The sequence below is a fragment of the Oppia nitens genome, unplaced genomic scaffold (genome assembly GCF_028296485.1).
Source record: "Oppia nitens isolate AA-2021 unplaced genomic scaffold, nextdenovo-longstitch-racon4-pilon3 scaffold35_pilon_pilon_pilon, whole genome shotgun sequence".
Lineage (NCBI taxonomy): Eukaryota > Metazoa > Arthropoda > Arachnida > Sarcoptiformes > Oppiidae > Oppia > Oppia nitens.
This window is the reverse complement of record NW_026533216.1, coordinates 595117-667205: the sequence shown is the minus strand read 5'-3', so window position 1 is coordinate 667205 and position 72089 is coordinate 595117. Positions and strand designations below refer to the sequence as shown.

At 26.1% G+C, this 72089-nt stretch overlaps 2 protein-coding genes across 2 annotated transcripts; one reads left to right on the top strand and one right to left on the bottom strand.

Moving 5' to 3' along the window:
• Window positions 1-39485: 39485 nt before the first annotated feature.
• On the bottom strand, window positions 39486-40631 carry LOC128957057 (PRA1 family protein 2-like). Its single transcript, XM_054302774.1, has 2 exons — window positions 40480-40631; window positions 39486-39934 (listed from the first exon to the last, which is right to left on the bottom strand). Exons 1-2 carry the CDS (start codon window positions 40614-40616, stop codon window positions 39496-39498), a joined length of 576 nt encoding a protein of 191 aa, XP_054158749.1. The 5' UTR covers window positions 40617-40631; the 3' UTR covers window positions 39486-39495.
• Window positions 40632-42306: 1675 nt separating this feature from the next.
• Window positions 42307-69585, top strand: LOC128957047 (phospholipid-transporting ATPase ABCA3-like). Its single transcript, XM_054302764.1, has 10 exons — window positions 42307-42342; window positions 44912-45259; window positions 63661-64442; window positions 64546-64625; window positions 64745-65271; window positions 65375-65844; window positions 65935-66269; window positions 66432-67960; window positions 68051-68793; window positions 68866-69585. Exons 2-10 carry the CDS (start codon window positions 44926-44928, stop codon window positions 69583-69585), a joined length of 5520 nt encoding a protein of 1839 aa, XP_054158739.1. The 5' UTR covers window positions 42307-42342; window positions 44912-44925.
• Window positions 69586-72089: the final 2504 nt, after the last annotated feature.

Here is a 72089-nt window from a genome sequence, read left to right as displayed (position 1 = left end):
TTAATCAAGTATTTTATTCAAATGCATTTTCCCATAGGTTTTAATAGGATTTTTGGTACAATTATTTCAACTACTTTTAAACTGTATTTTCATGTAAAATAATACAATCATACTCTATGTACTTATTATATTGAATTGTATTTAATCAAGTATTTTATTCAAATGCATTTTCCCATAGGTTTTAATAGGATTTTTGGTACAATTATTTCAACTACTTTTAAACTGTATTTTCATGTAAAATAATACAATCATACTCTATGTACTTATTATATTGAATTGTATTTAATCAAGTATTTTATTCAAATGCATTTTCCCATAGGTTTTAATAGGATTTTTGGTACAATTATTTCAACTACTTTTAAACTGTATTTTCATGTAAAATAATACAATCATACTCTATGTACTTATTATATTGAATTGTATTTAATCAAGTATTTTATTCAAATGCATTTTCCCATAGGTTTTAATAGGATTTTTGGTACAATTATTTCAACTACTTTTAAACTGTATTTTCATGTAAAATAATACAATCATACTCTATGTACTTATTATATTGAATTGTATTTAATCAAGTATTTTATTCAAATGCATTTTCCCATAGGTTTTAATAGGATTTTTGGTACAATTATTTCAACTACTTTTAAACTGTATTTTCATGTAAAATAATACAATCATACTCTATGTACTTATTATATTGAATTGTATTTAATCAAGTATTTTATTCAAATGCATTTTCCCATAGGTTTTAATAGGATTTTTGGTACAATTATTTCAACTACTTTTAAACTGTATTTTCATGTAAAATAATACAATCATACTCTATGTACTTATTATATTGAATTGTATTTAATCAAGTATTTTATTCAAATGCATTTTCCCATAGGTTTTAATAGGATTTTTGGTACAATTATTTCAACTACTTTTAAACTGTATTTTCATGTAAAATAATACAATCATACTCTATGTACTTATTATATTGAATTGTATTTAATCAAGTATTTTATTCAAATGCATTTTCCCATAGGTTTTAATAGGATTTTTGGTACAATTATTTCAACTACTTTTAAACTGTATTTTCATGTAAAATAATACAATCATACTCTATGTACTTATTATATTGAATTGTATTTAATCAAGTATTTTATTCAAATGCATTTTCCCATAGGTTTTAATAGGATTTTTGGTACAATTATTTCAACTACTTTTAAACTGTATTTTCATGTAAAATAATACAATCATACTCTATGTACTTATTATATTGAATTGTATTTAATCAAGTATTTTATTCAAATGCATTTTCCCATAGGTTTTAATAGGATTTTTGGTACAATTATTTCAACTACTTTTAAACTGTATTTTCATGTAAAATAATACAATCATACTCTATGTACTTATTATATTGAATTGTATTTAATCAAGTATTTTATTCAAATGCATTTTCCCATAGGTTTTAATAGGATTTTTGGTACAATTATTTCAACTACTTTTAAACTGTATTTTCATGTAAAATAATACAATCATACTCTATGTACTTATTATATTGAATTGTATTTAATCAAGTATTTTATTCAAATGCATTTTCCCATAGGTTTTAATAGGATTTTTGGTACAATTATTTCAACTACTTTTAAACTGTATTTTCATGTAAAATAATACAATCATACTCTATGTACTTATTATATTGAATTGTATTTAATCAAGTATTTTATTCAAATGCATTTTCCCATAGGTTTTAATAGGATTTTTGGTACAATTATTTCAACTACTTTTAAACTGTATTTTCATGTAAAATAATACAATCATACTCTATGTACTTATTATATTGAATTGTATTTAATCAAGTATTTTATTCAAATGCATTTTCCCATAGGTTTTAATAGGATTTTTGGTACAATTATTTCAACTACTTTTAAACTGTATTTTCATGTAAAATAATACAATCATACTCTATGTACTTATTATATTGAATTGTATTTAATCAAGTATTTTATTCAAATGCATTTTCCCATAGGTTTTAATAGGATTTTTGGTACAATTATTTCAACTACTTTTAAACTGTATTTTCATGTAAAATAATACAATCATACTCTATGTACTTATTATATTGAATTGTATTTAATCAAGTATTTTATTCAAATGCATTTTCCCATAGGTTTTAATAGGATTTTTGGTACAATTATTTCAACTACTTTTAAACTGTATTTTCATGTAAAATAATACAATCATACTCTATGTACTTATTATATTGAATTGTATTTAATCAAGTATTTTATTCAAATGCATTTTCCCATAGGTTTTAATAGGATTTTTGGTACAATTATTTCAACTACTTTTAAACTGTATTTTCATGTAAAATAATACAATCATACTCTATGTACTTATTATATTGAATTGTATTTAATCAAGTATTTTATTCAAATGCATTTTCCCATAGGTTTTAATAGGATTTTTGGTACAATTATTTCAACTACTTTTAAACTGTATTTTCATGTAAAATAATACAATCATACTCTATGTACTTATTATATTGAATTGTATTTAATCAAGTATTTTATTCAAATGCATTTTCCCATAGGTTTTAATAGGATTTTTGGTACAATTATTTCAACTACTTTTAAACTGTATTTTCATGTAAAATAATACAATCATACTCTATGTACTTATTATATTGAATTGTATTTAATCAAGTATTTTATTCAAATGCATTTTCCCATAGGTTTTAATAGGATTTTTGGTACAATTATTTCAACTACTTTTAAACTGTATTTTCATGTAAAATAATACAATCATACTCTATGTACTTATTATATTGAATTGTATTTAATCAAGTATTTTATTCAAATGCATTTTCCCATAGGTTTTAATAGGATTTTTGGTACAATTATTTCAACTACTTTTAAACTGTATTTTCATGTAAAATAATACAATCATACTCTATGTACTTATTATATTGAATTGTATTTAATCAAGTATTTTATTCAAATGCATTTTCCCATAGGTTTTAATAGGATTTTTGGTACAATTATTTCAACTACTTTTAAACTGTATTTTCATGTAAAATAATACAATCATACTCTATGTACTTATTATATTGAATTGTATTTAATCAAGTATTTTATTCAAATGCATTTTCCCATAGGTTTTAATAGGATTTTTGGTACAATTATTTCAACTACTTTTAAACTGTATTTTCATGTAAAATAATACAATCATACTCTATGTACTTATTATATTGAATTGTATTTAATCAAGTATTTTATTCAAATGCATTTTCCCATAGGTTTTAATAGGATTTTTGGTACAATTATTTCAACTACTTTTAAACTGTATTTTCATGTAAAATAATACAATCATACTCTATGTACTTATTATATTGAATTGTATTTAATCAAGTATTTTATTCAAATGCATTTTCCCATAGGTTTTAATAGGATTTTTGGTACAATTATTTCAACTACTTTTAAACTGTATTTTCATGTAAAATAATACAATCATACTCTATGTACTTATTATATTGAATTGTATTTAATCAAGTATTTTATTCAAATGCATTTTCCCATAGGTTTTAATAGGATTTTTGGTACAATTATTTCAACTACTTTTAAACTGTATTTTCATGTAAAATAATACAATCATACTCTATGTACTTATTATATTGAATTGTATTTAATCAAGTATTTTATTCAAATGCATTTTCCCATAGGTTTTAATAGGATTTTTGGTACAATTATTTCAACTACTTTTAAACTGTATTTTCATGTAAAATAATACAATCATACTCTATGTACTTATTATATTGAATTGTATTTAATCAAGTATTTTATTCAAATGCATTTTCCCATAGGTTTTAATAGGATTTTTGGTACAATTATTTCAACTACTTTTAAACTGTATTTTCATGTAAAATAATACAATCATACTCTATGTACTTATTATATTGAATTGTATTTAATCAAGTATTTTATTCAAATGCATTTTCCCATAGGTTTTAATAGGATTTTTGGTACAATTATTTCAACTACTTTTAAACTGTATTTTCATGTAAAATAATACAATCATACTCTATGTACTTATTATATTGAATTGTATTTAATCAAGTATTTTATTCAAATGCATTTTCCCATAGGTTTTAATAGGATTTTTGGTACAATTATTTCAACTACTTTTAAACTGTATTTTCATGTAAAATAATACAATCATACTCTATGTACTTATTATATTGAATTGTATTTAATCAAGTATTTTATTCAAATGCATTTTCCCATAGGTTTTAATAGGATTTTTGGTACAATTATTTCAACTACTTTTAAACTGTATTTTCATGTAAAATAATACAATCATACTCTATGTACTTATTATATTGAATTGTATTTAATCAAGTATTTTATTCAAATGCATTTTCCCATAGGTTTTAATAGGATTTTTGGTACAATTATTTCAACTACTTTTAAACTGTATTTTCATGTAAAATAATACAATCATACTCTATGTACTTATTATATTGAATTGTATTTAATCAAGTATTTTATTCAAATGCATTTTCCCATAGGTTTTAATAGGATTTTTGGTACAATTATTTCAACTACTTTTAAACTGTATTTTCATGTAAAATAATACAATCATACTCTATGTACTTATTATATTGAATTGTATTTAATCAAGTATTTTATTCAAATGCATTTTCCCATAGGTTTTAATAGGATTTTTGGTACAATTATTTCAACTACTTTTAAACTGTATTTTCATGTAAAATAATACAATCATACTCTATGTACTTATTATATTGAATTGTATTTAATCAAGTATTTTATTCAAATGCATTTTCCCATAGGTTTTAATAGGATTTTTGGTACAATTATTTCAACTACTTTTAAACTGTATTTTCATGTAAAATAATACAATCATACTCTATGTACTTATTATATTGAATTGTATTTAATCAAGTATTTTATTCAAATGCATTTTCCCATAGGTTTTAATAGGATTTTTGGTACAATTATTTCAACTACTTTTAAACTGTATTTTCATGTAAAATAATACAATCATACTCTATGTACTTATTATATTGAATTGTATTTAATCAAGTATTTTATTCAAATGCATTTTCCCATAGGTTTTAATAGGATTTTTGGTACAATTATTTCAACTACTTTTAAACTGTATTTTCATGTAAAATAATACAATCATACTCTATGTACTTATTATATTGAATTGTATTTAATCAAGTATTTTATTCAAATGCATTTTCCCATAGGTTTTAATAGGATTTTTGGTACAATTATTTCAACTACTTTTAAACTGTATTTTCATGTAAAATAATACAATCATACTCTATGTACTTATTATATTGAATTGTATTTAATCAAGTATTTTATTCAAATGCATTTTCCCATAGGTTTTAATAGGATTTTTGGTACAATTATTTCAACTACTTTTAAACTGTATTTTCATGTAAAATAATACAATCATACTCTATGTACTTATTATATTGAATTGTATTTAATCAAGTATTTTATTCAAATGCATTTTCCCATAGGTTTTAATAGGATTTTTGGTACAATTATTTCAACTACTTTTAAACTGTATTTTCATGTAAAATAATACAATCATACTCTATGTACTTATTATATTGAATTGTATTTAATCAAGTATTTTATTCAAATGCATTTTCCCATAGGTTTTAATAGGATTTTTGGTACAATTATTTCAACTACTTTTAAACTGTATTTTCATGTAAAATAATACAATCATACTCTATGTACTTATTATATTGAATTGTATTTAATCAAGTATTTTATTCAAATGCATTTTCCCATAGGTTTTAATAGGATTTTTGGTACAATTATTTCAACTACTTTTAAACTGTATTTTCATGTAAAATAATACAATCATACTCTATGTACTTATTATATTGAATTGTATTTAATCAAGTATTTTATTCAAATGCATTTTCCCATAGGTTTTAATAGGATTTTTGGTACAATTATTTCAACTACTTTTAAACTGTATTTTCATGTAAAATAATACAATCATACTCTATGTACTTATTATATTGAATTGTATTTAATCAAGTATTTTATTCAAATGCATTTTCCCATAGGTTTTAATAGGATTTTTGGTACAATTATTTCAACTACTTTTAAACTGTATTTTCATGTAAAATAATACAATCATACTCTATGTACTTATTATATTGAATTGTATTTAATCAAGTATTTTATTCAAATGCATTTTCCCATAGGTTTTAATAGGATTTTTGGTACAATTATTTCAACTACTTTTAAACTGTATTTTCATGTAAAATAATACAATCATACTCTATGTACTTATTATATTGAATTGTATTTAATCAAGTATTTTATTCAAATGCATTTTCCCATAGGTTTTAATAGGATTTTTGGTACAATTATTTCAACTACTTTTAAACTGTATTTTCATGTAAAATAATACAATCATACTCTATGTACTTATTATATTGAATTGTATTTAATCAAGTATTTTATTCAAATGCATTTTCCCATAGGTTTTAATAGGATTTTTGGTACAATTATTTCAACTACTTTTAAACTGTATTTTCATGTAAAATAATACAATCATACTCTATGTACTTATTATATTGAATTGTATTTAATCAAGTATTTTATTCAAATGCATTTTCCCATAGGTTTTAATAGGATTTTTGGTACAATTATTTCAACTACTTTTAAACTGTATTTTCATGTAAAATAATACAATCATACTCTATGTACTTATTATATTGAATTGTATTTAATCAAGTATTTTATTCAAATGCATTTTCCCATAGGTTTTAATAGGATTTTTGGTACAATTATTTCAACTACTTTTAAACTGTATTTTCATGTAAAATAATACAATCATACTCTATGTACTTATTATATTGAATTGTATTTAATCAAGTATTTTATTCAAATGCATTTTCCCATAGGTTTTAATAGGATTTTTGGTACAATTATTTCAACTACTTTTAAACTGTATTTTCATGTAAAATAATACAATCATACTCTATGTACTTATTATATTGAATTGTATTTAATCAAGTATTTTATTCAAATGCATTTTCCCATAGGTTTTAATAGGATTTTTGGTACAATTATTTCAACTACTTTTAAACTGTATTTTCATGTAAAATAATACAATCATACTCTATGTACTTATTATATTGAATTGTATTTAATCAAGTATTTTATTCAAATGCATTTTCCCATAGGTTTTAATAGGATTTTTGGTACAATTATTTCAACTACTTTTAAACTGTATTTTCATGTAAAATAATACAATCATACTCTATGTACTTATTATATTGAATTGTATTTAATCAAGTATTTTATTCAAATGCATTTTCCCATAGGTTTTAATAGGATTTTTGGTACAATTATTTCAACTACTTTTAAACTGTATTTTCATGTAAAATAATACAATCATACTCTATGTACTTATTATATTGAATTGTATTTAATCAAGTATTTTATTCAAATGCATTTTCCCATAGGTTTTAATAGGATTTTTGGTACAATTATTTCAACTACTTTTAAACTGTATTTTCATGTAAAATAATACAATCATACTCTATGTACTTATTATATTGAATTGTATTTAATCAAGTATTTTATTCAAATGCATTTTCCCATAGGTTTTAATAGGATTTTTGGTACAATTATTTCAACTACTTTTAAACTGTATTTTCATGTAAAATAATACAATCATACTCTATGTACTTATTATATTGAATTGTATTTAATCAAGTATTTTATTCAAATGCATTTTCCCATAGGTTTTAATAGGATTTTTGGTACAATTATTTCAACTACTTTTAAACTGTATTTTCATGTAAAATAATACAATCATACTCTATGTACTTATTATATTGAATTGTATTTAATCAAGTATTTTATTCAAATGCATTTTCCCATAGGTTTTAATAGGATTTTTGGTACAATTATTTCAACTACTTTTAAACTGTATTTTCATGTAAAATAATACAATCATACTCTATGTACTTATTATATTGAATTGTATTTAATCAAGTATTTTATTCAAATGCATTTTCCCATAGGTTTTAATAGGATTTTTGGTACAATTATTTCAACTACTTTTAAACTGTATTTTCATGTAAAATAATACAATCATACTCTATGTACTTATTATATTGAATTGTATTTAATCAAGTATTTTATTCAAATGCATTTTCCCATAGGTTTTAATAGGATTTTTGGTACAATTATTTCAACTACTTTTAAACTGTATTTTCATGTAAAATAATACAATCATACTCTATGTACTTATTATATTGAATTGTATTTAATCAAGTATTTTATTCAAATGCATTTTCCCATAGGTTTTAATAGGATTTTTGGTACAATTATTTCAACTACTTTTAAACTGTATTTTCATGTAAAATAATACAATCATACTCTATGTACTTATTATATTGAATTGTATTTAATCAAGTATTTTATTCAAATGCATTTTCCCATAGGTTTTAATAGGATTTTTGGTACAATTATTTCAACTACTTTTAAACTGTATTTTCATGTAAAATAATACAATCATACTCTATGTACTTATTATATTGAATTGTATTTAATCAAGTATTTTATTCAAATGCATTTTCCCATAGGTTTTAATAGGATTTTTGGTACAATTATTTCAACTACTTTTAAACTGTATTTTCATGTAAAATAATACAATCATACTCTATGTACTTATTATATTGAATTGTATTTAATCAAGTATTTTATTCAAATGCATTTTCCCATAGGTTTTAATAGGATTTTTGGTACAATTATTTCAACTACTTTTAAACTGTATTTTCATGTAAAATAATACAATCATACTCTATGTACTTATTATATTGAATTGTATTTAATCAAGTATTTTATTCAAATGCATTTTCCCATAGGTTTTAATAGGATTTTTGGTACAATTATTTCAACTACTTTTAAACTGTATTTTCATGTAAAATAATACAATCATACTCTATGTACTTATTATATTGAATTGTATTTAATCAAGTATTTTATTCAAATGCATTTTCCCATAGGTTTTAATAGGATTTTTGGTACAATTATTTCAACTACTTTTAAACTGTATTTTCATGTAAAATAATACAATCATACTCTATGTACTTATTATATTGAATTGTATTTAATCAAGTATTTTATTCAAATGCATTTTCCCATAGGTTTTAATAGGATTTTTGGTACAATTATTTCAACTACTTTTAAACTGTATTTTCATGTAAAATAATACAATCATACTCTATGTACTTATTATATTGAATTGTATTTAATCAAGTATTTTATTCAAATGCATTTTCCCATAGGTTTTAATAGGATTTTTGGTACAATTATTTCAACTACTTTTAAACTGTATTTTCATGTAAAATAATACAATCATACTCTATGTACTTATTATATTGAATTGTATTTAATCAAGTATTTTATTCAAATGCATTTTCCCATAGGTTTTAATAGGATTTTTGGTACAATTATTTCAACTACTTTTAAACTGTATTTTCATGTAAAATAATACAATCATACTCTATGTACTTATTATATTGAATTGTATTTAATCAAGTATTTTATTCAAATGCATTTTCCCATAGGTTTTAATAGGATTTTTGGTACAATTATTTCAACTACTTTTAAACTGTATTTTCATGTAAAATAATACAATCATACTCTATGTACTTATTATATTGAATTGTATTTAATCAAGTATTTTATTCAAATGCATTTTCCCATAGGTTTTAATAGGATTTTTGGTACAATTATTTCAACTACTTTTAAACTGTATTTTCATGTAAAATAATACAATCATACTCTATGTACTTATTATATTGAATTGTATTTAATCAAGTATTTTATTCAAATGCATTTTCCCATAGGTTTTAATAGGATTTTTGGTACAATTATTTCAACTACTTTTAAACTGTATTTTCATGTAAAATAATACAATCATACTCTATGTACTTATTATATTGAATTGTATTTAATCAAGTATTTTATTCAAATGCATTTTCCCATAGGTTTTAATAGGATTTTTGGTACAATTATTTCAACTACTTTTAAACTGTATTTTCATGTAAAATAATACAATCATACTCTATGTACTTATTATATTGAATTGTATTTAATCAAGTATTTTATTCAAATGCATTTTCCCATAGGTTTTAATAGGATTTTTGGTACAATTATTTCAACTACTTTTAAACTGTATTTTCATGTAAAATAATACAATCATACTCTATGTACTTATTATATTGAATTGTATTTAATCAAGTATTTTATTCAAATGCATTTTCCCATAGGTTTTAATAGGATTTTTGGTACAATTATTTCAACTACTTTTAAACTGTATTTTCATGTAAAATAATACAATCATACTCTATGTACTTATTATATTGAATTGTATTTAATCAAGTATTTTATTCAAATGCATTTTCCCATAGGTTTTAATAGGATTTTTGGTACAATTATTTCAACTACTTTTAAACTGTATTTTCATGTAAAATAATACAATCATACTCTATGTACTTATTATATTGAATTGTATTTAATCAAGTATTTTATTCAAATGCATTTTCCCATAGGTTTTAATAGGATTTTTGGTACAATTATTTCAACTACTTTTAAACTGTATTTTCATGTAAAATAATACAATCATACTCTATGTACTTATTATATTGAATTGTATTTAATCAAGTATTTTATTCAAATGCATTTTCCCATAGGTTTTAATAGGATTTTTGGTACAATTATTTCAACTACTTTTAAACTGTATTTTCATGTAAAATAATACAATCATACTCTATGTACTTATTATATTGAATTGTATTTAATCAAGTATTTTATTCAAATGCATTTTCCCATAGGTTTTAATAGGATTTTTGGTACAATTATTTCAACTACTTTTTTTTAACTGTATTTTCATGTAAAATAATACAATCATACTCTATGTACTTATTATATTGAATTGTATTTAATCAAGTATTTTATTCAAATGCATTTTCCCATAGGTTTTAATAGGATTTTTGGTACAATTATTTCAACTACTTTTAAACTGTATTTTCATGTAAAATAATACAATCATACTCTATGTACTTATTATATTGAATTGTATTTAATCAAGTATTTTATTCAAATGCATTTTCCCATAGGTTTTAATAGGATTTTTGGTACAATTATTTCAACTACTTTTAAACTGTATTTTCATGTAAAATAATACAATCATACTCTATGTACTTATTATATTGAATTGTATTTAATCAAGTATTTTATTCAAATGCATTTTCCCATAGGTTTTAATAGGATTTTTGGTACAATTATTTCAACTACTTTTAAACTGTATTTTCATGTAAAATAATACAATCATACTCTATGTACTTATTATATTGAATTGTATTTAATCAAGTATTTTATTCAAATGCATTTTCCCATAGGTTTTAATAGGATTTTTGGTACAATTATTTCAACTACTTTTAAACTGTATTTTCATGTAAAATAATACAATCATACTCTATGTACTTATTATATTGAATTGTATTTAATCAAGTATTTTATTCAAATGCATTTTCCCATAGGTTTTAATAGGATTTTTGGTACAATTATTTCAACTACTTTTAAACTGTATTTTCATGTAAAATAATACAATCATACTCTATGTACTTATTATATTGAATTGTATTTAATCAAGTATTTTATTCAAATGCATTTTCCCATAGGTTTTAATAGGATTTTTGGTACAATTATTTCAACTACTTTTAAACTGTATTTTCATGTAAAATAATACAATCATACTCTATGTACTTATTATATTGAATTGTATTTAATCAAGTATTTTATTCAAATGCATTTTCCCATAGGTTTTAATAGGATTTTTGTACAATTATTTCAACTATTTTTAAACTGTATTTTCATGTAAAATAATACAATCATACTCTATGTACTTATTATATTGAATTGTATTTAATCAAGTATTTTATTCAAATGCATTTTCCCATAGGTTTTAATAGGATTTTTGGTACAATTATTTCAACTACTTTTAAACTGTATTTTCATGTAAAATAATACAATCATACTCTATGTACTTATTATATTGAATTGTATTTAATCAAGTATTTTATTCAAATGCATTTTCCCATAGGTTTTAATAGGATTTTTGTACAATTATTTCAACTACTTTTAAACTGTATTTTCATGTAAAATAATACAATCATACTCTATGTACTTATTATATTGAATTGTATTTAATCAAGTATTTTATTCAAATGCATTTTCCCATAGGTTTTAATAGGATTTTTGGTACAATTATTTCAACTACTTTTAAACTGTATTTTCATGTAAAATAATACAATCATACTCTATGTACTTATTATATTGAATTGTATTTAATCAAGTATTTTATTCAAATGCATTTTCCCATAGGTTTTAATAGGATTTTTGTACAATTATTTCAACTACTTTTAAACTGTATTTTCATGTAAAATAATACAATCATACTCTATGTACTTATTATATTGAATTGTATTTAATCAAGTATTTTATTCAAATGCATTTTCCCATAGGTTTTAATAGGATTTTTGGTACAATTATTTCAACTACTTTTAAACTGTATTTTCATGTAAAATAATACAATCATACTCTATGTACTTATTATATTGAATTGTATTTAATCAAGTATTTTATTCAAATGCATTTTCCCATAGGTTTTAATAGGATTTTTGTACAATTATTTCAACTACTTTTAAACTGTATTTTCATGTAAAATAATACAATCATACTCTATGTACTTATTATATTGAATTGTATTTAATCAAGTATTTTATTCAAATGCATTTTCCCATAGGTTTTAATAGGATTTTTGTACAATTATTTCAACTACTTTTAAACTGTATTTTCATGTAAAATAATACAATCATACTCTATGTACTTATTATATTGAATTGTATTTAATCAAGTATTTTATTCAAATGCATTTTCCCATAGGTTTTAATAGGATTTTTGTACAATTATTTCAACTACTTTTAAACTGTATTTTCATGTAAAATAATACAATCATACTCTATGTACTTATTATATTGAATTGTATTTAATCAAGTATTTTATTCAAATGCATTTTCCCATAGGTTTTAATAGGATTTTTGTACAATTATTTCAACTACTTTTAAACTGTATTTTCATGTAAAATAATACAATCATACTCTATGTACTTATTATATTGAATTGTATTTAATCAAGTATTTTATTCAAATGCATTTTCCCATAGGTTTTAATAGGATTTTTGTACAATTATTTCAACTATTTTTAAACTGTATTTTCATGTAAAATAATACAATCATACTCTATGTACTTATTATATTGAATTGTATTTAATCAAGTATTTTATTCAAATGCATTTTCCCATAGGTTTTAATAGGATTTTTGGTACAATTATTTCAACTACTTTTAAACTGTATTTTCATGTAAAATAATACAATCATACTCTATGTACTTATTATATTGAATTGTATTTAATCAAGTATTTTATTCAAATGCATTTTCCCATAGGTTTTAATAGGATTTTTGTACAATTATTTCAACTATTTTTAAACTGTATTTTCATGTAAAATAATACAATCATACTCTATGTACTTATTATATTGAATTGTATTTAATCAAGTATTTTATTCAAATGCATTTTCCCATAGGTTTTAATAGGATTTTTGGTACAATTATTTCAACTACTTTTAAACTGTATTTTCATGTAAAATAATACAATCATACTCTATGTACTTATTATATTGAATTGTATTTAATCAAGTATTTTATTCAAATGCATTTTCCCATAGGTTTTAATAGGATTTTTGTACAATTATTTCAACTACTTTTAAACTGTATTTTCATGTAAAATAATACAATCATACTCTATGTACTTATTATATTGAATTGTATTTAATCAAGTATTTTATTCAAATGCATTTTCCCATAGGTTTTAATAGGATTTTTGTACAATTATTTCAACTACTTTTAAACTGTATTTTCATGTAAAATAATACAATCATACTCTATGTACTTATTATATTGAATTGTATTTAATCAAGTATTTTATTCAAATGCATTTTCCCATAGGTTTTAATAGGATTTTTGTACAATTATTTCAACTACTTTTAAACTGTATTTTCATGTAAAATAATACAATCATACTCTATGTACTTATTATATTGAATTGTATTTAATCAAGTATTTTATTCAAATGCATTTTCCCATAGGTTTTAATAGGATTTTTGTACAATTATTTCAACTACTTTTAAACTGTATTTTCATGTAAAATAATACAATCATACTCTATGTACTTATTATATTGAATTGTATTTAATCAAGTATTTTATTCAAATGCATTTTCCCATAGGTTTTAATAGGATTTTTGTACAATTATTTCAACTATTTTTAAACTGTATTTTCATGTAAAATAATACAATCATACTCTATGTACTTATTATATTGAATTGTATTTAATCAAGTATTTTATTCAAAWGCATTTTCCCATAGGTTTTAATAGGATTTTTGGTACAATTATTTCAACTACTTTTAAACTGTATTTTCATGTAAAATAATACAATCATACTCTATGTACTTATTATATTGAATTGTATTTATTCAATTATTTTATTCAAATGCATTTTCCCATAGGTTTTAATAGGATTTTTGTACAATTATTTCAACTATTTTTAAACTRTATTTTCATGTAAAATAATACAATCATACTCTATGTACTTATTATATTGAATTGTATTTAATCAAGTATTTTATTCAAATGCATTTTCCCATAGGTTTTAATAGGATTTTTGGTACAATTATTTCAACTACTTTTTTTTTAACTGTATTTTCATGTAAAATAATACAATCATACTCTATGTACTTATTATATTGAATTGTATTTAATCAAGTATTTTATTCAAATGCATTTTCCCATAGGTTTTAATAGGATTTTTGTACAATTATTTCAACTATTTTTAAACTGTATTTTCATGTAAAATAATACAATCATACTCTATGTACTTATTATATTGAATTGTATTTAATCAAGTATTTTATTCAAATGCATTTTCCCATAGGTTTTAATAGGATTTTTGTACAATTATTTCAACTACTTTTAAACTGTATTTTCATGTAAAATAATACAATCATACTCTATGTACTTATTATATTGAATTGTATTTAATCAAGTATTTTATTCAAATGCATTTTCCCATAGGTTTTAATAGGATTTTTGTACAATTATTTCAACTACTTTTAAACTGTATTTTCATGTAAAATAATACAATCATACTCTATGTACTTATTATATTGAATTGTATTTAATCAAGTATTTTATTCAAATGCATTTTCCCATAGGTTTTAATAGGATTTTTGTACAATTATTTCAACTACTTTTTTTTAACTGTATTTTCATGTAAAATAATACAATCATACTCTATGTACTTATTATATTGAATTGTATTTAATCAAGTATTTTATTCAAATGCATTTTCCCATAGGTTTTAATAGGATTTTTGTACAATTATTTCAACTATTTTTAAACTGTATTTTCATGTAAAATAATACAATCATACTCTATGTACTTATTATATTGAATTGTATTTAATCAAGTATTTTATTCAAATGCATTTTCCCATAGGTTTTAATAGGATTTTTGTACAATTATTTCAACTACTTTTAAACTGTATTTTCATGTAAAATAATACAATCATACTCTATGTACTTATTATATTGAATTGTATTTAATCAAGTATTTTATTCAAATGCATTTTCCCATAGGTTTTAATAGGATTTTTGTACAATTATTTCAACTATTTTTAAACTGTATTTTCATGTAAAATAATACAATCATACTCTATGTACTTATTATATTGAATTGTATTTAATCAAGTATTTTATTCAAATGCATTTTCCCATAGGTTTTAATAGGATTTTTGTACAATTATTTCAACTACTTTTAAACTGTATTTTCATGTAAAATAATACAATCATACTCTATGTACTTATTATATTGAATTGTATTTAATCAAGTATTTTATTCAAATGCATTTTCCCATAGGTTTTAATAGGATTTTTGTACAATTATTTCAACTACTTTTAAACTGTATTTTCATGTAAAATAATACAATCATACTCTATGTACTTATTATATTGAATTGTATTTAATCAAGTATTTTATTCAAATGCATTTTCCCATAGGTTTTAATAGGATTTTTGTACAATTATTTCAACTACTTTTAAACTGTATTTTCATGTAAAATAATACAATCATACTCTATGTACTTATTATATTGAATTGTATTTAATCAAGTATTTTATTCAAATGCATTTTCCCATAGGTTTTAATAGGATTTTTGTACAATTATTTCAACTACTTTTAAACTGTATTTTCATGTAAAATAATACAATCATACTCTATGTACTTATTATATTGAATTGTATTTAATCAAGTATTTTATTCAAATGCATTTTCCCATAGGTTTTAATAGGATTTTTGTACAATTATTTCAACTATTTTTAAACTGTATTTTCATGTAAAATAATACAATCATACTCTATGTACTTATTATATTGAATTGTATTTAATCAAGTATTTTATTCAAATGCATTTTCCCATAGGTTTTAATAGGATTTTTGTACAATTATTTCAACTATTTTTAAACTGTATTTTCATGTAAAATAATACAATCATACTCTATGTACTTATTATATTGAATTGTATTTAATCAAGTATTTTATTCAAATGCATTTTCCCATAGGTTTTAATAGGATTTTTGTACAATTATTTCAACTACTTTTAAACTGTATTTTCATGTAAAAATAATACAATCATACTCTATGTACTTATTATATTGAATTGTATTTAATCAAGTATTTTATTCAAATGCATTTTCCCATAGGTTTTAATAGGATTTTTGTACAATTATTTCAACTATTTTTAAACTGTATTTTCATGTAAAATAATACAATCATACTCTATGTACTTATTATATTGAATTGTATTTAATCAAGTATTTTATTCAAATGCATTTTCCCATAGGTTTTAATAGGATTTTTGTACAATTATTTCAACTATTTTTAAACTGTATTTTCATGTAAAATAATACAATCATACTCTATGTACTTATTATATTGAATTGTATTTAATCAAGTATTTTATTCAAATGCATTTTCCCATAGGTTTTAATAGGATTTTTGTACAATTATTTCAACTACTTTTAAACTGTATTTTCATGTAAAATAATACAATCATACTCTATGTACTTATTATATTGAATTGTATTTAATCAAGTATTTTATTCAAATGCATTTTCCCATAGGTTTTAATAGGATTTTTGTACAATTATTTCAACTACTTTTTTTTAACTGTATTTTCATGTAAAATAATACAATCATACTCTATGTACTTATTATATTGAATTGTATTTAATCAAGTATTTTATTCAAATGCATTTTCCCATAGGTTTTAATAGGATTTTTGTACAATTATTTCAACTATTTTTAAACTGTATTTTCATGTAAAATAATACAATCATACTCTATGTACTTATTATATTGAATTGTATTTAATCAAGTATTTTATTCAAATGCATTTTCCCATAGGTTTTAATAGGATTTTTGTACAATTATTTCAACTATTTTTAAACTGTATTTTCATGTAAAATAATACAATCATACTCTATGTACTTATTATATTGAATTGTATTTAATCAAGTATTTTATTCAAATGCATTTTCCCATAGGTTTTAATAGGATTTTTGTACAATTATTTCAACTACTTTTAAACTGTATTTTCATGTAAAATAATACAATCATACTCTATGTACTTATTATATTGAATTGTATTTAATCAAGTATTTTATTCAAATGCATTTTCCCATAGGTTTTAATAGGATTTTTGTACAATTATTTCAACTACTTTTAAACTGTATTTTCATGTAAAATAATACAATCATACTCTATGTACTTATTATATTGAATTGTATTTAATCAAGTATTTTATTCAAATGCATTTTCCCATAGGTTTTAATAGGATTTTTGTACAATTATTTCAACTATTTTTAAACTGTATTTTCATGTAAAATAATACAATCATACTCTATGTACTTATTATATTGAATTGTATTTAATCAAGAATTTTATTCAAATGCATTTTCCCATAGGTTTTAATAGGATTTTTGGTACAATTATTTCAACTACTTTTAAACTGTATTTTCATGTAAAATAATACAATCATACTCTATGTACTTATTATATTGAATTGTATTTAATCAAGTATTTTATTCAAATGCATTTTCCCATAGGTTTTAATAGGATTTTTGTACAATTATTTCAACTACTTTTAAACTGTATTTTCATGTAAAATAATACAATCATACTCTATGTACTTATTATATTGAATTGTATTTAATCAAGTATTTTATTCAAATGCATTTTCCCATAGGTTTTAATAGGATTTTTGTACAATTATTTCAACTATTTTTAAACTGTATTTTCATGTAAAATAATACAATCATACTCTATGTACTTATTATATTGAATTGTATTTAATCAAGTATTTTATTCAAATGCATTTTCCCATAGGTTTTAATAGGATTTTTGTACAATTATTTCAACTATTTTTAAACTGTATTTTCATGTAAAATAATACAATCATACTCTATGTACTTATTATATTGAATTGTATTTAATCAAGTATTTTATTCAAATGCATTTTCCCATAGGTTTTAATAGGATTTTTGTACAATTATTTCAACTACTTTTAAACTGTATTTTCATGTAAAATAATACAATCATACTCTATGTACTTATTATATTGAATTGTATTTAATCAAGTATTTTATTCAAATGCATTTTCCCATAGGTTTTAATAGGATTTTTGTACAATTATTTCAACTACTTTTAAACTGTATTTTCATGTAAAATAATACAATCATACTCTATGTACTTATTATATTGAATTGTATTTAATCAAGTATTTTATTCAAATGCATTTTCCCATAGGTTTTAATAGGATTTTTGGTACAATTATTTCAACTACTTTTAAACTGTATTTTCATGTAAAATAATACAATCATACTCTATGTACTTATTATATTGAATTGTATTTAATCAAGTATTTTATTCAAATGCATTTTCCCATAGGTTTTAATAGGATTTTTGGTACAATTATTTCAACTACTTTTAAACTGTATTTTCATGTAAAATAATACAATCATACTCTATGTACTTATTATATTGAATTGTATTTAATCAAGTATTTTATTCAAATGCATTTTCCCATAGGTTTTAATAGGATTTTTGTACAATTATTTCAACTACTTTTAAACTGTATTTTCATGTAAAATAATACAATCATACTCTATGTACTTATTATATTGAATTGTATTTAATCAAGTATTTTATTCAAATGCATTTTCCCATAGGTTTTAATAGGATTTTTGTACAATTATTTCAACTACTTTTAAACTGTATTTTCATGTAAAATAATACAATCATACTCTATGTACTTATTATATTGAATTGTATTTAATCAAGTATTTTATTCAAATGCATTTTCCCATAGGTTTTAATAGGATTTTTGTACAATTATTTCAACTACTTTTAAACTGTATTTTCATGTAAAATAATACAATCATACTCTATGTACTTATTATATTGAATTGTATTTAATCAAGTATTTTATTCAAATGCATTTTCCCATAGGTTTTAATAGGATTTTTGGTACAATTATTTCAACTACTTTTAAACTGTATTTTCATGTAAAATAATACAATCATACTCTATGTACTTATTATATTGAATTGTATTTAATCAAGTATTTTATTCAAATGCATTTTCCCATAGGTTTTAATAGGATTTTTGTACAATTATTTCAACTACTTTTAAACTGTATTTTCATGTAAAATAATACAATCATACTCTATGTACTTATTATATTGAATTGTATTTAATCAAGTATTTTATTCAAATGCATTTTCCCATAGGTTTTAATAGGATTTTTGGTACAATTATTTCAACTACTTTTAAACTGTATTTTCATGTAAAATAATACAATCATACTCTATGTACTTATTATATTGAATTGTATTTAATCAAGTATTTTATTCAAATGCATTTTCCCATAGGTTTTAATAGGATTTTTGTACAATTATTTCAACTACTTTTAAACTGTATTTTCATGTAAAATAATACAATCATACTCTATGTACTTATTATATTGAATTGTATTTAATCAAGTATTTTATTCAAATGCATTTTCCCATAGGTTTTAATAGGATTTTTGGTACAATTATTTCAACTACTTTTAAACTGTATTTTCATGTAAAATAATACAATCATACTCTATGTACTTATTATATTGAATTGTATTTAATCAAGTATTTTATTCAAATGCATTTTCCCATAGGTTTTAATAGGATTTTTGGTACAATTATTTCAACTACTTTTAAACTGTATTTTCATGTAAAATAATACAATCATACTCTATGTACTTATTATATTGAATTGTATTTAATCAAGTATTTTATTCAAATGCATTTTCCCATAGGTTTTAATAGGATTTTTGTACAATTATTTCAACTACTTTTAAACTGTATTTTCATGTAAAATAATACAATCATACTCTATGTACTTATTATATTGAATTGTATTTAATCAAGTATTTTATTCAAATGCATTTTCCCATAGGTTTTAATAGGATTTTTGTACAATTATTTCAACTACTTTTAAACTGTATTTTCATGTAAAATAATACAATCATACTCTATGTACTTATTATATTGAATTGTATTTAATCAAGTATTTTATTCAAATGCATTTTCCCATAGGTTTTAATAGGATTTTTGGTACAATTATTTCAACTACTTTTAAACTGTATTTTCATGTAAAATAATACAATCATACTCTATGTACTTATTATATTGAATTGTATTTAATCAAGTATTTTATTCAAATGCATTTTCCCATAGGTTTTAATAGGATTTTTGTACAATTATTTCAACTACTTTTAAACTGTATTTTCATGTAAAATAATACAATCATACTCTATGTACTTATTATATTGAATTGTATTTAATCAAGTATTTTATTCAAATGCATTTTCCCATAGGTTTTAATAGGATTTTTGTACAATTATTTCAACTACTTTTAAACTGTATTTTCATGTAAAATAATACAATCATACTCTATGTACTTATTATATTGAATTGTATTTAATCAAGTATTTTATTCAAATGCATTTTCCCATAGGTTTTAATAGGATTTTTGTACAATTATTTCAACTACTTTTAAACTGTATTTTCATGTAAAATAATACAATCATACTCTATGTACTTATTATATTGAATTGTATTTAATCAAGTATTTTATTCAAATGCATTTTCCCATAGGTTTTAATAGGATTTTTGTACAATTATTTCAACTACTTTTAAACTGTATTTTCATGTAAAATAATACAATCATACTCTATGTACTTATTATATTGAATTGTATTTAATCAAGTATTTTATTCAAATGCATTTTCCCATAGGTTTTAATAGGATTTTTGTACAATTATTTCAACTACTTTTAAACTGTATTTTCATGTAAAATAATACAATCATACTCTATGTACTTATTATATTGAATTGTATTTAATCAAGTATTTTATTCAAATGCATTTTCCCATAGGTTTTAATAGGATTTTTGTACAATTATTTCAACTACTTTTAAACTGTATTTTCATGTAAAATAATACAATCATACTCTATGTACTTATTATATTGAATTGTATTTAATCAAGTATTTTATTCAAATGCATTTTCCCATAGGTTTTAATAGGATTTTTGTACAATTATTTCAACTACTTTTAAACTGTATTTTCATGTAAAATAATACAATCATACTCTATGTACTTATTATATTGAATTGTATTTAATCAAGTATTTTATTCAAATGCATTTTCCCATAGGTTTTAATAGGATTTTTGTACAATTATTTCAACTATTTTTAAACTGTATTTTCATGTAAAATAATACAATCATACTCTATGTACTTATTATATTGAATTGTATTTAATCAAGTATTTTATTCAAATGCATTTTCCCATAGGTTTTAATAGGATTTTTGTACAATTATTTCAACTACTTTTAAACTGTATTTTCATGTAAAATAATACAATCATACTCTATGTACTTATTATATTGAATTGTATTTAATCAAGTATTTTATTCAAATGCATTTTCCCATAGGTTTTAATAGGATTTTTGTACAATTATTTCAACTACTTTTAAACTGTATTTTCATGTAAAATAATACAATCATACTCTATGTACTTATTATATTGAATTGTATTTAATCAAGTATTTTATTCAAATGCATTTTCCCATAGGTTTTAATAGGATTTTTGTACAATTATTTCAACTATTTTTAAACTGTATTTTCATGTAAAATAATACAATCATACTCTATGTACTTATTATATTGAATTGTATTTAATCAAGTATTTTATTCAAATGCATTTTCCCATAGGTTTTAATAGGATTTTTGTACAATTATTTCAACTACTTTTAAACTGTATTTTCATGTAAAATAATACAATCATACTCTATGTACTTATTATATTGAATTGTATTTAATCAAGTATTTTATTCAAATGCATTTTCCCATAGGTTTTAATAGGATTTTTGTACAATTATTTCAACTATTTTTAAACTGTATTTTCATGTAAAATAATACAATCATACTCTATGTACTTATTATATTGAATTGTATTTAATCAAGTATTTTATTCAAATGCATTTTCCCATAGGTTTTAATAGGATTTTTGTACAATTATTTCAACTATTTTTAAACTGTATTTTCATGTAAAATAATACAATCATACTCTATGTACTTATTATATTGAATTGTATTTAATCAAGAATTTTATTCAAATGCATTTTCCCATAGGTTTTAATAGGATTTTTGTACAATTATTTCAACTACTTTTAAACTGTATTTTCATGTAAAATAATACAATCATACTCTATGTACTTATTATATTGAATTGTATTTAATCAAGTATTTTATTCAAATGCATTTTCCCATAGGTTTTAATAGGATTTTTGTACAATTATTTCAACTATTTTTAAACTGTATTTTCATGTAAAATAATACAATCATACTCTATGTACTTATTATATTGAATTGTATTTAATCAAGTATTTTATTCAAATGCATTTTCCCATAGGTTTTAATAGGATTTTTGTACAATTATTTCAACTACTTTTAAACTGTATTTTCATGTAAAATAATACAATCATACTCTATGTACTTATTATATTGAATTGTATTTAATCAAGTATTTTATTCAAATGCATTTTCCCATAGGTTTTAATAGGATTTTTGTACAATTATTTCAACTATTTTTAAACTGTATTTTCATGTAAAATAATACAATCATACTCTATGTACTTATTATATTGAATTGTATTTAATCAAGAATTTTATTCAAATGCATTTTCCCATAGGTTTTAATAGGATTTTTGTACAATTATTTCAACTACTTTTAAACTGTATTTTCATGTAAAATAATACAATCATACTCTATGTACTTATTATATTGAATTGTATTTAATCAAGTATTTTATTCAAATGCATTTTCCCATAGGTTTTAATAGGATTTTTGGTACAATTATTTCAACTACTTTTAAACTGTATTTTCATGTAAAATAATACAATCATACTCTATGTACTTATTATATTGAATTGTATTTAATCAAGTATTTTATTCAAATGCATTTTCCCATAGGTTTTAATAGGATTTTTGTACAATTATTTCAACTACTTTTAAACTGTATTTTCATGTAAAATAATACAATCATACTCTATGTACTTATTATATTGAATTGTATTTAATCAAGTATTTTATTCAAATGCATTTTCCCATAGGTTTTAATAGGATTTTTGTACAATTATTTCAACTATTTTTAAACTGTATTTTCATGTAAAATAATACAATCATACTCTATGTACTTATTATATTGAATTGTATTTAATCAAGTATTTTATTCAAATGCATTTTCCCATAGGTTTTAATAGGATTTTTGTACAATTATTTCAACTATTTTTAAACTGTATTTTCATGTAAAATAATACAATCATACTCTATGTACTTATTATATTGAATTGTATTTAATCAAGAATTTTATTCAAATGCATTTTCCCATAGGTTTTAATAGGATTTTTGGTACAATTATTTCAACTACTTTTAAACTGTATTTTCATGTAAAATAATACAATCATACTCTATGTACTTATTATATTGAATTGTATTTAATCAAGTATTTTATTCAAATGCATTTTCCCATAGGTTTTAATAGGATTTTTGTACAATTATTTCAACTATTTTTAAACTGTATTTTCATGTAAAATAATACAATCATACTCTATGTACTTATTATATTGAATTGTATTTAATCAAGAATTTTATTCAAATGCATTTTCCCATAGGTTTTAATAGGATTTTTGGTACAATTATTTCAACTACTTTTAAACTGTATTTTCATGTAAAATAATACAATCATACTCTATGTACTTATTATATTGAATTGTATTTAATCAAGAATTTTATTCAAATGCATTTTCCCATAGGTTTTAATAGGATTTTTGGTACAATTATTTCAACTACTTTTAAACTGTATTTTCATGTAAAATAATACAATCATACTCTATGTACTTATTATATTGAATTGTATTTAATCAAGTATTTTATTCAAATGCATTTTCCCATAGGTTTTAATAGGATTTTTGTACAATTATTTCAACTATTTTTAAACTGTATTTTCATGTAAAATAATACAATCATACTCTATGTACTTATTATATTGAATTGTATTTAATCAAGTATTTTATTCAAATGCATTTTCCCATAGGTTTTAATAGGATTTTTGTACAATTATTTCAACTACTTTTAAACTGTATTTTCATGTAAAATAATACAATCATACTCTATGTACTTATTATATTGAATTGTATTTAATCAAGTATTTTATTCAAATGCATTTTCCCATAGGTTTTAATAGGATTTTTGGTACAATTATTTCAACTACTTTTAAACTGTATTTTCATGTAAAATAATACAATCATACTCTATGTACTTATTATATTGAATTGTATTTAATCAAGTATTTTATTCAAATGCATTTTCCCATAGGTTTTAATAGGATTTTTGGTACAATTATTTCAACTACTTTTAAACTGTATTTTCATGTAAAATAATACAATCATACTCTATGTACTTATTATATTGAATTGTATTTAATCAAGTATTTTATTCAAAAGCATTTTCCCATAGGTTTTAATAGGATTTTTGTACAATTATTTCAACTATTTTTAAACTGTATTTTCATGTAAAATAATACAATCATACTCTATGTACTTATTATATTGAATTGTATTTAATCAAGAATTTTATTCAAATGCATTTTCCCATAGGTTTTAATAGGATTTTTGGTACAATTATTTCAACTACTTTTAAACTGTATTTTCATGTAAAATAATACAATCATACTCTATGTACTTATTATATTGAATTGTATTTAATCAAGTATTTTATTCAAAAGCATTTTCCCATAGGTTTTAATAGGATTTTTGGTACAATTATTTCAACTATTTTTAAACTGTATTTTCATGTAAAATAATACAATCATACTCTATGTACTTATTATATTGAATTGTATTTAATCAAGTATTTTATTCAAAAGCATTTTCCCATAGGTTTTAATAGGATTTTTGGTACAATTATTTCAACTATTTTTAAACTGTATTTTCATGTAAAATAATACAATCATACTCTATGTACTTATTATATTGAATTGTATTTAATCAAGAATTTTATTCAAATGCATTTTCCCATAGGTTTTAATAGGATTTTTGGTACAATTATTTCAACTACTTTTAAACTGTATTTTCATGTAAAATAATACAATCATACTCTATGTACTTATTATATTGAATTGTATTTAATCAAGTATTTTATTCAAAAGCATTTTCCCATAGGTTTTAATAGGATTTTTGGTACAATTATTTCAACTATTTTTAAACTGTATTTTCATGTAAAATAATACAATCATACTCTATGTACTTATTATATTAAATTGTATTTAATCAAGTATTTTATTCAAAAGCATTTTCCCATAGGTTTTAATAGGATTTTTGGTACAATTATTTCAACTATTTTTAAACTGTATTTTCATGTAAAATAATACAATCATACTCTATGTACTTATTATATTGAATTGTATTTAATCAAGTATTTTATTCAAATGCATTTTCCCATAGGTTTTAATAGGATTTTTGGTACAATTATTTCAACTACTTTTAAACTGTATTTTCATGTAAAATAATACAATCATACTCTATGTACTTATTATATTGAATTGTATTTAATCAAGTATTTTATTCAAAAGCATTTTCCCATAGGTTTTAATAGGATTTTTGTACAATTATTTCAACTACTTTTAAACTGTATTTTCATGTAAAATAATACAATCATACTCTATGTACTTATTATATTGAATTGTATTTAATCAAGTATTTTATTCAAATGCATTTTCCCATAGGTTTTAATAGGATTTTTGTACAATTATTTCAACTATTTTTAAACTGTATTTTCATGTAAAATAATACAATCATACTCTATGTACTTATTATATTGAATTGTATTTAATCAAGTATTTTATTCAAATGCATTTTCCCATAGGTTTTAATAGGATTTTTGGTACAATTATTTCAACTACTTTTAAACTGTATTTTCATGTAAAATAATACAATCATACTCTATGTACTTATTATATTGAATTGTATTTAATCAAGTATTTTATTCAAAAGCATTTTCCCATAGGTTTTAATAGGATTTTTGGTACAATTATTTCAACTACTTTTAAACTGTATTTTCATGTAAAATAATACAATCATACTCTATGTACTTATTATATTGAATTGTATTTAATCAAGTATTTTATTCAAATGCATTTTCCCATAGGTTTTAATAGGATTTTTGTACAATTATTTCAACTATTTTTAAACTGTATTTTCATGTAAAATAATACAATCATACTCTATGTACTTATTATATTGAATTGTATTTAATCAAGTATTTTATTCAAATGCATTTTCCCATAGGTTTTAATAGGATTTTTGGTACAATTATTTCAACTACTTTTAAACTGTATTTTCATGTAAAATAATACAATCATACTCTATGTACTTATTATATTGAATTGTATTTAATCAAGTATTTTATTCAAAAGCATTTTCCCATAGGTTTTAATAGGATTTTTGGTACAATTATTTCAACTACTTTTAAACTGTATTTTCATGTAAAATAATACAATCATACTCTATGTACTTATTATATTGAATTGTATTTAATCAAGTATTTTATTCAAATGCATTTTCCCATAGGTTTTAATAGGATTTTTGGTACAATTATTTCAACTACTTTTAAACTGTATTTTCATGTAAAATAATACAATCATACTCTATGTACTTATTATATTGAATTGTATTTAATCAAGTATTTTATTCAAATGCATTTTCCCATAGGTTTTAATAGGATTTTTGGTACAATTATTTCAACTACTTTTAAACTGTATTTTCATGTAAAATAATACAATCATACTCTATGTACTTATTATATTGAATTGTATTTAATCAAGTATTTTATTCAAAAGCATTTTCCCATAGGTTTTAATAGGATTTTTGTACAATTATTTCAACTACTTTTAAACTGTATTTTCATGTAAAATAATACAATCATACTCTATGTACTTATTATATTGAATTGTATTTAATCAAGTATTTTATTCAAATGCATTTTCCCATAGGTTTTAATAGGATTTTTGTACAATTATTTCAACTACTTTTAAACTGTATTTTCATGTAAAATAATACAATCATACTCTATGTACTTATTATATTGAATTGTATTTAATCAAGAATTTTATTCAAATGCATTTTCCCATAGGTTTTAATAGGATTTTTGTACAATTATTTCAACTACTTTTAAACTGTATTTTCATGTAAAATAATACAATCATACTCTATGTACTTATTATATTGAATTGTATTTAATCAAGTATTTTATTCAAATGCATTTTCCCATAGGTTTTAATAGGATTTTTGGTACAATTATTTCAACTACTTTTAAACTGTATTTTCATGTAAAATAATACAATCATACTCTATGTACTTATTATATTGAATTGTATTTAATCAAGTATTTTATTCAAATGCATTTTCCCATAGGTTTTAATAGGATTTTTGGTACAATTATTTCAACTACTTTTAAACTGTATTTTCATGTAAAATAATACAATCATACTCTATGTACTTATTATATTGAATTGTATTTAATCAAGAATTTTATTCAAATGCATTTTCCCATAGGTTTTAATAGGATTTTTGTACAATTATTTCAACTATTTTTAAACTGTATTTTCATGTAAAATAATACAATCATACTCTATGTACTTATTATATTGAATTGTATTTAATCAAGTATTTTATTCAAATGCATTTTCCCATAGGTTTTAATAGGATTTTTGGTACAATTATTTCAACTATTTTTAAACTGTATTTTCATGTAAAATAATACAATCATACTCTATGTACTTATTATATTAAATTGTATTTAATCAAGTATTTTATTCAAATTCATTTTCCCATAGGTTTTAATAGGATTTTTGGTACAATTATTTCAACTATTTTTAAACTGTATTTTCATGTAAAATAATACAATCATACTCTATGTACTTATTATATTAAATTGTATTTAATCAAGTATTTTATTCAAAAGCATTTTCCCATAGGTTTTAATAGGATTTTTGGTACAATTATTTCAACTATTTTTAAACTGTATTTTCATGTAAAATAATACAATCATACTCTATGTACTTATTATATTGAATTGTATTTAATCAAGAATTTTATTCAAATGCATTTTCCCATAGGTTTTAATAGGATTTTTGGTACAATTATTTCAACTACTTTTAAACTGTATTTTCATGTAAAATAATACAATCATACTCTATGTACTTATTATATTAATTGTATTTAATCAAGTATTTTATTCAAATGCATTTTCCCATAGGTTTTAATAGGATTTTTGTACAATTATTTCAACTATTTTTAAACTGTATTTTCATGTAAAATAATACAATCATACTCTATGTACTTATTATATTGAATTGTATTTAATCAAGTATTTTATTCAAATGCATTTTCCCATAGGTTTTAATAGGATTTTTGTACAATTATTTCAACTATTTTTAAACTGTATTTTCATGTAAAATAATACAATCATACTCTATGTACTTATTATATTGAATTGTATTTAATCAAGAATTTTATTCAAATGCATTTTCCCATAGGTTTTAATAGGATTTTTGGTACAATTATTTCAACTACTTTTAAACTGTATTTTCATGTAAAATAATACAATCATACTCTATGTACTTATTATATTGAATTGTATTTAATCAAGAATTTTATTCAAATGCATTTTCCCATAGGTTTTAATAGGATTTTTGTACAATTATTTCAACTACTTTTAAACTGTATTTTCATGTAAAATAATACAATCATACTCTATGTACTTATTATATTGAATTGTATTTAATCAAGTATTTTATTCAAATGCATTTTCCCATAGGTTTTAATAGGATTTTTGTACAATTATTTCAACTATTTTTAAACTGTATTTTCATGTAAAATAATACAATCATACTCTATGTACTTATTATATTGAATTGTATTTAATCAAGTATTTTATTCAAATGCATTTTCCCATAGGTTTTAATAGGATTTTTGTACAATTATTTCAACTACTTTTAAACTGTATTTTCATGTAAAATAATACAATCATACTCTATGTACTTATTATATTGAATTGTATTTAATCAAGTATTTTATTCAAATGCATTTTCCCATAGGTTTTAATAGGATTTTTGGTACAATTATTTCAACTACTTTTAAACTGTATTTTCATGTAAAATAATACAATCATACTCTATGTACTTATTATATTGAATTGTATTTAWTCAAKTATTTTATTCAAATGCATTTTCCCATAGGTTTTAATGGGATTTTTGTACAATTATTTCAACTACTTTTAAACTGTGTTTCATTTTAATTCATTTTAGATAATTTTATTATTTAAATAAAAATTACATTTGATTATATGTGTATTAATTTTTATACTTTTAGGTTTGAATATTTAAAATCGTTTTTCATTTTAATACATTTTAGATAATTTTATTWWTTAAWTAAAARTAACATTTGATTATAGKTGTATTAATTTTTTTACTTTTAGAYTTGAATATTTAAATGTGTTTTTCATTTTAATRCATTTTAGATAATTTTATTAWTTAAAGTAAAGTAACATTTGMTTATAGTTGTATTAATTWTTTTAKTTTTAGGTTTGAATATTTAAATGTGTTTTTCATTTTAATGCATTTTAGATAATTTTATTATTTAAATAAAAATAACATTTGATTATAGGTGTATTAATTTTTTTACTTTTAGGTTTGAATATTTAAAGACGTCTTTCATTTTAATGCATTTTAGATAATTTTATTATTTAAATAAAAATAACATTTGATTATAGGTTTATTAATTTTTTTACTTTTAGGTTTGAATATTTAAAGGCGTCTTTCATTTTAATGCATTTTAGATAATTTTATTATTTAAATAAAAATAACATTTGATTATAGGTGTATTAATTTTTTTACTTTTAGGTTTGAATATTTAAATGTGTTTTTCATTTTAATGCATTTTAGATAATTTTATTATTTAAATAAAAATAACATTTGATTATAGGTGTATTAATTTTTTTACTTTTAGGTTTGAATATTTAAAGGCGTCTTTCATTTTAATGCATTTTAGATAATTTTATTATTTAAATAAAAATAACATTTGATTATAGGTGTATTAATTTTTTTACTTTTAGGTTTGAATATTTAAAGATTTTAATGCGTTTTTCATTTTAATGCATTTTAGATAATTTTATTATTTAAATAAAAATAACATTTGATTATAGGTGTATTAATTTTTTTACTTTTAGGTTTGAATATTTAAAGGCGTCTTTCATTTTAATGCATTTTAGATAATTTTATTATTTAAATAAAAATAACATTTGATTATAGGTGTATTAATTTTTTTACTTTTAGACTTGAATATTTAAATGTGTTTTTCATTTTAATGCATTTTAGATAATTTTATTATTTAAATAAAAATAACATTTGATTATAGGTGTATTAATTTTTTTACTTTTAGGTTTGAATATTTAAAGGCGTCTTTCATTTTAATGCATTTTAGATAATTTTATTATTTAAATAAAAATAACATTTGATTATAGGTGTATTAATTTTTTTACTTTTAGGTTTGAATATTTAAAGGCGTCTTTCATTTTAATGCATTTTAGATAATTTTATTATTTAAATAAAAATAACATTTGATTATAGGTGTATTAATTTTTTTACTTTTAGGTTTGAATATTTAAAGGAGTCTTTCATTTTAATGCATTTTAGATAATTTTATTATTTAAATAAAAATAACATTTGATTATAGGTGTATTAATTTTTTTACTTTTAGGTTTGAATATTTAAAGGCGTCTTTCATTTTAATGCATTTTAGATAATTTTATTATTTAAATAAAAATAACATTTAATTATAGGTGTATTAATTTTTTTACTTTTAGACTTGAATATTTAAATGTGTTTTTCATTTTAATGCATTTTAGATAATTTTATTATTTAAAGTAAAGTAACATTTGATTATAGGTGAATTAATTTTTTTACTTTTARGTTTGAATATTTAAAGGCGTCTTTCATTTTAATGCATTTTAGATAATTTTATTATTTAAATAAAAATAACATTTGATTATAGGTGTATTAATTTTTTTACTTTTAGGTTTGAATATTTAAAGACGTCTTTYATTTTAATGCATTTTAGATAATTTTATTATTTAAATAAAAATAACATTTGATTATAGGTGTATTAATTTTTTTACTTTTAGACTTGAATATTTAAATGTGTTTTTCATTTTAATGCATTTCATTTTAATTTAAAGCATTTTAGATAATTTTATTATTTAAATAAAAATAACATTTGATTATAGGTGTATTAATTTTTTTACTTTTAGACTTGAATATTTAAATGTGTTTTTCATTTTAATRCATTTTAGATAATTTTATTATTTAAATAAAAATAACATTTGATTATAGGTGTATTAATTTTTTTACTTTTAGACTTGAATATTTAAATGTGTTTTTCATTTTAATGCATTTTAGATAATTTTATTATTTAAAGTAAAGTAACATTTGATTATAGGTTTATTAATTTTTTTACTTTTAGGTTTGAATATTTAAAGGCGTCTTTCATTTTAATGCATTTTAGATAATWTTATTATTTAAATAAAAATAACATTTGATTATAGGTGTATTAATTTTTTTACTTTTAGACTTTGAATATTTAAATGTGTTTTCATTTTAATGCATTTTAGATAATWTTATTATTTAAATAAAAATAACATTTGATTATAGGTGTATTAATTTTTTTACTTTTAGGTTTGAATATTTAAAGGCGTCTTTCATTTTAATGCATTTTAGATAATTTTATTATTTAAATAAAAATAACATTTATTATAGGTTATTTAAATGCATTTTAGATAATTTTATTATTTAAATAAAGTAACATTTGATTATAGGTATTAATTTTTTTACTTTTATTTGAATATAAAGGCGTCTTTCATTTTAATGCATTTTAGATAATTTTATTATTTAAATAAAAATAACATTTGATTATAGGTGTATTAATTTTTTTACTTTTAGGTTTGAATATTTAAAGGCGTTGATTTCATTTTAATGCATTTTAGATAATTTTATTATTTAAATAAAAATAACATTTGATTATAGGTGTATTAATTTTTTTACTTTTAGATTTGAATATTTAAATTTAAATAAAAATAACATTCATTTTAATGCATTTTAGATAATTTTTTAGATATTATTTAAATAAAAATAACATTTGATTATAGGTTATTAATTTTTTTACTTTTAGGTTTGAATATTTAAAGATCTTTCATTTTAATGCATTTTAGATAATTTTATTATTTAAATAAAAATAACATTTGATTATAGGTGTATTAATTTTTTTACTTTTAGGTTTGAATATTTAAAGGCGTCTTTCATTTTAATGCATTTTAGATAATTTTATTATTTAAATAAAAATAACATTTGATTATAGGTGTATTAATTTTTTTACTTTTAGGTTTGAATATTTAAAGACGTCTTTCATTTGGTTTTAACTAATTTTATTTTAAATGCATTTTAATAATTTTATTAGACTTTAAATAAAAATAACATTTGATTATATTATAGGTGTATTAATTTTTTTACTTTTAGACTTTGAATATTTAAAGGCGTCTTTCATTTTAATGCATTTTAGATAATTTTATTATTTAAATAAAAATAACATTTGATTATAGGTGTATTAATTTTTTTACTTTTAGATTTAATATGCGTAATATTTAAAGGCGTCAATGTAATATTTGGTTGTTAACTCATTTTAATGCATTTTAGATAATTTTATTATTTAAATATTTTCAATAACATTTGATTATAGGTCTAATAATATTATTTAAATTTTAATAAAAATCATTTATTTTAACTCATAACTTTGCTAAATATGCTTGATTGATCTAACATTCATTTTCAATAGACTAAATTAAGTATTCTAATATGCGTATTATCAAATGCATTTTACATAGAAAATCAATGTAATATTTGGTTGTTAACTCATCAACTTTGCTAAATATGCTTGATTGATCTAACATTCATTTTCAATAGACTAAATTAAGTATTCTAATATGCGTATTATCAAATGCATTTTACATAGAAAATCAATGTAATATTTGGTTGTTAACTCATCAACTTTGCTAAATATGCTTGATTGATCTAACATTCATTTTCAATAGACTAAATTAAGTATTCTAATATGCGTATTATCAAATGCATTTTACATAGAAAATCAATGTAATATTTGGTTGTTAACTCATCAACTTTGCTAAATATGCTTGATTGATCTAACATTCATTTTCAATAGACTAAATTAAGTATTCTAATGTGCGTATTATCAAATGCATTTTACATATAAAATCAATGTAATATTTGGTTGTTAACTCATCAACTTTGCTAAATATGCTTGATTGATCTAACATTCATTTTCAATAGACTAAATTAAGTATTCTAATGTGCGTATTATCAAATGCATTTTACATAGAAAATCAATGTAATATTTGGTTGTTAACTCATCAACTTTGCTAAATATGCTTGATTGATCTAACATTCATTTTCAATAGACTAAATTAAGTATTCTAATATGCGTATTATCAAATGCATTTTACATAGAAAATCAATGTAATATTTGGTTGTTAACTCATCAACTTTGCTAAATATGCTTGATTGATCTAACATTCATTTTCAATAGACTAAATTAAGTATTCTAATGTGCGTATTATCAAATGCATTTTACATATAAAATCAATGTAATATTTGGTTGTTAACTCATCAACTTTGCTAAATATGCTTGATTGATCTAACATTCATTTTCAATAGACTAAATTAAGTATTCTAATGTGCGTATTATCAAATGCATTTTACATAGAAAATCAATGTAATATTTGGTTGTTAACTCATCAACTTTGCTAAATATGCTTGATTGATCTAACATTCATTTTCAATAGACTAAATTAAGTATTCTAATATGCGTATTATCAAATGCATTTTACATAGAAAATCAATGTAATATTTGGTTGTTAACTCATCAACTTTGCTAAATATGCTTGATTGATCTAACATTCATTTTCAATAGACTAAATTAAGTATTCTAATGTGCGTATTATCAAATGCATTTTACATAGAAAATCAATGTAATATTTGGTTGTTAACTCATCAACTTTGCTAAATATGCTTGATTGATCTAACATTCATTTTCAATAGACTAAATTAAGTATTCTAATGTGCGTATTATCAAATGCATTTTACATAGAAAATCAATGTAATATTTGGTTGTTAACTCATCAACTTTGCTAAATATGCTTGATTGATCTAACATTCATTTTCAATAGACTAAATTAAGTATTCTAATGTGCGTATTATCAAATGCATTTTACATAGATAGTTTTTTTTCTATAGGTTTTAATAGGATTTTCGTACTATTATTTCAACTACTTTTCACCAGTATTTTCATGTAAAATTATACAATCAAACACTATGTAATTATTATATTTGTTATATGTTAATAACGTATTTTATCCAAATGCATTTTACCATAGGTTAATAATAATTAAATAAACCATTGAATTGATTACATACCAAGTTTTGTAGTCTTATTAATAATTGTTGGTTCACTTGATTGCATAACAACCTCTGGATCTTAATATTTTTCATTTAATTTATTTTAATATTTGAAATATTTGTCTATTTTAATAGATTTTAGATTATTTTATAATTTTACCGTTAAATTTCTTTGAATATAATAATTTATTTATTTTATATATATTTAATACTTTTGTCTATTTTTCAACTGTAATAGATTTTAGAAAGTTTTTTAAGTAAATAACATTTAATTATATTTTTAAAAAAACAATTTATTTAATAGTTTAAACATTTTTCGTCTTTTTCTATTTTTAATAGATTTTAGATAATTTTATTATTTTATCGTAAAATAACTATTGAATTAATATTGTTTTAATATTATTTGTTTTAATAAAATAATTTTGTGTTTTTATAAATACTTGTTTAAATTAAAATTAAATATTAAGCTATATATTGCTATTTTATTAAATAATAATTACTAATAATTTTTTGTACTAAAGTAATTATTTAATTATTTTGTTAATTACATTAATACTATTTTACAAATAATTGTATTTTATATATTTTTTGTGTAATGATTTGCAACTATTTTATTGGAAACTAAATATTTATTTATTTATAGTATTTATTTAGTTAATTAGTAATTTGTTTTTAATACCTTGAAATTAGTTTTGTCTATTAAATAGACATTAAATATATATATATATATTATTTCTAAACATATATAAATAATAGATTAAAAAATAATATATTAAATTTAAATTTAGATTTTATGATTGGGAAAAAACTTTAGACTATTTACAATTAATTATTTGTTTTTTTTGTTGGTTTGTTTTATTTGAAATAAATTTTATAATAAAAAACTAAACTTTAAATAGATTTTTATAAAAATATTTTTTGTTTGTTTATAAGTTTAAGAAACAAACCAACAACAAAAAATGTTTTATCGTATTATATATACTGTATATATGAATTGAAATTTTATTTTTTTTTTCGAACTCAACTAAAATATTTATCTATTTTTTTAAATATACTATATATATATATATATATATACTTAATATAAATATATGTACTGTATATATATATATATATATACTGAATAAATATTAAAGTCAATGACAAAATTATACGATAGTAATGGATAGTAATGATCATGAGATATAGCTATTTTATTTTTATATATTAAACAAAAATATATTTATAATATATTATTAGTATTTATTGTGTACTTTATTATTATTATTAAGTTATTTTTTATACATAATATGATATATTATATATGTTTATACAGTAATCGATGAGTTAGACTACAGTATAAATCCACAAAAAAAAATAAATGTTTTTTAATTTAAATATAAAAGTTTAACAAAAAAAATTGTAATTATTAAGTGATTATTAAGTTTTACATTCAAAACAATTACTAAAAATAAATTTATTTCTCAACATTAGTCTAATATTTAATATATTTTATAATAATAATAATAATACTCATATCTGATTGAAATAATAAAAATCAAAATTTATTTTATATTATAATTTAAATTAATTACAACAACATTAATAATACAAAAAAAATAATTCAACATTTGATTTATAAATAAAATAAATTAATTATAAATTTAATAAATAAAAACGTGATTTAAATTATAATTAAAATCAATGGACAAAATGGTTTCCTATAAACGATACGCTAGTAATCTGGTAATTGCCAACATTGTTACGCCGACGGTATGGATACTATTGGCCATCAGTTTGGCCAAGACTTTGGACACCAACAACACTAACAACAATGAGACAAATAATCAGACATTTCTAGTGGCCTCAATGGTAGCCGTATCGGCGGCCAACATGTTAGCCGCCTATTTCGGTATTATCGGTATTATACGCCGCTATACATGCGAACTGGACACCTACTATGTTTTGGCCCGTATAGCCATCATTAGCGAAACATTTGTCAATCTGATGGTACTGTTTACCGACAATCAGTTCAATGGCCAGCAGCACCCGATCATCAGTACCGTACATACGGGTGTGGCTATTGCATTGATTTTGGCCCAAATATGGCTACTGTATGAGACCCGAAACTATCAGCGATTGGTGGCCACTGTTTTGGACGACGACGGCGACGATGGCGACGACGGCTTTAACGACTTTAGCGTCCGGAGGATGTCATTGCCGCCCAACATATGCGCTGATATTGAAAAACAAAATCCATTGTTTACGCTAACGGATCAACTTCTGGTGAATACCAACCATACCAACAATGACTATCATCAGCGRCTGATGAGCCGATCGCATAAAGACAGTATCGGTTCTCAGTATAACAATCTTAATCATAGCAACAATACTAACGACACGACCACTACCTCCTCCGCCGCCACCATCAGCAACAACGACAACACCTATCCATACAATTATTTCAATAGTAGTAGTAGGGTGGTGGGGGTCAGTCAGTGTTGGGCCGGTCGCCAGTCTATCAGACCCTAACTCAGCCCATACACGATGACAGTGGACTGTCGTTCAGTAATTTTTGGTCCCGAACTACTACTAGTGGTGGTGGTGGGGGTGGGGGTAGTCGTAGTGTCCGAACAATTGGCGATCCATTTCCCAAATCATTTGTGTCCAAACATATATAGAGATTGAGATATATATAAACTTTTAAAAAAATTGTCTACAAATTAAAATATTTCTCATTTTTTTTTGAATTTGATAATCAACTTATAGAATCTCATTAAAAAAATTAAGTAAAAATAATAATTGAAAATAATTTGAAAATGTTTTTAGTTTTTATTAGGTGTATGTGTTTTTTGTTTGTTTAGATAACTTATAACTAACTTATAAATTGTAATTATATTTTTGTATGTATTTATTATTTTTTTATTTTTGATAATTGAAATTTCAATTAGGTTTTACTTATAACACTAATTTTTTGTTTGTATGTTTAATTTGATAACTAATTTGATAATTAACTAAACTGTTTTTATTTATTCAAATAAGTGATTATAAAAAATAATTACTATCTATTTACAAAAACAACAAATAAAATACTAAATTAATAATTAGGTTTTTTTAAAATTAATAAATTGTGTTTATTTTTTTAATTATTATTTGCAAACAAATAATTATAAATACTGGGTATATATATGGTATTACCAATTCAGTAAAAAATATTTTAAATGCTAATTTAGTTGTTATTAATTTTATGGTAAAAAAATTTATTAWTTATTAATTTTTATTTTATTGGTGTGCAATATTGATGTGCCATTGATTGATGAAATGGGATCAACAATCTTAATAATAATTATTATTATTATGATACCAATGGACAGGTAGGCTATAGCCTACAGGTTCAGTATGTTTTGCATTATTTTTGTTAATAACATATATAATTATATTTTAATATAAGTAATAATAATTATTATTATCAATAATTAAATTATATATATATTTCATACAATTATTTTATACTATTTATAATTTTTACAGTAAATTATTTTATTAATTTTAATTTAAATATAATTTGTATGGAAATTACATTATTTACTAATTATTATTAATATATATATAAATTTAATAATAACTAAATATTACTGTACTTTTAAACTACTACAGATATTAGCTTTATTATAATTGCAATATAGTAATTATTATTTGAAAAAAAAAGTTTAGTAGAAAATTGATTAAAAATATGATTAAATTAAGTTATATATTTTAATTGTATATTTTATTTTATTAAATGACTAAAAATTTTAATCACAAAATACAGATAAATATAAACAAAATTTTAGTAATAATAAAAATTGTTGTCTAATTTATCTAACTTTTATAATTTTTTAGTATCAAAAAAAAATTCATAATCTATTTCAATATAACTAATTACTTAATTAATTAATAAATAAAATTAATTACTTAATTAATTAATAAATAAAATTAATTACTTAATTATTTAATAAATAAAATTAATTAAGTTATTTATAATAATACTTTTTTCAATAAAACTTAACTATACTTTAAAAAAAATAAATAAATATTTTTTGTTTCGTTTATTAGTTTTAGTTCAATAGTTTGTCGTCTAATTTGATGTTAATGGCCGTCAATAGCAAACCCATTGGTGTGTCGACCAGTTTTGTGACCAACTTTTCGTTGAACTTGTTCTTCAAGTTTCTCAATCGGGTCGACGCGTGAAGCAATATCAACGCCAACGACACCGCCAGACACGACAATAGCATCAAAATGGATGACATATTGTGTAGTGTTAGATAGCCGACGGCCAGTATGGTTGTTATCGATAGATAGGTTTGATTTTGGTTGGCCATTATCATCGGTGGTGCGGTGGTTGGCGTCCGATTTTGTGGGTTACCACCGGCACCGACACTACCGCCACCGCTGCTGATAGTCATATGTTTTAGATATTTGTTTGTATAGCCAATGGATACGATGGTCACCGAAATGATAACCAATGATAATAGCATTTTCTGTGGATTTGCTAAACTATTAATTAAATTTTTTTAAAAAAAATAAATAATTATAATAATTATAGTTAAAAAATTTTTAGGTAATCAATAAAATTAATAATCTAAATAAAAATCTCTATAAAAATTAATTACTATATATTTAAGTTAATTATTTAAAAAAATATTAAGTATGTTTAGTAAAAAAAWTATTGTATTAATAAATAATCAATATTTTTATTTTGGACGACTAACATATCAAATAATATGTAAATAATAGCTAATTAACAAAAACAAGTTATAAATTATTATTATTAATATGTATTATAAAGTTATTTTAGTTAAATAATTAAACTTAAATACATAATCAAAATCTATTATATACATATAAATAAAATACATTTACAAACTATATCTTATATATACAGTATATATATTAAAACAAAATAAATAATATCGTTATTCAAATAAAGAAAATTAATAAATATTATACTAAATAAACAAATAGCAAAAAAACTATAAATTAAATAATTATTGATTTAATAAATAATTTTTATTTTTAAAAAAATAAATTCAATTCAATACCCAAATAATACAAATATGATGACAACTATAGCAAAATAGTTGGTTTGATAGTAATGCAAGTTTGAGACAATACGGCCACTGAGTCGCGGACTATCAAATCGGGCCTTTGATAGCATAAAGTCGTCCAATGACCGCATCGGCGGTATTGACCAATCGTTTGACATTTTTTTAAAAAAATATTTTAATATTATTTTTAGTTTTAAATTTTTAAATAATTAATTTTATTTTAAACAACTAATAATAAACTAGAACTACAATATTTATTTTACAATAGTATTAATAGTATTAATAATGACAATAAAAACAGATTAAATGTCTATTTTTTATTAAATGTTTTATTTTATACGACATAGCATTTAATAATAATAATTGTAAAAATAAAATAAAATAATAAAAAAATATTAATGTTGCTATACATTATGTTTTTGTAACTATGTCATTACAAATTTTTTTTATATATTATAGATATGCACATATACATTTTTTTAACTGTACTTATTTTTATATATGCTAAATGATATATAACCTTGATAATTACTCTAGCAATATGATACTGTTTTACATTGAAATATTTTTATTTTATTTATTTTTAAAAAAAATTAAAATATATAAATAATAAACATAATTTTTTTTAAATATAAAAATATATACTAAATGTAAATAAGTATATATATATATATATATATATATATATAGAAAATGTGTCATATAATATTTAAAATAAAAATTTACTTAAAAATAAATTTATAATAATTTTTCAATTAATTTATTACATGTATATTTTAAAAAAAATTGAGTATAAATTATATAATATATGTTAAGTTATAATCTAAAACATAGCTAATAATTTGTATAAATTGATAAATTTAAAAAAATAGTTTTATCATATTAGCATAAATACTGTACTGTAGTATTAATATTAATAAATATTTTATAATACAGTAGAAAAATTGAATATTTTTTTTTAAAAAAATAAGTTATTAAAAGTTTAATTAAAAATTTTCGTTTAAAACAGTCAACAAATTATTATTTAATTTTTTAACTCAAATCATTTATTAAATTTTTTATTTAAGTAATAAGTTTGAAACAAAAAAAATGATTTGTTTTAAATTTAAAATTAACTTACTCATTATTGATTCCCCCTCCCCCCCCAATATATAGTTACCCAAACTCACTCAAAATTATTTACCCTGGATTTATTTGATTGATATTATAATTATGAAATTATAGTTATTTAATTTATTTAGCAACAATTAAATATTACTGTATTTTATAATATTTAGTATCACAGGTTTAGTTAAATCTATTATAAAATTATTTTATAAAATTATTAACATCAACAACAACAAAAAATTACAAATCTAATTATATGGATATAAATTATATATAATATAATTGTTAACAAAAAATTTAAAAAAATTATATTATTTATATAATTTAATTTGTTCACTATGTTATTGAATGATATTGAAATTTAAATCAATTACTTATATGATTCACAATTAAATTGGTAGAAAATTATTTTTTTAATTAATACTATATTATTGATTCATTAATTAATTAGTTAGTTTCAATTAATTACTCAATTAATTATAAATGCATCTACTATTTAAAATAGTTATTTTTAAAAAAATGATAATTAAGTTTAAATTTTAATTTTGTTGTTTTGTTGGTTGAAATAATTATTTACATTCAGTATAATTATCTATATATATATATATTTAATTTTTAGTTATTATTATTATTATTATTTTGTGTTATTAGTAACATTTATAATGAAATATACAGATTTTATTAATAATATTTTTTATATTATTTACTGGAAAATGTTTCGCAAAATTCAAGCATGGGGTAAACGTAAAGGTACTGGGTTATAATAAATTTTTATCAAATTTTATATGTTAATTTACTATATAAATAGATATTAATTAAAGTTAATTATTAAAAAAAAAGAGTTAACTTTTAAAAAAAATTAATTGTAATGTTTTATCAAACAAATAGTATATATTTGTTTCTTTTTTTCAATTAGTATTAAACAGTAAATAGATTACTATTAATAAAATAAAATGTTTTCATTATTATTATATTAAACTATTGTATTTAAAATATCATAAAATATTTATATTATGTGTTTAGTAATGTTTTTTTTTATAGATTTTAGATATAAAACTTAAAAAATAAATTTATTAAGAAAAGATATATTTTCTTTAGAAAAAAGTAAATAAAATTTTATATTTAAATCTAAAACAGAATATTCCGTGTGATATCTATCATACGGTGCTTTTAATACACTTATAACCTTATAATAGCATACAGTTCCCCTAACTAGCTAATTATCTAACTAATACATACACATACACATACACATACACATACACATACACATACACATACACATACACATACACATACACATACACATACACATACACATACACATACACATACACATACACATACACATACACATACACATACACACATCATATACATGTACAATAGATTAATAATGTTGTGTCTAATCGTTAAAGTAACCCTCATTATAAAACATTGCATCAACACAGTGACATACATGAGCGTTGCCATTGACAACCAGTACATCCCCTTTTATTTAAAATAAAAATATTTATGTGTGTGTGTGCACACATATATTGTTATGTGTGCAGGGAGAGGGGGGGGGGAAGTTAGTTTTATTTGGCATTATTGTTAACTGTATACTAAAACAATGTATGTACAGGTAGTATATTTTTTTAAGGGATGGGGAGGGGAGTGCCAACCCATATAAAATTATTATAGAAAGTAAGTATAGATGTATATAACTATTGCACTTGAATTTAGTTACAATTATTTTTTTGGTAGACAAACACACACTACACAATGTAATGGCATTTACTGTACTTTAATAATAATAATACAAATGATTAATACACTATTGCAGTCAATTTATGTCACACTTACTGTACATTTATAATACTGTATATTAAATTTAAAAAAAAATAAATGTATTTATCATTCAAAAACCTGTATTATTATTATTGTATATAAAATATATGATAATAATAATGTAATAATAATATTAATAATAATAATATTATCTAATCAAACAACACAACAAATAATTTTGATTAGATTATTGTTTTAAAAAAAAAATAAATTATTTTTTAAGTGCAAATATTGAGTTTTATTTTATTTTTAAAAAAATGTTTTATTTTAGATAATAGTAATTATAATTATTTTTTTTATAATTACCTGTAAAGTCAAGGATAATCTCATTTAATATAACCAATTGGTATAGTAATTGAAAAAAATTATTTATTTATTTTTTTTGTGATAATTATTGTTTAATGTTTGTGTGAATGTGTTGTTTAATAAATATWTATTTTTTAAAAATAAATAAAATATTAATAATTGTTATAAATATAAAATCTATTAAAAATTAATAATTTTTTTAGTGTTTCTCTCTCTCTAGTGTTAAATTARTACCAAAAAAATTATTGCCAAAAATATTTGATTATTTATTTTATAAAATTAAATTTTTTTGATACTTATAGAGATATCATCAAATAAATAGATAATTATAATATAGATATTAATATATTATTAATGTAAGGGAAAGGTATGCTTTTAAATTAGATGATAAACAAAATATACTKTACTTAATAATAATAATAATAATAATAATAATAAGTATTATATAAAATATCTCAAAAAATATATATATATATATATATATATCAATAGATGATATAATAAATTATTTAATAAAACTCAAAAAATACAATTTCAAAACACAACAGTTATAATAATAATAATAATAATAATTGTTATAATATTTTAATTTTTTTTAATATATATATATAGTTATTCTCTGCTAACAAAGTGTGTGATAATAATAATAATAGGAAAATATTTTATTTTTATTTTTTTTGTAATCATTTTTTCTCGTTATAACAGAATATATATATTTTTATATAATAATAATAATTATTATTATTATAAATTAATTAATTAATTATTTTTTATTATATAATACAGTATCCAAACAGAATATTCTGTGTGTTTGTGTGTATTATTATTCAACTGTTTTATTGAATTTTATAGAAAACATTTATATAGTGATAATATGTAATAATTATAATTATAATAATAATAGTATTAATTAATTAAAATTGTCAATTAATTTATTAAATATTAATTAATTGACAAATAGTATTTAAAATTAATTAATTAATTTTAAATTAAAACAAAAAACAAACATAGTATGTAATATAAAATTAATTAATTAAATTTAAAGTATATATCCAATAGTTTTGTTGTTGCTGTTGTCGACCAAAAAATAACATAATAATTATAAAATTAATTAATTGATTATTTTCATATAATAATAATAATATAATATCTTTTATTTTTTTTTGTTGATATGAAATACCAGTACCGGTGATAAACATGTCTGTGATAAACGATTTGCGGCTATTGTTATGGAAAAATTTTATGCTACAAATCCGACATCCGGTGGTCACTGTAGTCGAACTACTGGTTCCCTGTCTGTTTGTGGCAATGCTAGCTGCCATACGTATCAAAGTTGACTATACTATCTACGATAATACTACAGTGTATAATACATTTAGCCTGGATAACATACCCGAGCTGAAACTAGATGAACAAATGCGTGCCCCACAATGGTGGATACTGTACGCGCCTAATACGACCCGCGTGCACGATATTATCGAGACCCGACTGTACAATAGGCTGACCGGTATAAGTGGTATGCAATTTGAATGTAAGTTATTATTATTAATTATTATTATTACTGTAATTATATTAAAAATTTAGTAATATTTTTAATAATAGTTTTTAATAATAGTTTTTAATTAATTAGTATAGTTAACAAAACAACATTTTTAATTAAATATTTATTTAAAAATTATTTTCTATTTTATTTTCTAATTTTTTTTATTTCACTTATTTTACTTTACAATAATTATTGCATTTTAGTTAATGAATTTGTTTTTTAGTATATTTTTTGTTTGTTTAGTTAGCAATATAATAGGTTATCAACTAATCGATCTATTGATTGATTAATTTTGTTATTATTTTTATTATATTTAATGTATATTTTTATATTTAGATTAAAATACTGTATAAATATATAATTGTAAACACTTTGTGTAAAATGTTTACACATTTTTTTTAGGTATTGTTAATACATTTGATTTTGTTTGTATTGATCAACAATACTGATTAAAATATGATTTTTTTGTTTAGTAGAAAATATCTATTTTTATGAATTAAATCAATAGTAGTTTATTTAAAAAATAAAATAAAACAATTTATTTATTTATTAAATATGCAAATTAAACAAAAACCTCAAATTATATGAATATTAATATCTCATTATTATTATTATTATAAATGTTTTTTTTTAATATTTAATAATTTGGGGAAAAAATTAATTCATTAAAAAAAAGATTTTATTCCACAATAAATTTAAATTAACTAAAATTTTTTATTATAATATAATGTATAAAAAACAATACAATACAGTCTAAAATAACTATAGATTAATAGTACAGTTGCACTAATACTGAACTATACCGGTATATATACAGTATATACTATATGTGTGTCTATGGTATTAATTGCCAACTTTTTTTGTGTGCTAATCTTATATATTAATCAAAAAACATTATTATTATTATGTAATGAATAATTAGCTCATATGATATAGGATAATAAAGTCTAATAATAATAATAGTAATTATAATACATGGCTTTAAATATTATACAAAATACTACATATAATATATATATATATTAATGCCATATTATATATATCAAAAAAATTATATATTTAAAAATCAATAAAATGCATAAAATTTATGGTTTTTATTTGCACAAATATTGAAAGCAATTTCACTGTAATTTTAATAAATATTCAAAATAAAATATTGTAGGGGAAGTGGGTATATTACGGGTATCTAGGCTTGTCTAACCTTTCTTATGTAAACCAAACACTCGGCAATTCACCACTTACCTTACGGTTTTGACTCTTTTAGTGATAACTTATAGTAATGCGTGGCTTAGGAACGAGCGGTTTCCTATTTAATCTACTATGACCAATTAGGTCTGTAGCCATAATAGGGTCTGTCACCCAAATAGGGTCTGTCACCCGAGTAGGGTCTGTCACCCCAAATAGGCTTTGTCACCCAATAGGGTCTGTCACCCAAATAGGGTCTGTCACCCAAATAGGGTCTGTCACCCAAATAGGGTCTGTCACCCAAATAGGGTCTGGCACCCAAATAGGGTCTGTCACCCAAATAGGGTCTGGCACCCAAATAGGGTTTCAGATCCGTCTAGGGTTTCAGATCCGTCTAGGGTTTCAGATCCGTCTAGGGTTTCAGATCCGTGCAGGGTTTCAGATCCGTGTAGGGTTTAAGAACCGTGTAGGGTTTAAGAACCGTGTAGGGTTTCAGATCCGTGTAGGGTATAAGATCCGTATAGGGTTTAAGATCCGTATAGGGTTTCAGACCTTTATAGTCACAGATCAGAAGGCCTGGAAGGACCGTGGGCCTGGAAGGACCGTGGGCCTATAAGGACCGTGGGCCTATAAGGACCGTGGGCCTATAAGGACCGTGGGCCTATAAGGACCGTGGGCCTATAAGGACCGTGGGCCTATAAGGACCGTGGGCCTATAAGGACCGTGGGCCTATAAGGACCGTGGGCCTATAAGGACCGTGGGCCTATAAGGACCGTGGGCCTATAAGGACCGTGGGCCTATAAGGACCGTGGGCCTATAAGGACCGTGGGCCTATAAGGACCGTGGGCCTATAAGGACCGTGGGCCTATAAGGACCGTGGGCCTATAAGGACCGTGGGCCTATAAGGACCGTGGGCCTATAAGGACCGTGGGCCTATAAGGTACACTAAGAGCCATCCGTTAACGGATACGGGGTCCGGAGTTCTCATAATAAAAATATTTACTTACGTAATAGTTGTTAGCTGTCCGCGTAGTTGTGGATAGGTCCAAAGGCGTCCCTTAAGATGTCCAAACAGTTGATTCGCGATGACAAAGTAAACACACACACAAAGTAATATGCAAATACTTTTATTAATTCACTTTAAAGTAATACACGTAGTATGACTCCAAGTGGAGAACTGATTTTGGTGTTCGAAAGACACCTCTATTTATACTAAAGTGTACGTTCGGAAAAAGTGTGTCGCATTGAGTCAGGTTTTAATCACTATTAAAACTGGGAGTTTACTATTTAATTTTTTCTATAACATTTTAGTGCATTATTTTAACACTAAAATATTGAATAAAATTTCCTTAAAAACAAGGTGTTTACCTTTAGGTTTTCTGTATAACATTTTAGTGCTGTTATAAATTTTTAACAAATAAAAATAAGAATAATTTTTGAAATACTTTTTCTGAGTAAAACAAATAATATACCCTTACAATATATTTTAATTATGTATGTTATCCTTGACTTCAATATAAAATTATTTAATGTAGAAATATTAGTGTATATAAGCATTTGTTTATTATAGGGAAAGTTTTCAATAATTTAGCTTATGTAATAATTATGTTTTTTTAATTATTTAAATAAAAACAAAACTTATTTAATAGTTAAATATTTTGCTGATTTGACCCACTATTGCATTTCCGCCCCTTCAAGTCTTCATCTGTCCTCAGATGTGTAACACTAATAACTCATGTACACATTAGTTTACAAATTTTGTATTTATAAAATATTACTATAAAATCCCTTCACCTTAAAAAAATGCATGCATTATATAAACTTAAATCTATAAAATACCAATAAACCATGCATTATAATAAATTTTAATCGTTGTCCGTTTTCTGATCATCATTGTGCTTTGTTTCTTTTTCCGTGTTATCATCTATTTCATCGTCCAGTTGATTTTCATTGTCATTTTGTGTAGTATTATGTTTAGCATTGTTACTATCTACTTCATCAATGCCGTCCAATTCAGGAAGTGTTTCATTGTTCCATTTTCTTAATCGTCTTATATGTACTTTCTTAAACTTTTTCCTTGGATTATGTACACTTTGGACAGTGTATACAAGTGGACTGTGCCGCGTAATTATCTTATAAGGGCCAATATATTGGCTTAATAATTTTGTACTAAGACCAATTTCTCTGTGAGGAATATGTAGTGACACCAAGTCACCTTCCTCAAATACTACATCGCGATGTTTAGCATCATAACGGAATTTACCATCATTATGAGCTTCAATAATTCTCATTTGAACCAATCTTCTTGTCTCCTCCATATATTTTAAATAATTAGTACCAAATGCAAAGTCACGCGGTAGATCATAAGATACGTCAATTGGTACTTTTGGTTCTCTTCCATATAGTAAGAAAAACGGAGAAACTTTGGTAGCTTTATGATGACTAACGTTATACGAGAATGTTACTTTGGGTAAGTACTGGTCCCAATTGGTAACATTATCTTGAACATAATGTTTAAGCATCATAGCTACAGTCCCACATGCTTTTTCTGCAGTTCCATTCGATTGTGGACTATATGGTGTGGTTTTCACATGTTTGGAGGCTGTCAACTTAAAGACTTCTTCCATAAAGTCTGATATAAAGTATCTGGCATTATCTGTTAACACTTTTTTAATGGCGCCGTGTCTTGCCAATACTTCATCTACAAACCATTTCGCTATGGTAATGGCTTGTACATTCCTCACTGCCTTTGTCTCCATCCATTTTGTAAATAAGTCAATCATTATTATAATGTATTTACTGCCTTTTGACGTCGGAGAGAGAGGCCCAAGTATGTCTACTCCGACAATTTCAAATGGTTCATTGGCATCGATAGGCTGCAGCATTCCTTTCTCCAGTTTATTGTCGACTTTATTCAACTGACATGACTCGCAGTTGTTTACGTATTTTCTGATTGACTTTTCACAGTGAGGCCAGAAAAATCTCTCTTTGATTTTTCCATATGTTTTTTCAAATCCTAAGTGAGCTCCGGACAACTCATTGTCATGTAAATCTTGTAGGATTTGTCGTCTTAATTCTTTAGGAAGGCATAACTGTAGCCTCCTATTTCTATTATTATCATAACTTATCCTATATAGAATTTCATTTTCAATAATGAATTTGCTTAAGCTTTTACTTTGTTGATTATTTTTTATTTTCTCTTTTAATTCTTTACACCATTTATCACTATCTTGTTTCTCTATTATGTTTATTGTAGGATTTATTAGTACTGGTATTACTGGTTCCCAATCGTCTGGTTTCTCGTATGGATATCTTGATAATGCGTCAGAATTGTTATGTAATTTTCCTTTCTTATATTTTACTTCAAAGTCATATTCTTCGAGTATTGTTCTCCAATGCATTAATCTTCTGTTTGGGTTTTTCAAATTTCTAATATATTGTAGTGGATTATGGTCACTATATACCACAAAATGTTCGCCATATATGTAATGTCGATACCTTTCAACAGCCCATACTATAGCTAAACATTCTTTTTCGGTTATACCATAGTTTAATTGTGCACTGTTAAACATTTTACTGTTGTAACTGATGACGACATGTTTACTATTTTGAATTTGTCCTAGTATTGCTGACATGCCATAGCCACAAGCATCAGTGAATATTTCAATAAGGGCACCTTCTTGATATTGTGCTAGTATTGGTGCCGTAATTAATCTATTTTTAAGTTCGTCAAATGCTTTTTGACATTTAATATCCCAATTAAATTTAACATCTTTGCGCAACAGGTTTGTTAATGGTTCGGCTACAAAAGCATAATCTTTTACAAACACTCTATAGTAATTTGCTAGTCCAAGAAAGCTTTGTACATCTCTAACTTTCTTAGGTATCGGGAATGCTTTAACTGATTTTATTTTGTCTTCATCTGGCTTTATTCCATCCGATGAAACTATATGTCCTAAATATTTTACTTCTTTGCAAAGAAATTCACATTTTTCAATGCCTAGTCGTAGATCATATTCTCTAATTAATTTCAAGACGCTTTCCACGTGTCGTAGATGTTCATCAAATGTATTGGAGAATATTATTATGTCATCCAAATATACTACGACAAATTGATACAATACATTTCTTAAAACTTTTTGCATATATCGTTGAAATGTCGCCGGTGCATTGGTAAGACCAAACGGCATTACTTTAAACTGATATAGGCCATCAGGCGTTATAAATGCTGTCTTGGGTCTATCTGAGACTTTTACATGAATATTCCAATATCCACTTAATAGGTCCATAACAGTAAAGTATTTACTTCCTTCAAGAGCTGCGAGAGCGTCGTTAATCAATGGTAAAGGATGTCTGTCTTTGATTGTAATAGAATTTAGTTTTCTGTAGTCGACACAAAATCTAATTTTCCCGTTTTTCTTTTTAACTAATACTACAGGAAAACTATATGGTGATTTACTTTCTTCGATAACATTTGCATCCAACATTTCTTTTACTTGTTGTCGTATTATTTCTTTTTCTTTTGGTGAATTTCTATATGCGCGTAAACGTACCGGTTCTTCGGTTGTTAACTTAATTTCGTGTTCAACATCGATAGCTTTTCCCAGCTGTAGAACAGATTCTCCGAAAAGATCTCTATTCCTTTCAAGCAATCTAAGCATTTTTTGTCTTTTGTAATTATCAGTAGTAAGGATATGAAACTGTTTTTTATTATCATCTACGCTTTCAATCATGTAATTCTCTTCGCATCCGTATTGAGGGTATGATATTAGGTACATTAAGGCTATTTTGAGATTTTTACACAAGTATTTATTAGCCTTTGACGAATTGTATAAAATGACATCTATTGGTTTTTGTAAATCAATAAGTGTTTCTTGTATTACAATCTGATAATCGTCATACAGTCTCTTAACTGGTTTAAGGAAACCAAATTGTGTATTGGGTGGTAGATTACTTGTGTCAATCTCACATTTAGCATTTGTCATCGTTTCATTTGGAATATTATAATCTTGACATAGTCTAACGTCCAGAGTCGAGTCTAATTCTTGTATAATAAAGTCTGAGTTTATCCAATCAATTTGTCCTTCGTTACCAAAGTCTAGTTTTAATTTTGATTTTCTGCAAAAATCAAGACCCAGAAGTGCTGAATATTTGATTTCATCGAATATGTAGAAATCTTGAATGTAAATCTCATTGTCGACTTCAACATTCAATTTAACGTACTGTCCTAATTCATAACGTTTGTTATTTAATAGTAGTATTTCTTTGCCTTTTCTTTCTTTTGGCTGTTCTTTTAGTTTGGTTAATAGTTCAGAATTGATAATAGATACTGTTGATCCTGTATCTATAATTGCCGTTACATGTATATTATTTAATTTAATTTTTCTTTTTATAAGGGTAGTCGATTCCTGAGGAGACCGGTCTAAATTGACGAAATTATTCTCCTCAGTTAATTTCGTCGCCACCCGTTTCCCTTGTTGCTAGAGTTAATACGACAATCTCTCGCAATATGGCCTAGTTTATTACATTTATAACATTTTACTGTTTTCTTCCAATTAGTATCCGAGCGTCGTGTTTCATCTTTAGTGTCATCTTTAGGCTCCGATATTTCCACCGGCTCCTTGGGGGCAAATTGATTACCTCTTAACATTAAGCGTTTCATGTATCTAATATTTTCTTGCATTTGTTGCATTTCCCGTGATTGTTGTTGTTGAAATGCGTTTTGTTCTTTCGGGCGGTTATCCACAGGATTATAATTAAATCGAACTCTTCGTTTACCCGCTTCTTTTCGTTGATAAAGTCTGACATCACAAATTCGTTTAACAAGTCCTTTAAATTCTTCGACCGTCTCACATGGGTTAGTAATCATTTTGTCCGTCACTTCGTCTTTCAAATCTCCTACCATACCATTCAACATATTAGAAATTATCTCAGTGTCTGTCATTCCCGGGTTGGTTAGTTTAATTACACCAAACTTTTCTTCCCAATATTCATCAAAGGAGTTTTTCTGGGTTGCATCAAATATTTCTTGAGTCACCAGAATTTTGTGCATTGTATTAGTAAAATTATTAATTAGATTTGTTCTAAACTGTTGCCAATTGTTGATCTTATTCATGATACGCTGATTCTGATACCATAAGTGGGCAGCTCCTTCTAATGACCCAATAACTCGTTTCAATTTTATAGTATCGTCCCACATGTTAGCGTCAGCTACCAAGTCATAATGATTAAGCCAGATAGTCGGGTTTGTAGTACCATTGTATGATTTAGGATTAAGTATTGGTAATTGTGTTCTGACACGAGAACTCATTGAAGGCGGTGGAGGTACAGGATTTTGTCCTTGTGTTTCCTGTGTCTCGCCAAAGCTTACCGAGTTCAAGTCGTCATACAGAGCTGACGGCTCGGTTTGATGAAATTTATCTTGAAAACTCTTTCCTTCCATTGTAATCTAGTTATTTTGATAGTTTTATTTATTTATTTTTATTTTTATTTTTTTATTAGTTATGATTAGCGAGTGTTTAGTGCACGAGTGTTTTGGTTCTATAATCTCTTAGAGCTAATTTGGGCAACAAGGTTTTGTTAGTATCATCGTTGTCTGAGTCAATTAATCGCAGTGGTATGTGGTCTCTATTTACTTCCGCCAATTGGCTTGATACATGATAACCTTTTAATATGTTAACGTAACACCATCCATAATTACATTCAATTTGAAGAGCGTCCGGCTTTGGCTTTGATGTCCATTCAATATCAGAAAGTGGAATACTTATTTTTTGGTTTCGAACCCTTACTCTTTGTCCATCCTTATCATAGCCAATCAAATGCAAAGTATCAGATAATACAAGCAATTTATTTTTGTTGACTGTTTTTGTATACCAATATACAACAGGATTTTTACATCTGACTTCGTACACACGACTCATAGGCATACTTGTTATTGGAAGTTTTATAAAAATATTTTCTATACTTTTGTATCTGAAAAACGCGGTTTCGTTTGGTATGTTAAGTTCAATTAAATATAGATAATATGGTGTTTCAGTCGTCGAATATCTTCCATAATGCGTTGAAAACTTAATTGTACGGAACCATTGTGTTGATATCAGCATTGACATAAGTAACATAAAAATAATGACCATAACGACTCTAATAACCCACGATATGGCTGTTGCTGAATCCATCACTTCCAAGCTGACAGCAGGAAATATAGATATATCTGGTATCAGTGAAAATGCCTGTACTGGCCGGGGTTCGATTATGGTTAAACCAACTCCCATTATACCGAAAAATCTCGTATATGTTAATGTTCCGAAGATTACGATTAATGTGGATAATGTGTGTAATAAATCACCAATTAATGCAAACATTCCCCAAAACCGGCCTCTGAATGTGAATGTCTTATAGTTAGTTGACAATTCATTCATTTGTTGAGACAAGTTTTTTGTAATTTGAATTGCAATGGCACCGTATTCTTCGATTTTTCCATCATTAAGTTTTTCCAACATGGCATCCCAGACTTGTGTGTTATTGTCTTCACTCTCAGGCTCTAAGGTGATATTCAGTAGGTATCTTGTTTCCAATTTTGAATCAATTTTCTTCGACAATTCGTCTATTAAAGCTGACACATAAGCATAATTGGTATAGTCCATAGAACCAGTTAAAGGTTCAGAATAGGGTCCGTATAACTTCTGTCTAGTTTTCGGTATGAAAAGGTAACATCCTTTACGTACACTTACTATGGTAGCCCACTCAATTAAGGTATGTTGTACCGTGGCTTCGTTCTCACAATGCTCGTAATACGTGTCTACTACATTTCCATGTAACATGTATTGATAGTTGTTTAATTTTATTACACGATAGTCGTCCACATGCCTGGGTATTAATTCGCAATATTTTGCTATATCCTTTGATACAAATTGAGTAATTGCTTTCGTACACATATTTGGGCTTCTTAAAAGTTCGGGTGAGAAAGTAAAGCAAAGTTGTTCGTCGTATATTTGTGTACAACTGAAATGTGTGAGCTCTGCTTCTTCGTCTACTTGATTGGATATTTCGTTAAGCAACCACAAAGTGTTATCCAATTTAAATGACATTAATGTAGAATTTATTACTCCTTTAAATTGACAGTGATTTGTTACACAGGGAAACGGCAAACTATTCGGAGTATATATGCGAAATTGATTTTGCTCTGTTGGATGTTTTAACGGAATTTTAATTTTTAAATACAGATATTTTTGAGTGGTGTTTGTATTGGCATTGATTTCATCTCTAATCAAGTATTTCGTGAATGGTAAACTATAAAAAAGTATTTGGTCTTGCTGTTCAATGGCTATTTTGTATTTGCCATTAAGTTGATTATCGATTTGATTCAACATTTCAGTTAAGGTGAGCGAATCAATCAAGTCTCTGGGGATATATCCTTTTCTTAATGCTATGAACATTTTATCATAATAGTTCAATTGTTCCAACTCCATTAGAACTAGGTTTTGTAATTTTTCAAATTGTTTGTTGTTAAAGTCACGAATGATATCGAGTATGTCCCGTTTTTGAAATTCGATTCTCACTGCACTTTTAAAATCTTTTAATTTTTTATCCATGTTTTGCATCTGTTGTTTCGTAACATTAGCTAGCATTTGAATTCTCTCATTTATTACTGTAAAACGTGCGTTAGTTGCTTCTGTTAAACCAATAAGTGCATTTTGTAACAAATGAGTTTTCTTAATAGTTTTATGAATTTCTTTACTAAGATCGTTAATTTTATCTTCTAAGCCTTCATTGTTTTTCCCATAAAAGAATCCAGCAGCAAAAGTAGCAATACCGGCAAGTCCAATAGCCGTTAATGTAATTAACTCTCTTTTTCTTCGATTGTAATTAACTTTAGTAAACAAATCATGTCTCTCTTCTATAAATTTTGTCATTGGTTCCATTATAGAGTTGAAATCGTATTCCAAATATTGACAATTATTACTTATATAATTTTCTCTTCCAGAAACGAAATCTTGAATTCTTAAAGTGAACGATTCACAATTAGACTTTATTTCGTTATATATTTTTGAATATCGCTGACTATTATACACGGGTAAGTTGATTTTCATGTACTGAATCCAATAATCACTGAATTTAAATGCTCGTCCTGTTTCTACAAAATGCAATCCATGTGCTGCAGAGTTTGTAATAAATTCTTTATTTTTGAAAAGGTTTGGTTGAAGTTCATAAGTTTTCTGTACAAAAAGTTTTCCATAATTCTTTACAGTTGTACTACGAGCTGTCGTAGTTGTTTGTGGATTTATTTTATCAATTAAAACGTTAGGTAATTCTCCCGACAATTTTACAATTGTTTTAGGATTGTCGATAGTAGTTGGTATGTACGATACATCAGTAGGTTTTACCGTTGCTTCTGAAGGTTTCGTTGTCACCGAGTCTTCATCGGGAAACATTGTTACTTCTGGAAAATATAATTTACTAGAAGTGGTGGTACTTGTTCCCCGAGTTTCCGCTGCTGACTTCGCGGCGGCAACTTCCCTAAGATTTTGTTCTTCTAATAATTTCATAAAACATTTATAAGCCTTTCCATCATTTTCTTTACCAACGGGTAATATTATTAGGCCAGGAATTATTAAATATTTATCTTCTGAAAAGTCTTTGATTAGTGGACTATCATCGGTAAGTAGGTTACAATCATCATCGTAATAGTTTTTATTATCTTCGAGTGGTGGCTTTCTTTTTTAACAGAAGTTACTGTTGTTGTTGTCGTACCAATAGATTCATCGCGTAAGTAAGTATTATCTTTCGAATATATCTTTTGTGGTATGTAAACATTTAATCTGTCTTTAGGTATAACTACATGTTTGCCACTGTTACGATCATATATTCGTCCATTAGTAATATAAAAATTAGGATTGTTTTTTAGTATGTTCTGTATGTCTATCGGGTTAACTTGTCTACCATCGTTGACAGTTACGAAGACATCCGGTGTACTGGTAACATGATCATATTTGGCTGTCTGACATCTATGTAAGATGTCAACAATCTCGCTGTTAATTACCAATAGTAGAATAAAATAAACACGTTTGTTTCCCATCACCTTTTTATTTTATTTTATTTTTTTTTTTAATTTTGTAAAGAAAGTATACATTTATTAAATCATTGTTTTTTGAGGAAATAGTGTTTACAGGCTTTAATGCCGGATAATATACAAGGGTCGCCGAGAAAGTTTGCATAAGTTAGTTTACAATCGGGGCATACTTTATACATAAAAGGTAAATTACGAATAATTATTTCTTTTTTATTAGCGGCTATTAGTTTGTTGTCAATAATAGTCATCTTATCGTAGTCCTTCTCCACCATTATTTTATAGACAACTCCAAACGATTTTGTGTCATATGCTATAATACGATTGAATATTTGGGATGTAACAACTAGTACGTTGTTAATAATTTCCATTTCACCTATAGGGTCAAACGGTACTATGATTTCGTGAAAAGCTTCAAAATGTCTTTTTAAGTCTTCCCATTTGTAAACCAATATTGTAGTCGTCAAATCTCCTGGTTCTGAACTTAACTTTTCTGTCGTAACAAAGAGATAGTCTTTTGTTGCGGCCATTAATAACATACTTTTAAAACGAGTTATTTGTTTCTCAAGTATTATAATGGGTGCGAATCCGATATTAGTTTTTATTAATTTCAAGATGCCAATCCAATTACAGCATGATAGAATTAATAAAACGCAATTTTCGTAAGAGTCGTCCTTTATTTCCGCATAAATGACGTTATCAATAGTGATGCAAATAGGTATTCTTTGAAATATGTGAGCTTGATGTGTTCCATCATAAATAATTTCAAATATAATTCCTTCCTTTGACACTGCTAAGATACCAATCTTAGTGTGAAATATTTTTAGAAAGTTGTATCCACCCGTTACCATATTTACTTTGTTTATTCTTATTTGTTCAATTGCTTTTCCAGAACTTATAAGCATAGATTCGCCGAGATCGGAGCTACTTATATCGTATATTGGCCCAAGTAAGGAGTACTTTTTCAGTCCGTCATTAGTAGATGGTATATAATTATATATCGTGCCATAGTTTGTTCCGATACTGAGGTTGCTGTCATTAACTAACAATGATGTCACCCTTCCACCTATATAATTTTTATCCACCATTTCAGTTTTGAAGTTAGTATAGTTTAAATTTTCGGTGTTAATGGGTGTTTTATTAATTATATCCGGTGTATATTCGGGTTCCGACGGAAAGATCGAATATAACCAATCAGGGTGTGCTGTACAAGAATGTGTATACGCTGGTATTTGACGGGTAGTCGTCTCCGATGGAATGTATAAAAGATCATATCTGTAGCGTTCATTAAAACTGTACAAACTTGAATTATCAAATGATCTTAAATCCGATATAAATCGTTCATTCATTCTATAAAATATGTGATTTGTTTTGTATATTCTCTATGTAATTTGTATGCTAACAAACGCTTAGCTTTGGTATATGATGTACTTATAACCGACAAACAAATTTTCATGGAAGGGATTAGCAGTTGAATGAAATAATCTTCTGGACTTAGCTGACGTTTTTTGATTTTAAATTGTAGGTTATAAGTTTTACAAAATATGATTATACAATTGTATGACCTTTTTCCAAGGAGTTGCTTTCTTTTATTATTTAATCCTGAAGCTACAGTAACTAGTTCTTCAGGTGTTAGTTTAATGTCTTGCCAAATTCCGTGTATTCTAATTCTATACGGCATTAAACTGTTCTGCTTATGTCAATTAAGCAGTTAGTCGATCGTTGCGTACGTCAAGAATTAATGGTTCAGTTATAGCTTCCAAGAAAAACGTATGATCCAACAGAGGTGAGTCCACAAATGTTGGTAGTAAGTCTACTTTCTCGGTTATCAATGAATAAAACTCGTTTATAAACTGTTTTCTACAATATCTTGGTATTGGAAAATTTAATGGCAAAATGAATATAAGTCCACGTTTGGTTGCGTTAATAAGTTTGTATAAACTATCCACACAATTGAATACTTTTTCTTTGTTGAAATCAATCAAGTATTTGGAACGTACTTCAAACTGTTTGATCGGCAGATACTTGAAGATGTATAAATAACTTTCGGCAATTTGTTGGTCTTCGTTGAATTTTGATTCACACAAACGTTTATTACACTCACGACAATGTAATAGCATAAGATTGTCGTCAACCAAAATATGACAAAAAGGACAGTACGAATAACAGGTGTTATTCCTCGGTTTCCCGTACGGAAAATATTTCGGACACATACAGTCTATAATAAATAATACTATTTATTAATCCAACACCAAATTTATTATAATTTTAATTATTATAAGAAATACAAATATAAGGTTATATAAATTATTTGTATCGAATAAAGCTATGTTGGCAAACGATAAATCCACTAGGAAACCCATTTATAATTTGTGGCAAAAAATTCTCACAACGGGTACAACATTTTCCAGTTTGTGGTAAGCGGTTTATTAGCAAATATCCATTGGTTAGCCCTGTGATCATTAAACGGTTTTTATATTTCTGTAGAAATGTTATAAAATTTTCCATCTGAACGGTATACTTGACTGTCATGAACTGCATATCGTAAATGTATATTAGATTACAATCACATACAACCATCATTTCTCCGGCTCCGATGGCTATTTTCCTAACGTGGGACTCTGGTAATCGATAGGTTTGAAATTCCATCTTTGATTGTAACATAGCTTTAACGTCAAAGCTATAAAGCAGTTGTCCAGTTTCTGACAGTTCAACGCCTACAATCTTCATTTCCCCGATTGTGTATAAATTAAGCGGTTGGTTGTCGAATGATAACAATCTTGTCTGATATATAAGTTCATAGTTGAATGAGTGATTTTCAATATAAACTCTAATCAACGCCACGTTCTCGCCATTTTGTAAGAGTAGGATAAGTCCGTCATTTGGATAGAAGAATCGACGAGCAGATAGTATACTAAAATCTGATACTCCTGTTGCCAAATATCCAATAATTTCATAAGTGACGTCGTGAATATTGCCGTCATTGATTCGGATTAATCGCCCTCCATATGTCATCCCTAATATGCCAAACTCGGTTTTCTGTAGTGAAACTACACGCTCTTCACCGATGTTTGTAATGTTATACGTGTTTGCATTAAAATAGTATATGTTACTATTATCAGTAATTATGTACATCCCACAGTCGTTGAGTGGAACTATACATGTGACCTCATCAGTTGTCGCTACCATTGATAAACGGAATTGATAGCCGTCGAGACTGTAAACGTATAGATATCCAGTGTTGAGTCCAATGACAATTTCTCTTGACGAGATACCAACAGCTGTAACGTACGTGTCGTATGTGTGCCAATTATCGGTCAATAAAATTTCCGTTGGTGCCATTTTTGGATTTATTGGTGAATATTCGGTGATGACATCAGGTTTAAGTTGTTCCATCCAATGTATATCTACAGATTTCAACTGATCAGATAACCACCAGTTACCATCCACTGGTGCCCGCAGACCAGTATCCCAAGCCTGGGGTAGGTCAGACTCGGTCTTAACTGTTATCTCGTTTTCATAACAGCCGTGAAAATTTTCAACAAACTGAACAATTGGCTCAACACCCGCATTGATATTAGTAATGGTTTCATCACAAGGTTCAGTTTTGATGCGTTTTGGTGATGACTCACCATAAATCGCATCGATATCTGTACTCGAAATAGGTGACGTTCCAGAAAACAGTTCATCAAATCCGAGTGAGTGCATCTCTTCTAATATTTTATTGTTATCGTATGTAGATAATGTAGTGAAGAAGTCGTCCATTTCTTCTTTGCTAAGCGGGGCAAAGTCTGGACTTTCATATGACGTTGAAGGTTGTGGTTCCATACTACGTAGTGATAAATGTATTATAGGCAACGCCCTAAGACATCATGCTCGGACAGGCCTATAATTTATGTTGAATACTGGCTACGCCCAAAGCCATTCGGCTCGGACTCAGCGCCAGTCTCGGGGTATCATTTGATCCCTCATCGTTGCTCACCAAATGTAGGGGAAGTGGGTACATTACGGGTATCTAGGCTTGTCTAACCTTTCTTATGTAAACCAAACACTCGGCAATTCACCACTTACCTTACGGTTTTGACTCTTTTAGTGATAACTTATAGTAATGCGTGGCTTAGGAACGAGCGGTTTCCTATTTAATCTACTATGACCAATTAGGTCTGTAGCCATAATAGGGTCTGTCACCCAAATAGGGTCTGTCACCCGAGTAGGGTCTGTCACCCCAAATAGGCTTTGTCACCCAATAGGGTCTGTCACCCAAATAGGGTCTGTCACCCAAATAGGGTCTGTCACCCAAATAGGGTCTGTCACCCAAATAGGGTCTGGCACCCAAATAGGGTCTGTCACCCAAATAGGGTCTGGCACCCAAATAGGGTTTCAGATCCGTCTAGGGTTTCAGATCCGTCTAGGGTTTCAGATCCGTCTAGGGTTTCAGATCCGTGCAGGGTTTCAGATCCGTGTAGGGTTTAAGAACCGTGTAGGGTTTAAGAACCGTGTAGGGTTTCAGATCCGTGTAGGGTATAAGATCCGTATAGGGTTTAAGATCCGTATAGGGTTTCAGACCTTTATAGTCACAGATCAGAAGGCCTGGAAGGACCGTGGGCCTGGAAGGACCTGGAAGGACCGTGGGCCTATAAGGACCGTGGGCCTATAAGGACCGTGGGCCTATAAGGACCGTGGGCCTATAAGGACCGTGGGCCTATAAGGACCGTGGGCCTATAAGGACCGTGGGCCTATAAGGACCGTGGGCCTATAAGGACCGTGGGCCTATAAGGACCGTGGGCCTATAAGGACCGTGGGCCTATAAGGACCGTGGGCCTATAAGGACCGTGGGCCTATAAGGACCGTGGGCCTATAAGGACCGTGGGCCTATAAGGACCATGGGCCTATAAGGACCGTGGGCCTATAAGGACCGTGGGCCTATAAGGACCGTGGGCCTATAAGGACCGTGGGCCTATAAGGACCGTGGGCCTATAAGGACCGTGGGCCTATAAGGACCGTGGGCCTATAAGGACCGTGGGCCTATAAGGACCGTGGGCCTATAAGGACCGTGGGCCTATAAGGACCGTGGGCCTATAAGGACCGTGGGCCTATAAGGACCGTGGGCCTATAAGGACCGTGGGCCTATAAGGACCGTGGGCCTATAAGGTACACTAAGAGCCATCCGTTAACGGATACGGGGTCCGGAGTTCTCATAATAAAAATATTTACTTACGTAATAGTTGTTAGCTGTCCGCGTAGTTGTGGATAGGTCCAAAGGCGTCCCTTAAGATGTCCAAACAGTTGATTCGCGATGACAAAGTAAACACACACACAAAGTAATATGCAAATACTTTTATTAATTCACTTTAAAGTAATACACGTAGTATGACTCCAAGTGGAGAACTGATTTTGGTGTTCGAAAGACACCTCTATTTATACTAAAGTGTACGTTCGGAAAAAGTGTGTCGCATTGAGTCAGGTTTTAATCACTATTAAAACTGGGAGTTTACTATTTAATTTTTTCTATAACATTTTAGTGCATTATTTTAACACTAAAATATTGAATAAAATTTCCTTAAAAACAAGGTGTTTACCTTTAGGTTTTCTGTATAACATTTTAGTGCTGTTATAAATTTTTAACAAATAAAAATAAGAATAATTTTTGAAATACTTTTTCTGAGTAAAACAAATAATATACCCTTACAATATATTTTAATTATGTATGTTATCCTTGACTTCAATATAAAATTATTTAATGTAGAAATATTAGTGTATATAAGCATTTGTTTATTATAGGGAAAGTTTTCAATAATTTAGCTTATGTAATAATTATGTTTTTTTAATTATTTAAATAAAAACAAAACTTATTTAATAGTTAAATATTTTGCTGATTTGACCCACTATTGCAATATAATTAACAAAATACACGAAAGTTATTTGAGTTTTATATATATATATATATATGTATATATATATATAAATAAGTAAATAAATTAAAAAATATATACATTTATGTATAAAATAAATTATATTTCGATTAAATTTGAATTTATTTTAATTGACATTATTTCAAATGAAAACTATTTATTTATTTATTTTGAAAACAAAAATGATTTCAAATAGAAACTTATGATGAAATAATTATTATAAAAAACTATTAAAATTTAAAATATATATATATATATATTCAAGGTCATTGTTTGAAAATACTAACACAAACAAACACACACACAAAAGTAATTAACTTTTTATTATGATATTAATAAAAATTATTATTATTATTATTATTAGTTAGTAGTATACTATTTGAAAACATAAATTTAAATTTAGATTAAAAATTAATTAATTATTTATATTAAATATATATATATTATATAATATTAAACACGTAAACTAACATTCAGTCAATTGAAGAGAGAAAATAAAATAAAAACAAATATTCAAAAATTTCTTATAATATTAATTAAAAACAAATTAGTTATATATTTATATAAATAAATATATATATTTGTTGTAAATATTTTGATAATTATTTAGAAATCATTTAATCAATATTAATAAAATTTTTTAAAAATTATTATTATTATTAAATTGAAATAACATAATAATTGGCAAACATATACATATAAATAGCTCAGTTAAAATCCACTAATTATCTTGAAACTAATTTAATCCATACTAATCTAATCTATTTTTAACTTAATTTAAAACTAAAAAAAAATTATAAAAAAATTACAATAAATAAATAAATTTTATATTATTATTAATTATTATTTAATACAATAGTTGAATTTAAGTTTAATTAATAAAATTATATAAATGACAAATTATTATTATATAATTATTGTAGAAAATAATAATAATTTTTTAGCAATTAATTATTTAAACTAAAAAATTATTATTAATAATCATAATTAATAGTAGAATTAACTCTAATCATACATTTTTTTTGTAAATTAAAATATTTATTAAAAGTATTTTAAAAAATACTATTACTATTTAATTAGATTATAATTAATTAATTAAGTAATTTAATTAAAAAAATATTATAATTGATTGTAATTTTTTTCTAAAAATTAAATAAAAAATAATTTTTAAATTTTTGTCTCTCTCTCTCTCTCTCTCTCTCTCTCTTTCCGATCAATAAAAAAAGTCATGTCATTTGCTACCGAAGCCGATATGATCTCATTCTACAATAAACAAGAAACCGGTTATCCGCCGCAGAGTCTGGTACTGTGCGGTATAATCATCACCAGCGGCGACGACCAGTTGGCCAATCGGCTGAACTATACATTGAGATTTTCGTCGACACCACGTTTTCAGCCGCCTAATCGGCTCCGACCTCTGCGAAACTGGTGGACACAGTTTACGTTTCCCTTGTTTGCCAAACCGGGACCCCGAGCTGCCGAATACGATACCGGTGCCGAACCCGGCTATCAGGAGGACGGTTTCCTAACCATCCAACATGCCGTAGCCATGTCAGTGGCCTCGTATATAACCCAAAGCCCATCATCATCGGATGATATCGATTCGGACGTTACCGTCCGTATGCAACGTTTTCCCTACCCGTCCTATATCGACGATATTTTCCTACTGGCCCTCCAATTCCTATTTCCATTCATACTGATGCTATCGTTCATCTATCCGGCCGTTAATTTAGTCAAAAATATAGTCATCGAAAAGGAGAAGCGGCTGAAAGAGTCGATGAAAATGATGGGTCTGAAAAATTGGCTTCACTGGATCGCCTGGTTTATCAAAACGTTTGTCTGGTTGACCGTTACTACGGGACTGTTATCCCTATTGTTGACAATGTCTATCAAAGATGGTGTCGGCATTATGAATGCCAGCAACGGATTCTTGATATTCTTCTATTTTGTTAGTTATTCAATCAGTTGTATTTCGTTCAGTTTCCTCATGAGTACACTGTTTTCAAAGGTATGTCCGAAACAACAACCAACCAATCAAACAAACAAAACATTTTTAAAACTTTTTTTATTTATTGTAAATCTAATAAAAATAATTTTAACCCGTTTTATAGGCCAACGTATCGGCCATTGGCGGCGGTGTCCTATTTTTTATGGCATTTATGCCATACTTTTCACTATTTCCCCGATATCGGTAATCATACTTGAAAAAAATGATAGCTAACTGTGCCTAACTATCTAATCAGCAATTGTTTAACTAATTTATCTATATATTTTTATCTAATTACCTAACCTAACCTACCTACTAATTAGGGATCTGGGTCTAGTACAGAAGCTGGCCTCGTGTCTATCATGCAATACGGCTCTGGCCATGGGTTCGATGATCATAGCCATGTGGGAGGGCAACAGTGTCGGCATTCAATGGTCAAATCTGAACGAAACTGCATCGCCCGACGACACACTAACCGTCGGCTACGTACTGGTCATGTTCTATGTGGACACTGTTATCTATCTGGTGATGACCTGGTATATCGAATCGGTATTTCCCGGCGAATACGGTGTACCCTTGAAATGGTATTTTCCGTTCAGCCGAAGCTATTGGTTTGGCCGGCGACAAGTGGTCGGCGACGAAGAAAAAGTTCAGCTGAATAGTCCCCAACATAACGGCAACGTCGACGACAATAGCGATAGTCTCGAACGAGAACCGTTAGGTTTGCGAACCGGTATCCAAATATCGCATCTGTCGAAAACGTTTGGCGGAAAAAAATTTGCAGTCAATGATCTCAATTTGAATGCATATAAAGGCCAGATTACAGCACTGTTAGGTCATAACGGAGCAGGTATTTAACAACAAAAAAAAACTACATGTTTTTTAGACCTACCATACCATTTAGCATACTATTCCATATAACGTAATAATTTTTAAAAAAAATTTATTTTAAGGCAAAACCACAACAATGTCAATACTGACCGGACTGTTCCCGCCGTCAAGCGGTACGGCTCTGGTCAACGGTTACGACATACGCAAAGACATGAACAGAGTTCGGTCGAGTCTCGGTATATGTCCGCAGTTTGACGTCCTGTTCGACGAACTGACTGTCGAAGAGCACCTGTACTTCTACTGCGAACTGAAGAACTACAGCCGTAAAGATATTGGCGATGAGATTACATATATGATCGAACTGTTAGGTTTGACTGAGAAGCGCCATAAGGCTGCGGGAACGCTGTCCGGCGGCCAAAAACGTAAACTATCCGTCGGTATAGCACTGGTCGGTAAGTCGAAGATTGTCATACTGGACGAACCGACATCGGGTATGGATGTCTACGCCCGACGATTCACTTGGGATCTACTGTTGAAAGAGAAGACCGACCGAACAATACTATTGTCCACACATTTTATGGAAGAAGCGGACGTAAGTACCTGTTGTTGTTGTTGTTGTGACCACTGATTGATCTGTGATTTAACTATTGGATCAATTGATTGATTGACTGGTTGTCTGTAGGTTTTGGGCGAACGTATAGCCATTATGGCCAACGGTCAGCTCCAGTGTTGCGGTTCGCCGTTGTTTCTGAAAAAACGTTACGGCGCTGGCTATCATCTGACAATTGTCAAATCGGGCGAATCGACCGACATCGGTGCCCTAACCCGACTGATACAGTCGCATATTGTCGAGGCCAAAATGAACAGCAATGCCGGCAGCGAAATCAGCTACAGTCTACCCGATCACAGTAGCAGCCATTTTGAGAGCCTGTTTACCACAATTGAGATGCAAAAACTGAGACTCGGCATCGATAGCTACGGCGTATCGATTACCACTATGGAGGAGGTGTTTCTCAGGTATGTATAGATGGATGTATGGATGTATGGATGTATGGATGTATGGATGTATGGATGTATGGATGTATGGATGTATGGATGTATGGATGTATGGATGAACAGCCATATCTCCATCGATAGCATTGATAATTGATTTTTTTATTGTTTCAATGGATATGACAGAGTCGGCCAGTACGCTGAGGACGGTATGAAAGGGTTGGCCGGCGACGGCAGCGGAAATGCCGACAGAATCAAAACGGCGGACACGAGAAGTGAAGTATCACTTGATTTGGACACAGCTAAGGACGACCCGAATGCCCGTAATACGGGTTTTCCGTTAATACGGCAACAGTTTTACGCGTTGTTTATGAAAAAAGTATTGTATACGATGAGGAACCGTACACTGACGCTGTCCCAGTTGACTATACCGACATTTTTTGCACTGATGGTACTGATAACCGTTAAGACATTACCGAAATTAGGCGAATCGCCCGGTCTGGCCCTAACATTGGACAACTATAAGGGCGCTGAAGTACCCTATTTTGTTAGCAATCGATCGGATATTGAAGTACGCGATTTTGCCGGCGACTATCGCCAGCAGTTTTCGGGTCGACCGGCCAGAGATCAAGTATACGAATTGGTTCGTACGGATGAGGACAGCGGTAATCTTAGCCAGTTTATGGTCGACCAGCTGATTGATAAGGCCCGAAAAGATATTGCCTATTTCAATCTACATGTGCCGATGGGTGCCATGATATGCGACAATAGCCGACGACAGTGCGGTATCGAATCGGCCGCTGCCGACTCGCTAGTGGTCACCGCATTGTTCAACAATCAACCGTTTCATGCGTCGGCCATCAGTCTGGCGGCAGTTGACACGGCTATTGTCCGCTATGTCGCCCAAAATCCTAACTACACTGTATCGGTAGTCAATCATCCGTTACCGTTGACTACCGCCGATAAACTACTTCAAGTACAGTACGCATCGCCCGAACAGTTCCAGTTGTCGCAGAATCTGATATTTTCGATGTCATTTTTGGCCGCAAGTTTTGCCGTACTTCTGGTCAAAGAGTCGTCAATCAAAGGCAAACATTTGCAACAGGTTTGCGGTGTTAAGCTCTACCTGTTTTGGTTGACATCGTTTATCTGGGATTTCTTTATCTATTTGATTGCCTGTATTGGTGTTCAACTATGCTATCTGGCCATGAATGAAGAACCGCTGGCCAGTCTGGCCCAACAAAGTCGCTTATTGGTCGTATTCGTTACCCACGGGTTTGCACTGTTACCACTAGTCTATCTCCTGTCGTTCCTGTTTGACGTCCCATCGACAGCCTATGTCCGCATATGTCTTATATCGTTGATTGTCGGTATCGGTGCCTTTCTGACCGTAGTCGTAGCCGAACTACCGCTACTGGATCTGAAAGATACAGCCCTATCGCTGGACTGGTCGTTCAGTGTACTGCTGCCCAACTATAACCTCGGGCGGGCCGTCTATAATCTCTATATCAACTATTTGGGCAATAAGTTTTGCAATATACAGATCTTGCAAAAGGCATGCAATTTGGGAACCGTTAGCGCCGAAGAATTTGTACGTATGCTTCGGGAAGATTTCTCACAGTTTTCCTATTTGTTTGAGGATTATGTGAATTTGATACCGAAATCGATGAACGTTACGATACCGGTGCCCGACGCTATTAAAGCCTGTTGTAAAGGTATGTCCGTAAAAATCCCGTAAAACGTATGTCCGACAAAAAAATACCCAAAAATTAATTTGGTTTTTACCGATTTTTTTCTATATATAGACAAATGTGGGGACAGGTGTTTCCCGTGGGAATCAAACTTCTATTCGGTTAACAATCCGGGTATCGGACGGCTTCTCATATTTTTCGTATTACAAGCCGTGGTATTCTGGATGTTGATAGTGTTGGTCGAGTTGAAAGTCATACGCAATCTGAAGTACCGATTGATTCAGTTGAAGATAGCCATTGTCGGCAAGTTTAGCGGCAATCGGGGAAAAAATCTGGAAATGTCCGACAAACTGGACGATGATGTCAAGGCAGAGGCCGAACGAATAGAGAACCGGGATTTAGGAAAACTGGTCGAATCCGATGCTATGATTATCCGAAAGTTGACCAAATATTACGGTACTTTTTGTGCCGTCGACCATATCTCCTATGGTGTACATCGGGGCGAATGTTTCGGACTGTTGGGTGTGAACGGCGCCGGTAAGACTACAACGTTTAAGATGATTACGGGTGACGAAACCATATCCGAAGGCGATATCCGGGTCAACGGTTACGATGTCAAGACCAACATACAGGCTGTACAGCAACAGATCGGCTATTGTCCACAGTTTGACGGACTACTGGAACAGTTGACCGGCCGGGAAACGTTGGCCTTGTTTTGTCGGCTACGCGGTATTCGCGAGCAGGACATCGGCCGGCATACCGACGAAATTAGTCGACTGTTGTATTTTGATATGCATTTGGATAAACTGGTCAAGAATTATAGCGGCGGAACCAAACGAAAACTGAGTACAGCAGTGGTCAGTAGTCTTCGTGTTGTTGTTGTTTAGATCCCATTCCCCTATACTAAACATTACATACATTTTTTATAGGCAATGTTAGGCGAACCGTCCGTCTCATTCCTGGACGAACCGACCACTGGCGTCGATCCAGTGGCCCGTCGGTGCCTATGGGATGCGTTGTCCAAAAAACTAGGCGAAGGCCGTTCAATAGTACTGACCTCACACTCGATGGAAGAGTGCGAAGCCCTATGCAATCGGCTGATAATTATGGTCAACGGCCGTATCGCTTGCATCGGTAGTCCGCAACAATTGAAAAACAAGTTCGGCAAAGGCTATACCGTACGGATCAAAGTCCGTACGGGTTTGGTGGCCGCTGCGGCAACCGATGGCGAAAACGCTAGCATAGCTACAGCCGATGATGTTTCGTCATCGGTTAAGACACCGTCGACAACAACGACAACGACCACCACTACCGCCACCACCGTCAACGGTGATGGACGCCGTCAGTCGCGTATAGCTTGGCGTCAGAATAGTGTCGTATCCAGAGATCTAGTATTGGATCATAATATTGACGAATTGAAACAATCGATGGACCGATGGTTTCCCGGTTGTTGTCATCTGATGGAGATTCACTATAATCTACTCAACTATCATATCGATGATCCATCGATATCGTGGTCACATATTTTCGGTACCATCGAAAAGGCCAAAGTCTTGCTCAATATCGAAGACTATTCCGTTGGTCAGACAACTCTCGAACAGATATTCCTCGAGTTTGCCAAAAAACAAAAGGAAGACTTGTTGTTGTAATTTTCATTCATTAATTAAATTAAATTAATTATTTATTTTTAATTATTATAATTAAGTTTTTACTAATTATTATTTAGTATTAATATTATACTTAAAAAAAATTTTAAAATTTATTTTACTATTTATTTTTAATATACATTATATATGATATGTTAAACATTTTTAAAATACTGAATATATTTTTTTGAATTTTTTTTTAAATATAATAATACATAATATTGTCGACCAGATGTCGACAGTTATGCACTTTAATCGACACTAATATATCGTATATAAGATAACGTTATTATATCGTATTTTTCAGTTATTATAATTCAATCGTTTTTACGTAATATTAAATAAACATTAAATTTATTAATTGTTTCGTTTTTATTACGCAATTGTCGGCTAACTGGCCGACATTCTGGCGCAGTCGGTAAAATAACTCAACGTCACGACAGTCATCGATAATATCGTATCAACCGTCATGCCGTACACGTACAGTACCCGCAGCCGTACCCGACCGGTAGGCACACCGAAACCACGTGTTAGTCGTCGCATAGGAGCTAACGATCACTCGAAAAGCGGTAAGTATCCTGTATCTGGAGTCAGCGACACCGATATCGAGACCATCTCACTGGTCTCTCGGCCGTCCACATCGAACCGTCCGATACGATCACCGCAATCACCGATCAAACAGAGCTTAAGCGCTAACACTCGACACACATCTCACTCGGCATTGATACGAAACGATTTCGATGACACACCCGCTATACCGTATGTATATCAACCAATCATTGGTCTGGTATGCGATAAGTATAGCGGTCCCGACCCGAACATCACCATCGAAGAATGGTTACGCATGTTTTCGCTGCTCACTGTCGATGTAAGCGATAACAAAGAAAAACTTAAAGTACTCGCCCGCCACCTGTCCGGAGAAGCGCTCTCATGGATGGCCGAGGAAATCGAACCGAACTGGCACTCCATGACCTGGAATCGGTGCCGAGATCTCATGATCTCCCGATTCGGTCGAAAATCAACGAACCCATTAGTCGAAGCAATACATCGACAACTCAACCGAAATGAGTCCGTCATCGACTACTACAACGATATGAGATGACTGACACAACAGGCCGGTCTCAACGACATCAACGCCGTCGCTTTGCTTACCGACGGTATGCCCGATAGTTATCGACATATATTAGGCGCGTCTCGCTTGAAGACACCTCAGGACTGGTATGAGGTCGCCATCAATATCGAGTCCGCAAAAATAAAGCGCAAACATTCGCGACATAACTCTGGTCGTAATCAAGACGACAGTTATACCGAAAGCTCATCTGAGAGCTCATCACCCGAAGACTACACGATTTGCGTTCAAGTAGTACCACATATCGATTCTCATATCGATACACATATTGATTCTCATATCAATACGATTAACGATGCAAACGAATGCAAACAACCGATTCGATCGACACCTAAACCCGAATCTACTACCGAAACATGTCGTCCTATTGAGACAATGACTGTCCCTAACATTGTTATGGCGACAGACACCGTCACATTTGGACAAGAAATCGCCGACACCACCGATAAAGACATAGACAATACAGTATTCGTCGAAACAACGCCTAAGACACTACAAGATCGCCGAAAGTTATCAAATTCGCAATATTTATCGGATATCAAATCGTTTGTGACTACCGATAATCGACGTAACGACATGTCGTTCACGCCGTCAAATCGTTTGGTCACTAATCGCCATCAATCACAACAACATTATCGAAGCCATCGCATTATGAACCGATTTTCAACGACGCCCATCAATCCATCAGCGGATGGATACGTTTCAAGTGTTCATAGACCGTCCATTTGGCCGTACAAATTGGCAAACATTCACCCGATACGTCCGCACCGTATAGACGCTGGCCTTCGCGGTCGGGGAATTGTCGACCAGATGTCGACAGTTATGCACTTTAATCGACACTAATATATCGTATATAAGATAACGTTATTATATCGTATTTTTCAGTTATTATAATTCAATCGTTTTTACGTAATATTAAATAAACATTAAATTTATTAATTGTTTCGTTTTTATTACGCAATTGTCGGCTAACTGGCCGACAATATAATATAAAATAATTTATAAGACATTATTAATTGTAACCAAAAAAATTTATTAATATATTTAATATTCTATAATTGTTTGACAAAAATATTTTTTTAGCAATTTATTAATTGTTAATTAAATTATTATTATTATTATTATTATTGACATTATTTTTGTTATTGAATTGTTATGATATATGTAAGCAATGTGATTGATTGAACAATACTTGAAATATAAAATTATATTTTTTAAATAAATAAAATAAAATGTGATTTATTAAATGATAATTTTATTATTATTTTATTAATTTTATAAAATAAAATCAAAGAAATAAATTGTGTGAAAAACTAACATACAGTATATATACTGTATATATATATATATATATATATAGGTATATAAGTTTTAAATT

Excerpts from the sequence above, each read along its gene's own strand:
- LOC128957057 (XM_054302774.1), bottom strand. The coding sequence starts at position 40,616 with ATGCGGTCATTGGACGACTTTATGCTATCAAAGGCCCGATTTGATAGT. Across the intron at positions 39,935-40,479 it reads ATCATATTTGTATTATTTGG|TTTAGCAAATCCACAGAAAA; the intron begins GTATTGAATTGA and ends TTTAATTAATAG.
- LOC128957047 (XM_054302764.1), top strand. The coding sequence starts at position 44,926 with ATGTCTGTGATAAACGATTTGCGGCTATTGTTATGGAAAAATTTTATG. Across the intron at positions 45,260-63,660 it reads AAGTGGTATGCAATTTGAAT|TCATGTCATTTGCTACCGAA; the intron begins GTAAGTTATTAT and ends CAATAAAAAAAG. Across the intron at positions 65,272-65,374 it reads GTTAGGTCATAACGGAGCAG|GCAAAACCACAACAATGTCA; the intron begins GTATTTAACAAC and ends ATTTATTTTAAG.